This window comes from Pinus tabuliformis, chromosome J (assembly GCF_031772625.1).
Source record: "Pinus tabuliformis cultivar Carrire ecotype Pingquan chromosome J, CPIR1, whole genome shotgun sequence".
NCBI lineage: Eukaryota > Viridiplantae > Streptophyta > Pinopsida > Pinales > Pinaceae > Pinus > Pinus tabuliformis.
Genome location: NC_142295.1, coordinates 1,257,235,867 through 1,257,307,955, shown reverse-complemented (window position 1 = coordinate 1,257,307,955; position 72,089 = coordinate 1,257,235,867). Strand labels below are relative to the sequence as shown.

Below are 72,089 nucleotides of genomic sequence, written 5' to 3'. Positions count from 1 at the left end.
ACATGTTCAACCCATGGCCTTGTTGCACAAGAGTGTACAACCTCTCCACTGGCTCATACATCTCCATGTCATAACAACATCTGCACAACATCCTTTGCTTTGGCACTCCCCATAGAATGTCCATGAATGACACCTCTACACATGCTCTTGCATAATGTCCCTGCATAACTGTCATGCTCCATATTTCCAACCTGATGTCCATGACTCTAGTTGTCCATGATGTCCAACCCATGTAGACTCCATCCCAACATCTGGTCATCTGCATCCAAGTCTGCAATTTGTCATAAAGAAGCCTCCTCCCAAGGCCCCTTGCTAAGGTGGTGCAGCCCCTTCCAATCAAGGTCCCTACACCAACCCATCTCCAAGGTTGTCTATAGAGAAAGGAGGGCCAGGAAGTTTCCTCCCTGACTCTCATCCACCCATGTATCAGATTGATGTTGTGTCCTCAAGTATCTGTGCACAGCCTCAATCTCCTCACATGTACACCCAAGCTCTCCAAGCTTGGCTTTCGTCAACTGAAAGTCATATATGCCCATAGCATACCTGCAAAAATCCACTATACCAGCCGGATCTCTACCTTCATAATCCTCTCCAACCACTGCTTCTGAAGTAGTACTCGGACTCCCTTCTTCCGCAACTCCATTGTGAAGATCATCAGTAGAAGATGTCTCTGTCAAGTGCTTCAAGGTTCATGAGATTGATCTCCCACTTACTTCATTCTTCCTCGCTCTTGCAACGAAGTCAATCAACTTCCCTTCCTTCGTTGTTTGAGTCATACTCCCAAGTCCTCTTTGCTCCACATCCTCATGCTTCACATTCAGATCTTTGGGATACAAAGTCATAGAATTCATCCTCGGTCTATACCCCAAGCAACTCCTTCTATTCATCGAAACCAACATAGTTCTTCCTTCAGCTGTGATCAAGAGAATGTCCCGGTCCACCATTGGTATGGCTTGTGCAAGCCTCATGAAATCTTGCCCCAGCACCATAGAATGATCATCCATGTCCACGATCCTCAAGTCCAACTTTCCAAACCACGATCCCACTCTCACCTGAGTGTTTTCCATCACACCAGTAACAGCTTTCATGGTAGAGTTGACTTCTTTGAAAGCACTCCATTCCCTCTCCATCTTTGCTTTCTTCCCAAAAGAATTTGCTACTTTCTTGCTTAAGAAGCTATGAGTAGCCCTCGTATCCACCAAAGCTGCAAATCTCCTGCCCTTCACGGTCACCTGCACAAAACTCAACTTCAAGGCATCACCTCCTTCTGTCGGCTTTATCTTGTGTCTCACATCAACAACCTTCTTCAAGAATTCGGCCTTAGAAGTGTCAATTGGCTTGTGCTCCAACTTGACATTCCTCCTAAGGTACTTTACTTCCTTGCTTGGCTCTTCTAAACAATTCGATCTTGGTCCAGCTTGTTTTCCATCAAGCTTGTCCTCCATCACATTTTTCTCAAGTGCACCAACCAAGTGTCCATTGACTACGTTCATAGAACTAAGCTTCCGAACATCCGTTACATTGTCTCAGTAGTGAGTTCCCAGCCTGTCAATGTAGTCGAGCTCTTCCTACTCAATTACAACAACCTTCTTACCAAGAAGCTTTTTCTTTATCTCCTCCTCAATTTGCTTGACTTCGGCTTCCACCATGGCACTTTTCTTCCTTAATCAGGCTCTTTCATCCAAGAGCTCTTGAAGACCAAGACCACTTTGTCGGATCTCCTCATCAAGTTCCTTGAGTTCACCATCTATCATACTTCCGCATTGGCTTTTGAGTTTTTCAAGTTCTTTCCTTAGTTTCGAACAACCTTCTCGAATCTTCATGTTCTCAGCATTCATCGAAACCCAGTTAGAACTCCATCGATCCATCTATTCCAACACTTTGTACCGGAAGATTTCACCTGCATTATGGCTAGATTCACCGGTCGTAGATTCATCCACCATCTTTGCCTTTCAGTCTTCTCCAAGTTCCCTGCAAAACATGAACCAGCGCTTGTTCCACTTGAATGTGAAACCAGCATCCTTCACCTGCAAGTATCTGTTTTCACTGTCACCAACTGTCAAGCTTCTTCACCCCTGAATCAGCTTCAATCTTCAACACCAGCACCTGTTCACCAGCACTAGCTCTCACACCAACTGTCATGCCCCCACACCTGCGGTAGTCTTTCAACCACTTATGGCGAGGTGCGGCACCACCAAACACTTTCTTTTCACCAATACTTACGTTCATGGACTACACCTAACCATTTGTCTAATTAGTTTGTTTTTCTCAACCAAGTATTATTATTGTTCCTTTATACTAATGAACGCCCAAACATTCATTATCCATAGCAATTATACAAGAAGAACACAATTGCAAAGTATAAAGGGAGGGGCAACTCCCTGAACAATAACTCTGACCAATTTCAATATATTATACAACTTTACAATATTTACAATTATACTTGGGAAACACCAAGTTTCATACTTAGCCAATTTGACAACCGGCAACACCTTTGTGTAGCCAACAGAGTTCCTTGCCCGAGTTGGGCGGGCACGCCCTCACCCAGACCGCCAACCGCACTTTTCAACCAAACTACTATCCAGAAATCTCTCCGGCACAAACTTCGAAGGCTCATTCCATATGGAAGGGTCCCTTCCGATGGCTCATACGTTGACGAATATTTGGGTGTCTTTGGGTATCAGGTATCCCCCAATTTCACAACTGCTAGCGGCTCTATGTGGGACGAGCAGAGGAGCTACCGGGTGCAGTCGGACACTTCCTTTACCACTGCGCAAAGGTAAGGAAGACGGTCGGTGTCACTTCCGTCTACCCTTCGGTTACGGCCAACTACTGCATCCAACTCCGCCTGGGCTCGTTTCATTTTATCGGGATTGCATATGAGTTCTGCCATCGCCCACTCCATTGTCTTAGCGGTGGTGTCACTTCCAGCCCCAAATATGTCCTGCAACAACCAAATAAGCAACAGAGGAATTGACTTTGGCAGTATTAATGGCTGTAGTAACGTCCAAGTAGTGTTAAAACATGATACCATCTAAACCGACCAGCGATAATAAAAGGAGTTACAATTAAGTAGCCTCTGATATCGATGAGACTGAATTCATCGCTTCTCATGTCCAACAGAACGTCCAACAGATCCTTGGGACCATCATTCTCGTCCATCGTTTTGCCTCTTTTGGCGAGGCGGTCCTCTATGAATTTCTCTAGAATACTCCATACTCTTTCCAAGTAGATTTTCGTGTTGCGTCCAACACCCTGAGGATCCAACACTGAAGAAAGGGGAAATAATATGTCAAATTGGGAGCTGTTGCATTGTCGATCATTTTCGAAATACTTTCTTTGAACTCTCGGAAGGCTGGAGCTCGGGAAGCCAGCGTGTCTTTACCAAACGCCATGTTGCCTAGCAGATTAACGGCAGAGTGGGCCATAGTATCTTCGATATTTATACTTTTCCCTTTTATAACTTCCTGCATAATTTGCTGGATCGTCCGCAACACTTGTTCTCTCCTTAAATGTTGCAGGGTCTCTATCCTCTTGACACTGAATAGCTCCGTATTGGATACTCTTCTGAGCACACGCCAGTGAGATCCACATTGAGCCCAGACTAATGAGGATTTGTCGTGGGAAACATACTTGATTGATTGTATCACAGTTCGGCTTGCAAGGACATCGTCATGGGTCTTGAGAACATCCTTCGCCATTGCAGGAGAGGAGACCACCACTGTAGTTTTCATTCCGAGAGAGACACACATAAGAGGCCCATATCTGGTAGCGAGGTGGAAGAGAGATTCGTTGGGCTTGTTACCCAACTGCAACAGGTTTTCCACAGGAGGCCATCCCGGAGGCCCGGGAGGAAGCCTGCCATAAGTCCTCCTCCTCCACACATCTAACACCAAGAATACAATGGCGGAGGTGATGCCCAGCACAGAATACCATGAAACCCATCCAATATCCATTGAGACCGACTATATGCAGACAAGGTCAATCGGAAACTGTGAAGAGAAAAGAGAGATACCAGTATATGCAAACGAACTCAATCGGTAACCGTGCAGAGAAAAGAGAAATACTAGTCTATATACTTGCGTCTAACAATATATAACACAAGAAGTTACATATATATATATATATAAAAGTGAAAAACGCACAACGCACGTCGTAGATTGGGTTCCCCACACGGGTGGTATATAAACCAGAAAGATACGCGTGGATGGGGTTTACCATCCAGCCCAAGTTGTATGGCTAGAGTAATTCGTACCAATCATATCTTTATTTTATTTATTTATTAATTTAATTTATTTATTTATTTAATTTAAATTAGGTTGATTTCTATTTTATGTCTTTATCATTTTTATATATAAAAGAGAAAAACGCACGTCGTAGATGAGGTTCCCCACACGGGTGGTATATAAACCAGAAAGATACTTGTGGAGGGGGTTTACCATCCAGCCCAGGTTGTATGGCTATAGTAATTCGTACCAATCATATCTATATTTAATTTAAATTAGGTTGAGTTCTATTTTAGGTCTTTGTCATTTTTTATTATCTCTTTAGAGAATATTATTATTAGGATATTGGATAGTTTTTATTTTCTATAAGTGGCTTTCACTCTCAATCTCGGCTTTCACTTTCAATCTCTCATGAAATTTGAACTTCACATAAACTAATTCAAACAAATCATATTCTATCATATTTTTAAAAAAATGAACATGGTTCTTGATGCCAAATAGTAGCATATTCTTCAAACTTTAGTGACAAGGATGCTTGATGCCTTAAGATAGGAGATTTTTTTTTTATATGATAAATGAATAATTAATAAATAACCTATTTAACAACACCATTAGTAGTGATATGTATTGGGACAATTTAATGAATAATTGGTACAATTCTAATAAGTGTAAGTGTAGGGGACATGAGATTAAGGGTTAGAGTGCAGAAAAATCAAAGAAGATGATAAAATTGATTAGCGTTTGAGTTCCCATCTTGAATGAGAAAGTAACCTCTCCCAAAGCTCTTGACATATTCATGTTACTTGCAAAATATTTAATAAAATGCTTTTATACTTCAAGATTGAATTGGCATTAAATTCCTCTCCAAATCAAGTTCATCTAATATCCATGCATTTGCTAGATGATTCTCCTCCAATTAAATATAATTTAATTCCCTTAATTCTTATCTGAAAGGTAGAATCCAAATTCCCCTCCAAATCAAGTTCATCTAATATCCATGCAATTGCTAGATGATTCTCCTCAAGTAATAATAATTTAATACCCTTTAACTCTTATGTGAAAGGTAGAATCCAACCAACTTTGACTAATCCTAATGCCACAAAGCACAAAACCTACTTTATTTTAAAACAAACATCTTCTAGTATGTGGAATCTTGATCACATGATTTGTAGGGAAAATTTTAAACCTCCTTTACCTACATCCATATATGTCGAATCAAGTTATCAAAAAATATTGTCATTTAAAAAATATACAATTTAGATTAGACTTTAGGTATTCTCATGGTTCAATCTCATTCTATTTTAATAAAGTTACATTTGTAGATTATTCATGTACAAAACATATATTCCATGTAGTTTAGATTATTGAAGACCCTCCACATTAGTATCACCTAGGCTTTTAGAATATAATGTTTAATGTAATAATCTTACAAAACCACATCAAGAATAAAAAAACGGGGCGGGGCGGGGCGGGGGGGGGAGGGGGGTCGAATCTCAAAGGGTGTGGATTAATCATTGATATAATCACATTTGTATATTCAACCTTTAATGTTGCAAATAATTTTTTTTCAATGATATTAGTAGAGAGATTCAATTAGTCGTGTGTCATCTATTTAATTTCTCAAAGTTAGAATATGAATAGATATGACTAATGTAACAATATAAGAATAGATTAGATGTTGTAGAATAATCTATGTAATTAAATGGTCTTGGACAACATACCTATCAATGTTGATCCTTGATTTATAAGAAGAGAAAAAAAATTCCAAGCCTATAACTTACAATAGTGAGTCTCAAAACGTTCTTATTTTAGATATATCCTTTAAATAATAATCTTGTGGTTTATAGTGTATGTATGAGATGTTTGATTAATGGTTAAGAATTGAACCTTGATTATGCTTAACACTACATATTACATTAACTTTTTATAATCTCTTAATTTTGAAGTTTTATCCACGCCGCAACAAACCAGTGGACGAAGGAAAGGAAGTATTCACAAGGAGAGGAAGTCTTGAGAAAAGAAAATATGGGTGATTCATCTCCTAAAAGACACATTTGTCATTACTATATCAACACCAAATCCATAAAATGACACTAAAATTTGAAGTATATAGTCCAAAGAGCCATGATCAATGCAAAAATTAAGACCCCTTGAAATAAAAGATTTGGTCCACAATTGATTATTCTAGACTAAAATTATCCATTCATGAACAATATAAATTAAAGCCATAGGCTTACATTAGGGCGTCAATGCATGAAACTTGAGTTCATTCCTGAATTACCATTTCTCTTTAGTGTCATTGTTTTAAATATATATAAATGAGTACAACCCAAACACTTATGGGCTTGGTGACAATGTTTATGTCTGAATTGTGAAAAAAAAATGATATGAGTGATAATGACTAATTCATTAGTTTTGGACAACAAAGACAACCAATTTAGCAATAGATATAGATTAGACTCTGGCTAGATTAGTAGTTATGTGACACAGAAAGGTAGCATTTAATCAACATGTTTGTAGCTCTTATCAAAGTGTGATATCACTTGACCTAATGCAATAAGGCACCACAAATTAATCATTACACATGCCATGGATTGATCTAAAATATGCCAAATGTCATAAGAACTCTATAAATTCCAAGACATTTTATCTATTGAATGCAACACAACATTATAACGTACAATATTTTATGGATCAATTTATAGATTTCAAGCATTAGAAATCTCTCTCTCTCTCTCTCTCTCTCTCTCTCTCTCTCTATGAGAGAGAGAGAGAGAGAGAGAGAGAGAGTCAAAGCTCATAATATGTAGATTGATGCAATAATTTAAGATAAAAATTATCTTAAATTATTACATCAATCTGTGAAGCCCACTTACATAGTCTCAAAATTTTGAATATGTAAAAAATTGATTTGAATGGACTCAATTCTACCATTTTCATATATACAAAATATTCATTTAAATAACACATAACACACGCACATTTATGAATTGATGTAAAATAAACTTAGATAATAACAAGAAGAGTACCTTGGAATTTGTAGAGTCCTAAGTTAGGTTGATGTTGCTTTCCTTGATGTGATCCCAAAAACCTATCCAACTAAATTTTCCACCTAACCAACTAGGAACTACATATTCGATTTCCTAGCCCTAGGGAACCTCCACATGTTGGAAATAATACTGAGAGGGGGGTGAATCGTTATTATCAGATCAATAATTTATTTTTCAAAACTGATTTGTATACGCTACTTCAGCTCAGTGAACTAGCGTGCATACGCGATTGTACTTAATTCAACCAACGTATATGCAGAGATCTTTTGATTTACCCAAATTATCATGTATTGAACTTTAATCAGTATATTAGGAATTCATTAGATAGTGCAGTAAAAACAGATTAAAGAATCACACATAAGCAACACACATGAACACCAAGATATAAGGTGGAAACCCAATGTGGGTGAAAACCACATGTTGTAATCGTCTCTGTCTTCTTTTAATAAGAAAATTCTGTTTACAGTTTTTGTATTGGTGCAGTCTTATACCAGTATGCAGGCTTCTACCTGCAGAAGTCTACAACATTTTCTTGTTCTCCAACTTCTACTGGAAGGGAGCTACAACCCCCTAGCTCTTGTACTAGCTGATGTGTTTACTAGTATGTAGGCACCGACCTACAGAAGGCTACGACCTTCTCCTTTTTTCTCCCAAGGACCACGTTTCATAAATTTTCAGACTAGATCTATGAACAACATCATATCAAATATATATGCATCAATCCATCACCTTTTGAACCTCCACAGCATAAGTCGGGCATGATGGTTCCCCACTATATACTTGTTGAGCATGTTTGTTGTTCAGGTTCGGATTTGGCTGGGCAGGCATTTGGGGTTGCTTTAGTGGATCAGGAGGTAACGGTTGTGGTTGGACAGGTGGTGGAGGCAAAAGAGCGGGAGGAGAGTTGTATTGGGACCTACCCCTGATGAGATGCATTCCACTGAGGCTACAGCGAAGTATAGGATTGAAATGAATGGGTGGCTAGTTGGGCATGATATGGAGATGTGAAGGACCAAGGAGGAGGTGTGGACCAGGAAGGATGAGCAGGGGGCCCCCAAGAAGGTATGGAAGTGACTTGGTTAGGGTTGTAGTATGCCTGAGATGTCCCTTGCATTCCTTGCTGATATGGTCTAGGTCCATGCAGCCTCCTTTGGTTTATGTAATAGAGTTGTTCAGTGACTCCCTCAGCCCCCTGATATACAACTTTAAGTCTGGGTAAGGAAGGACACTTGTCCGTAGAATTATTTTCTTCACAGACTGAACAAACTTCTATAGAGTTCAATGGGCATTCATTCCAAGGATGCCTCCTATTGCATCTAGGGAAAAAAATGGCCAAAGCCCTCTCTGCTTCCCCTTGTTTCCTTTTGATATATAAGGTATCCATTTACATGACAAGAGTCTGCAGCATCTCACTCTTGAAGTCTTCTAGCATGTTTCCAATTTCTCCTTTAATGGATGAGCTAGAGGAAGAGGTACTAGCTATGGGTTGACTCCCCCTACCTTTCTTTCTGGCTGCTCTAGAATGGTTTCTAAAAACAGTCTTTATGTCCTCATAGGATAGCTGGTAGATGTCTTCCCTGGCCAGTAGATGGAGGGTGTCTAAAAGGTTTTCCCAAATTCCCCTGAGCAGGACCAGCTTCAGAGACTCAGGGTCGAGTGTACACCCGGTCCTTTTGTAACTGAGTTGGAACCTCTCTTCATAGTCCTCCAAGGACACATCACTTCCTATGTTCATTCGAAAGATTTCTTCTTTAGTATATTTTGACCTAAAATAGTCTCGATACTTGTTGTTAAAGGCTTGCTGCATCTGAGCCCAAGTTGTGATGCTATTGCTAGGTAATCCCATGAACCAGTGCAAGGCTGCATCCTTGAGAGTAGAAGGGAACAATTTCAACTTTTTCTCATCTTCTGCATAGTCATAGGTTCAAAAAATAACAACAAACTCAAACAAAAAGGTGTCAGGATCTTCTGTAGTCAGACCGTGGAAATGAGGTAGGGCGGAAGGGCTTATATTCTTCATTTTGGTGTCCTCATTGGTCTCCCGAATGGGAAAGGTACCCTCTATTCTTTCTCCATTCCCCCTAGCATTTCTGTGTTCAACCATTGGCTCCAAAGGAATGTCTTTTTCTTCTTCTTCCCCTATAGGTTCTTCAAATATGTCAGGTTGTTCTCCTAAGGGTTCTTCTTGATCACAGCCATCGAAGAAGAGAGAAGGTTGGCTGTGTGAAGTAGTGGGGGTGTTGAGCAAGAATTTTCGTGAATTACCTCTATTCCCATGAGGCATGAAAGGAAATCTTTTTGGTTGGTTATTGTTTTTTCCCCACACTGATAGTACCTGCAAAACTGAAATTGATTGAACAAAACAAGTTGCAACTAACTGAAATGAACTTGCTGAAATGAAATTTGCAAAATTGAAAAGGAAAGCAAGGAAATGCAGAACTTAAAAGGAAAGGAAATGACTATTCTACTCTTGCTGAAATGAAATTTGCAGAACTGAAAAGGAAAGCAAGGAAATGTAGATTGAAGGAAAGGAAAGGACTAAATAAACTATTAGCAGAATGTTGCAAGAAGAAAATAGAAGAAAGCAGTAATCACATAATACTTTGATGCTTCCCCGGCAGCGGCACCAAAAGGAATGGTGAGCACCAGTATTGCAGCAATAATGTTGCAACTCCTGGGCTGCCTTCTTTACTCTTATCAACCCGACAGTTCGTAACAAACTTGGAAGCGACGGTGCTGTATGCACAAGTACTAGTTCTTACTGCAGGTTGTCACTTGGTCTGCCGGCGCAAGATCACTAGGAGCTCAAGCCAACTTCTATGGATTCCAGAAGAAGCTCTAAATGTGATGAAAGGAAAGAAAGATAGATGCTATTCTAATTGCAGAAAGGAGAAAGACTGAAATGTAAAGCAAACCAAGTAAATCCTACTTAACCAACTAATCCTACTTTTGCAAAAAGCACTATGAAAACCATGAAAAGAATGCCATCTATCTATTCAAAGAAGTAAACAACATCTAACTAAGCTATTTCTGGAAGTAAATGAGAAAAAAAACATCTTTTTGGATTTTTATGTATTTTTATGTGAATTTGACATGTATGTGATTTATTGTTTGTGAATGTGGCAGTGAATAGGTGGTGTTGAAAGGCGGTTTTGGGGCTTGAGAGGATGTAGGATGGTGTGGTTGGGTCCTAGGAGGTCTCAGGTGGCCTTCTGGAGGCTTTTCCCACACTCGGCCTTCAAAAGAAAGCCTACAGGAAAATCTACAGGAGGACACAAGAAATCTACAGGAGGAAAAACAACATTCTACAGGAGGCCTACAGGAGGAGGCCGAGAGCAGTTTTGGATGTTTGAGGGTGTGAGAGTGGGTGAAAAAGGTGGATGAAGGTTGGAATGAAGTGTTAGGGCACCTAGGTTCTACCAAGAATCGTTAGGAGAGAGTAAGATGATTGGATTTTCTCAAGGAGAGACGAAGAATTTTATAGAAAATGCAAGAAACTAAGGCAAAATTGAGGGGAGACTTAGGCGACCTGTAGGGCATGGATCAGATGGAGGATGGGATGGCTGATAAGCTGATCTGTTGTGGGAAGATATCTGCTGCATAGACAACTGACAGTCAACCAATGAGATGAAGCAAGCGATGAAATAAGTGCATCTAGAAAAACAGAGTTTTGCATCAAACTAATCTAAACTATGATCTATGAAAGGAAATGTTGATAACTGCTGCAAGAAAGGAAAGCATGGAAGAAGACTATGGTAAATAAAGAAGTGAATATGATGGAGAAGTTCTGAAGCAAAGCAAACTAAACTATTAACCAACTAGAAAGTTGTAAACACTAGAAGTCCTATGAATGAGGAAAATCTGTGTTTTTGGGGCAGCAAGAGGGTCTTTGCCTCAAATCATGGTCCCAAAGGGAGGAAGAGAGGCCAAGGTACTATTGCTAGCCTTTTAAATCTTTTCTCTACCACTACTTAACCTGCTATAGAAAGCACAAATGGAAGCAACCTACTGAATCATCAAAATAAACCTATGCTTAACCATGAAAGAAATACATCTCACAGGAATCTAATCTACAACTGAAATAAAAGATACAAATACAAGTAAACAGGAGCTTGGCTGCTTGGATTGGTCCTTAACCCAAGAGCTTCAGCCCTCTGAGGTAACTCAGTGCTAACTCAAAAAGGATTCCATCTTTATTTCCAAAATAATAACAAGATTACATGAAACTGTCAAAATAATAAGCTCGAAGTTGAGCAGAGTTTACATAAGCAAAAGTACAACAAAACTTCAACAAAAATCCGACCCTAGTGAGGCCCTAGGCCTCTCTACTTATACAAATGAAGCTACCAACAGCTTCCTTAAAATCAGGGAGGCTTGGCTCCCAAAACTCGAGATAGTCATCAGTCATCCTCCACTTGCTCGGCTCCCTGCTAATACATGATTTGGCTGCTTGTGCTCTCCCTCCTATAAGTCCTCTCCTTTGTCCACTTTGAGTTATCGCTGCCGTTTGTCCACTAGATCCTTGATTTTGACCACAAAATTCATCAATAATCTGCATTGAACATATATTAGATCACATGGCATCATAACTAACTCAACTCACTCTATAAGCATAAATATAATTAGAAAATCATACAATAAGCTAAGAGAATGGTTGATTTGACTAGGTTTGGAGGTAAAATGAGCCCATATAATTACCCATTTATGAGGCTCGTCAAGAGAAACTTTAACTCACAAATAAATAAGGAGTTACAGTCCTAACCAGATAGCAAAAACCCTATCATTTCTAAAGGATCTCTCAAGAAATCTTTGCCTTTTTTAAAAACAAACAAAAATAATTTACGAAATTCATAATTGAAGCAGTGTAGAACAGAATGAGCGTTAAACTCTAAGTCATAATAAAGCTCTGTATAGAGCGCTAAAGTAAAGTAAATATTCTGTGTAATATATGAAAGGTAACTTTCAACAAAATGATTTGAAACCTTGCATTTAGAACGAGAAAACCCTCGTCTCCGAAGTAATACCATAAAAGAGTTTCATTCATACAAATTTAATAGTCCAAATACATGTAGAATACTACTAAAGGCGGTTGGCTTGCACAAGTGCCAAAATCCCTCACATTCAGTCGGAGCCGTAAGGTTCATCTAAGCCTTAAACAAAAATTTCGTGCAAACAAAATCTAACCATGGAATTTCGACCCCTGCGTCTTCGAAATTTCCATTTAAATAACTAATACAGTATTGTAAACTTGAGAGCCTCGTCTTAAACAACCCGGACTTATAATAGATCTGAAGTAAGTCAGAATACTCGGAATGGACGCAAACATTGAAGCTGCTAGAAGAATTTTTCGTAGTCCCAAATCAAACTCGTGTCTCGGAAATCTTTGCCTTGCACCATGACAAAGAGATTGTGTTAGAATCCGTGGAGCAATCGAAGCTTGCAAACATGACATTAACTCTGTTAAAACCAAGAGAATTTATGGATAAAACCTTAAATATTTTACTTGTGGAAAGTATGCAAGCATGCCCTGCCTCTGTCGTCTGCGTTCCAGAATGTTGAAGTAGTTTCAGAACCCTCTGCGTATTATCATGATGCCAGAATGAGGAATGAGTAGCTTGGAGAACCTACTCTGCAGGCAGAAGCCAATACCCAAGAGCAGAGCAGAACCATAAACCCTCGAAGTGAAACAACCACCAAATGAAACCACTCTTTCGAGAAAAGAATGTCAGGGAACGTGTGGACCATTCCATCCAGCCAGCCATAGAGAACCGTTGATGGAGGATTCAGATCCCGAGGAGTAACGTTTGGATATGGACAGATGGGAAGCCTTCAGGAAGCTAGCAAGCCCCGGACACCAGAGAGTAAATACGCATGTGCTCCATGCCAGGAATCGAGGCTAAGGCCTGTACCCTTTAGCGCCTGGCCCAGCCACGTACCCAATGCAATTAAACTCTCGGTAAATAAATATTAATGTCCGAGATTCATTATCGTATCCCTAAAATATTCGTGTAATGTATCAAGTACTTAAAGCCCAAATTATTATGTTTCATATGATTACGGTAATTGTTCTTATCTTTGTGCTTACAAATCATATGCAATAGGTTAATAATCGTAATGTCCTTTTTGCCATAACCATGTAATGTTTAGGGTCAATATAATAAATAAATAAATAAATAAATAAACACAGTCATTATCGCTATCTCCTGCGGTTTCCGATCTTCTGCGGCTCCAGATCGCTATCTCCTGCGGCTCCAGTTCGCCTCTTGTGCGATCGCTCCAGATCGCCTCCAAATTCTGTGGCTCCAAATCTGTGGTTAACTAGAGCGTTTGTGCCATTGATTCAGGCTGTCTCAGAGCCCAAATTTCGGCCCCCTTCCTCGGTTTTGCGAAAATAACTGAGTGGTCCAGGGCTCACTCAAAGAGACTTCGAAATTCTCTCTAATCTGCGGATTCTCCACAGTTGAAAAAGAAGTAAAAAGGTTATAATCAGTTGCCATGTGTAGTTAAATTGACTTAAGGGATTTCGAAAGACATTTCGCGGGCAGTGCGAGTTTTCGAACAAATTATTCGAGAAGGGCCAACAGCATCTCCTGTCTCATTGACTCGTCGCCGTTATCAGAGATTGCCCGCATAGAGATCAATATATGCAACAGAGATATCGCGATCCTTGTTCGGCAGAACCCCAGCAATCCTTCCTTGATCGACAGCGACATATTAATGGATGCAACGTGAAGGGATCTAGCGGTTTGAGCTGCGGTTCCTCTTCAGATCTGTAGCGTGGCAGAGCCTTCCTTGCTTTCGATCTGGTGCAGATCTGCGTAAAATATGGCTCCGAGCTTCGCAAAAATAACTGGTGGCTCATCTGCCTCTGAAGGACAATCTCCTGCCCATATCGTGAGTGAAGCCCCAGCTCCGACTATCCAAGTGGTCCAGGACTCACTCGATGAAGCTTTGAAGTTCTCCGAAAGTGCCCTAATTTGCCGGTTCAATGGTTTTTGGCCGCGGCTGATAGCACTCCACAATTGGATCTCGGAGGTATGGAAGCCTATCATTTCTGATGAAATTAATATCTACCCATGTGCTAGAGGTTTCTTTATAGTAGATTTTGAAAATCCTGAAAGCAGACAATGTATTCTAGATTCCGGCCCTTGGTTTTGGGAAAAATCAGGCCTATTCATGAAGCCATGGAACCCATCATTCGATCCCTCTACAGCAGTAATAACCTCAGCACCAGTTTGGGTGAGATTGCCAAGCCTACCCTTGCATCTCTGGAATCTCTCCTCGCTAAAAGCCATCGGAAATGCAATTGGAAAATTTTACTGCAGGTGCCCAGAAACAGAGGAATATGCCAGAACCACCTATGCACGCATCTGTGTGGAAATGGATTTCAGCGTCGGATTCCCAGCTGAAATAAACCTAACAAGTAAAGACTATGTTTGGAACCAGAAGCTTGATTATGAAAGTGTCCTCTTCAGATGTCGATCGTGCTTTGAGACGGGGCATCTAGCCAAAAATTGCCCAAAAGCCTCTGAGAAAAATTTTGCTAGAAAAAACCACCACAAATCTACATGGTGGGAAAGAGCACAAAAAGAACATTACACTGTCATCAAAGAAGAATATTCTAGCGAAAACTCTGAGTCACAAGAAATCAAGGAAGAAGGAAACCACTCTCAAAGCAAGCAAGGAGAAAGCCCGCCCCAACAAATCAACAGTTATGAGGATTTGAATACCGCAGAAAATAAATCTTCATTTAACAGCAAAGCAGATCTCCTAAACCAAACTTCTTCTCAGACTATAGATCACGAAGCTAAGACACCAATGTCCCAAGAACCAGAAGGGATGAAGGAGATGCAAGACAAAGGAAGTTGGAAGACCGTAGAGAAAAGAAAGAAAGCTACAACACCAATCTCGCCAAGAAAGACGAGGAGCCAGACAAGTAAAAATTAAGAAAATTGTAGGTCCGATAGACCAATTTGGTCTCAGTGGACGTTAACCACCATCATCATCATCATCATCATCATATATATATATATATATATATATATATATATATATATATATATATATTTCTATTATAATGTTTATTAGATAGATATGTTACATATGGTATTAGAGTGTTCAGGTTCCAAAACTGAGGCCTATGGAATAAGAAATAACAAAATCAGTGTTGTGCACGTTGGAGATATCAGGCAGGGTGCATGAGGCAAGCTGGAAATCTACCACATGGTTCCATATTGGGGATAGGACCAACATCATTTCAGGAAGGAAATCCTGAGGTTTGGGTGTAGCTGGGCGATGATATGAAAAATCCCAACGGAGACCTTCGAACAATTGTCCAAGAACTGAAAGGTGAGATGGCCTGACTCCGGGCAGACAACGAAAGACTAATGCAGGAACAAGAAAAGATTCTAAAGAGCCTGTCGAATAGACAGAATCACCTTCCACTAGCCCCTAGTCTGGAGCATGGCCACACGATTGGGGAACAAGAATTCCAAATTGAAAATATGGAAATAGAAGGAGGAGAAGAAAACCAGGAGGAAGAATCAGGAAACGTGTCTGATCACAAGACAAAGAAGAAACATAAAATTGAACTCCAAGGAGAGTTTCGTAAAATCAAGCCTCCTCTCTTTGACGGGGAACAAGAAGAGGTTGTGGAAGCATGGTTAATTAATATGAACAAATATTTCTAGCTGTATGAATATGATTACAATTTGAAGGCCTGTCTAGCCATTTTCCAGCTTCAAGGGAAAGCTACATTATGGTGGGAGGAAGTAAAAACAGTCCATGGGGTCAATGAGCAAAATATAACCTAGGATAAATTCCAAAAATTCTTCAAGGAAAAATATTTGACCGAGAGATTTTATGATGAGAAAGCAAAAGAGTTCCATGATCTCTGCTTGGGCCAAATGACCATGGATGAATTTATAACAAAATTTACATCATTATTGTGATATGTTCCTTATATTCGCGAAGAAAAAGCCAAAGTACAGTGGTTTGTCAGCAGTCTTCCGCTATTCATGAAAGAACAGTTGGAGTTTGACAACCCAAAAACCATGGATGAAGTCATTCGGAAAGCACGAATATGTTATCAACAAAATAAACCAAAGGGAGATATGAGTAAAAGGTGGGAAGATAAGAAGGGAAATAAATTCATTTCCAGCCATAAGGGAAATAAGAACAACAGCAACAAGGGATTATATAAAGGTCAAGGTAATCGAAATGTGAATAAGCCCAAATTTAAGGTACCAGGAGAAGCTAGGACCAATGAACAAACTGGCAGAAATGAAGCAGAATTAATTAACAGACCACCTGTACAGTGTTGGGGATGTGGAGGCCCGCATTATGTCAAAAACTGCCCTCAATGCAAGGGAGCAGACCAGATTTCACAAATTCAGGAGGCATCCACTGTGCGAGAAGTGGCTAGGAGCATCCCTAAGATCAACGCAGCTCTTGAAGATCATCAGACAAAGTTTCAGCCAACTATGGTTGAATTTGAAGGTACTATTTTTTACCAGACCTGTTCTATTTTAATAGATCTTGGAGCTACATTAAGTTACGTTAGCCCCAGGGTAGTGGAACGATGTAAATTACAAGTTGTTAAATTTAAAATCCCGTGGCTAGTACAGCTAGCCACAGGAACAAAAAGAAGAGTTTTGTCTAAAGTAAATAATTGCCCCTTGAAATTAAATGGTAAACCTATCATAGCTGATTTAAATGTGTTACCCCTAGGGTCATACAACATTTTGATAGGTATGGACTGGTTAGAAAAGCATTGGTCCTTGGTAAATTATAAGACAAAAGCTATTAGTTACCGAGATGAAGTAGGTGAGAGACAGGAAATTCAAGGTGTTCAGAAACCTTTGCAATTAAGGCCAATAACAACCTCCCAATTAGCCAAATGCATCAGAAAAGGTTGTCAAATATATGTTATACAAGTAGGGTATGCTGACTCTAAAGATAAATCTGCATCACTAGAAGACATACCTATAATACAAAATTTTCCAGATGTATTTCCTGAAGAAATATCGGGCCTACCCCCAAAAAGAGACATAGATTTTACTATTGAGCTGATTCCAGGAGTTGCTCCAATTTCCTGGGCACCTTACCGAATGAGCATACTCGAGCTAACTGAATTGAAAATGCAACTCCAAGAGTTGCTTGATAAGAAGTATATCCGTCCTAGTGTATCTCCTTGGGGAGCTCTGGTATTATTTGTTAAAAAGAAAGACAGAACCTTGCGGATGTGCATGGATTACCATCAGCTGAACAAACTAACCATTAAAAACAAATACCCCCTTCCCTGGATAGATGAGCTCTTTGACCAAGTGAAAGGTGCAACCGTATTTTCAAAGATTGATCTTCGCTCTAGGTATCATCAGATCAGGATTAAGGAGGGAGATATTGCAAAAACTGCTTTCAGGATGCGTTATGGGCATTATGAGTTCGTGGTATTACCATTTGGACTAACTAACACCCCAACAACTTTCATGTGTCTCATGAACAACATATTTCATCAGTTCTTAGATAAATTTGTATTAATCTTTATTGATGACATACTAATCTATTCTCAGAATGTGGAAGAACATAAGGAACATCTCTGTGTGGTTCTGCAAGTCCTACGAGAACACCAACTGTACGCCAAATACAATAAATGTGACTTCTTTAAGGAGAAAATCCAATACTTGGGACATGTCATCACCAAGGACGGAATTGTCGTAGATCTAGAAAAGATAAGGACCATTACAGAATGGCCAATACCAAAGGATGTGGCTGACATAAGATCATTTATGGGCTTAGTAGGTTACTATCGGAGATTTGTGGAGGGTTTCTCCCGCATAGCATATCCTATCACCTCTCTACAAAAGAAAGGCAAGGCTTTCAAATGGACCCTCGACTGTCAAAGGAGCTTTGATCAGCTCAAGCATCTTCTTACCACAACACCTATTCTGAGCATTGCTAATCCCAACAAGGAATATGTGGTGTGTACAGATGCTAGTAAGGAAGGTGTGGGTGGCGTATTAATGCAAGAGGGCCGAGTGGTTGCCTACGAATCTAGGAAGCTTAAAGAATATGAACAAAAGTACTCAGCATATGACTTGGAACTAACTGCAGTCATTCATGCCTTAAAAATGTGGCGGCATTACCTATTAGGTAAGAAATTTTTGTTAATGACTGACCACCACAGTTTGACTAATTACTTCAAACAACCAACTTTAAATGCCAGGCAAGCTCGTTGGGCAGATTTTCTGAGTGAATTCGATTTCAAAATTAAACATTTAAAAGGAAAGGAAAATCGGGTGGCAGATGCTTTAAGCCGGAAGGTAAATTGTTTATATGAAATTTCTTTTAGTGAATCACGAACTACCTTTTTTGAGCAGATTCAAGAATCGGCCATGCAGGATGCAACATATAAACATTTATGGCAGCAAGCAAAAATTCCTAATAGCCATGAACAACAATTGGGATATGAAATAAATGCAGAAAATTTACTGATTTATAGGAAAAGGATATATGTGCCTAACCAACAACATCTTAAAAATCTCATTTTTGATGAATACCATAAGATCCCTTATGCAGGCCATCCCGGGTATCAGAAAATGATTTCTGCCCTATGGAAGGAATTTTTCTGGCCTGGTATGAAGAAGGAAGTGGCAGAATATTTAGCCAAATGCTTGGAATGCCAACAAGTGAAGGCTGAGCACCAACATCCAGCAGGGTTACTTCACCCTCTACCTATCCCAGAATGGAAATGGGAAACAATATCTATTGACTTCATTACCGGGTTGCCTAAATCAAGGAAGCAAAATGACTCCATCATGGTGGTGGTGGACAAATTGAGAAACTCTTCTCATTTCATACATGTTCAATTGCACTTCAGTACAACTTACCATCTGCAAACGAATGGACAGACTGAGAGAGTGAATCAGGTGGTTGAAGACATGTTGCGAACGTATGTAATGCAACAACCCACTAAATGGGAAGATTATTTACACCTGGTGGAGTTTGCATATAACAACGGGTACCATGCATCCCTTCAGATGAGTCCCTTTAAGGTTTTATATGGACGCAAGTGTAGGACACCTTTAAGTTGGAGCAGACCAGAGGATAAGCTGTTACTAGGGCTAGATATGTTGGAAGAGATGGAGGGAATGGTGAAAAAGGTATGGATTAATTTAAAGGGGTCTCAGGACCAGCAGAAGAACTTTGCCCATCGAAAGAGGAGTTTTCAAGAATTCCAAGTAGGATATCATGTCTACATTCGAGTGCAAGCCAAGAAAAGTACCTTACAATGGGCCGGGTGCTAAACTAGCACCCCGATATTGCGGGCCATTTCAAATCCTAGCTCAAATCGGACTGGTGGCTTACCAACTTGCCCTACCCAGTCACATTCATGTACACAATGTATTTCATGTTTCTCTACTTAAGAAATATGTGTATGATGCTAACCACATAATCGAATGGCAGGACATACAGGTAAGTTATACATATAGACATTTTATTACAAATGTGCTAGATAACTAGTTAATAACTTAACACCTCTTGTTGTTATGTTCAAGTCAAACTGGAAGGCGAGTTCTTGGTTGAACCGTTGGTTATACTAGATCGTAGAGAGGTAACGCTACGGAAACGATTTATCACCCAGGTTAAAGTGCAGTGGTAGCACTATGGGCCGAAAGAGGCCACCTGGGAAGATGAACAGGTCATGAGAGAAAACATTCTAGGTCTATTTGAAGCGAAAGAACATCGGGATGATGTTCCATTTTAGGGGGGGGGAGATGTAATATCCCCCATTGATGTAAATATTTATTTATTTTTACTACAACCAAATATACTATTACTATTTTTAAATTATAAACTATTTTTGGAATTTAGTTATGGAAGGATAAATTTTGCAGTTATGAGTAAATATTGTTTTACCAAGTAATTAGTTATGGAGACATTATCTGTTCCAAAACTAAATCTTAGAGTATTTTACTGAAAGGATCAAGAGGATAGGGGTATCTGAGATCAGGAGAAGAAAAGGAGACTGTGCTGAAGGGTCAGACAGTCTGTGAAGGCTATGTCTGGTAAAGACCAGATAGCCAGTAAACATTAAAATCTCTGAGGAGAGAGAGAACTCCTGAAGTCAGGAGTAGCATGGGGGAGATTGACCGAATCAAGTAATCTCACGACAGGGAGGAAATTAAAGTGCAGATCTTGTTTTAGATTTAGTCTTGAACAACGTAAACAGATAAGTAAAGAATTTCTGGTATAAGTTATTCTTCGAATTTTAGCTTGTCTGATAGGCTGTGTTAAGAGATAATATCTGTAAGTAACTGTTGAAAAGATTATAGACAGGGTCTCTTATTTCTTAAAGTATGACGTAATTGTCTTATTATTTTCTTTATTTAGAAATATTTCATTGAAGAGTAAAAGTAGAGCAATGATAGAAAAACTGGAGGAAAACCCTCTCTATAGTTATAGAAAAGAACTATCAAAGGATATCAATAATATTATTACTTGAATGTAGAAGTAAACTGGAAAATGATAAAAATTCCTGTAACATGAAGTAAAACTGGAAAATGATAAAAATTCCTGTAAAATGAAGTAAAACTGGAAAATGACAAAATTCCTGTAACAAGAAGTAAAACTGAGAAATGACAACATTCCTGTAACATAAATTTGGGAAAGACAAGATTTCCATAAACATTGCTAACAGAATATTTGATAGAGTAAAACCTATGTTTGTCCTTTATTTAAATCAACAGAAACAGTTAGATTAGTCACTCAACTGAAGGAATTTCTCTCAGACCAAGAAGAGATCAAATACGCCACAGATTCACATATTTAAATTGGTTCCCAGATATGGTACCAAAAACATTGACATGTATTATAAATCGATGCATAACAAACATGCTATCTACTTAAGAAAAGCCCAACGGCTACAACCAAAAAGAAAAAGAAAACAGAAAAACTTTAACTCACAAATAAATAAGGAGTTACAGTCCTAACCAGATAGAAAAAACCCTAGCATTCTAAAGGATATGTCAAGAAGTCTTTGCATTTTTTTAAAACAAACAGAAATAATTTACGAGATTCATAACTAAACAGTGTAGAATGGAATGAGGATTAAACTGTTAGTCATAATAAAGCTCTGTATAAAGCGCTGAAGTAAAGTAAATATTTTGTGTAATAGAGGAAGGATAACTTTCAACATTCCCAAATCTCATTATTGAAATACATAGAAAGAAACGATTTGAAACCCTACATTTAGAATGAGAAAACCCTCGTCTCTAAAGTAATACCATAAAAGAGTTTCATTCATAGAAATTTAATAGTCCAAATACATGTAGAATACTACTAAAGGTGGCCGGCTTGCACAAGTGCCAAAATCCCTCACATTCGGCTAAAGCCATAAGGTTCATCTAAGCCTTAAACAAAAATTTTGTGCAAACAAAATCTAACCATGGAATTTCGACCCCTGCAGCTTTGAAATTTCCATTTAAATAACTAATACAATCTTGTAAACTTGATAGCCTCATCTTAAACAACCCGGACTTACAATAGATCTGAAGTAAGTCAGAATACCTGGAATGGATATGAACATTGAAGCTGGTTGAAGAATTTTCCGTAGTCCCAAATCAAACTCCTGTCCCGGAAATCTTTGCCTTGCACCATGACAAAGAGATTGTGTTAGAATCTGTGGAGGAATTGAAGCTTGCCAAAATATGACATTAACTTTGTTAAAACCAACCAAAATTATGGATAAAACCTTAAATATTTTTACATTTGGAAAGTATGCAAGCATGCCCTGCCTCTGTCGTCTGCATTCCAGAATGTTGAAGTAGTTTTAGAACCCTCTGCGTATTATCATGATGCCGAAATGAGGAATGAATAGCCCGGAGAACCTGCTCTGTAGGCAAAAGCCAATACCCAAGAGCATAGCAGAGCCATAAACCCTCGAAGTGAAACAATGACCAAATGAAACCACTCTACCGAGAAAAGAATGCCAGACAACTTGTGGACCGTTCGATCCAGCCAACCATAGAGAACCATTGATGGAGGAGCCGGATCCCGAGGAGTAACGTTTGGATATGGACAGATGGGAAGCCTTCAGGCAGCCACCAAGCCCTGGACACCAGAGAGTAAATACGCATGCGCTCCATGGCAGGAATCGAGGCTAAGGCCTGTACCCTTTAGCGCCTGGGCCAACCACGTACCCAATGCAATTAAACTCTCGACAAATAAATATTAATGTCTGAGATTCATTATCGTATCCCTGAAATCTTTGTGTAATGTATCAAGTACTTAAAGCCCAAATTATTATGTTTCATATGATTACGGTAATAGTTCTTGTCTTTGTGCTTACAAATCATATGCAATAGGTTAATAATCGTAATGTTCTTTTTGCCATAACCATGTAATGTTTGGGTCAATATAATAAATAAAAAAATAAAATTATGTTATAATGTTTATTAGATAGATCTGTTACATTTTTTTTTTAATTTAATTTATTTTTCTATTATTTCCATTTTCATGACATATAATTCTCCATATTTTAATAAATTTAATTTTATATATATATATAACACAACATATATAATAAACACATATGTTTAAGTGTATCTATGCTAATAAAAACAATATTAGTTAATCATATTTCTTAATTTTTTATAACATTCAACAATATAATATTTATTAGTTATTTTATTTTTATTTTTATTATTTTTAGTTTAATTAATCTATCTTCAAACTAAGTTGCAAATACTAACTACTATGTAACCTTTGTTTTCAAAACAAAATTATAACATCAATAGACTACTCTAAAATGAAATGAGTTACTTGCAACTTGTTAAATTAACAATATTGCAACGTGTTAAATTAACAGTACCTAATATGGTAAAGCATGGATGCCTTATTGGATTTAATGCACTCCGAGGATATGTGAATTTAAGCAGTTTAATTTGAACATCAAGTTTGTTTAATTTGTAAATTAAATATAATTATGTAATTTGTATGCTTGCTTTTTTTTATCGGAAAGCAATCAAAATCCTAGCAATTTATCAATGTTTATTTATTATTATTTTGAAAAATTAATCATAAATTTATTATTTAAAAGTTTTATATATTTAATATTTTTTATTCATTTGTATAAATAAATAAAATGATTGAAATATTTATTTATTTTTTGTTGAGTATGTTAATATAAATTTATTATTAAAAAATTCTATACCCTTAACATTATTTATTTAAATTTTTCCCTAACCAATAAAATTTCAAATATTAAGTGCATTACATTTATAAATATTTTAATTTCAAAATATTAAGTACATTGTATTTATGTTTATCTTTTCACTTTTATAAAAAATTATCAAATAATAAAAATACATAGGAAAAATGATGTTGATCTAATGTTATAGTTATGCTAATTTCCATTACATATCAAAAATCTTTCACATGGAAAAAATGAACCGCAGACTTAAAATTGACGCAACAACAAACCGGCTGTCATGGAAAAATGAATAGTTTACTGAATGTTGGTTTGAATAAGCTTACAGGTTCCAACTTGCTTTTGATCCAAATAATGAGTGGGAAAGGAATGCTGGAAACGAGAACGTCTTCTGCCCAAAATATTGAATGGTAGAAAGATTTAATGGAAGAAAGTAAAGTGTTTTGCATCATTTTAGTGATGGTAAAATGTTGTGCAGACATTAGTAAATATATGACGATTGATTTCTAACTTTATCTGTTCTGTGGAAGGTACAGCTTTTTATAATTTCGCAGATAGATTATTGTATTTACTGTGTTGAATTTACAAATTTAGAAGCATGAATGCCTTGTGAAATAGAACTTCCATGCTCTGTACCAAATGCCTGGTATAGTATTGGCATTTGTGTTTTGTTTGTAATTCTACGTTAATTTTTGTTTGGAGTAACGATTCATCGTATTCGATATGGTATAAGAAAAACAACAGTGGTTTACAATTGCTTTGGAATTTAATTGTTCACACTTATCAGAAAATATCAATGATGAGGGTTCAAAATTATATTTTTTTAAGCTATATCAGAGTTTGTCCTATTTGTTATTGAGTTGTTCAAAACTATATTTTTAATTCTGTATTTGTTTGGGCTTATGATTCAACTTTTTATTTAGTTGTATTATAAACTTTTTGATTTATTAATATTATAAATATATTTTTAATTTTAAATATTACAATTTTTTTAACTGTTCACATAAATTATTAATAAAACATAAATATATTAAAAAAACATAAAGTTATCATTTCTTTTGTTATGTTGTTTTGGATATAATTAATAGCACATATTTGTATTTGAATGTTTTTATAAAGATAATTAATTATAAATTCAGGTTTAAGTTTAGATTTATGCTGGTGTTTAAATCAATTACACAAAATCATTAAAATAAAATTATAAAGATTCAATTAATACATTTTTCTATATAAATTGAATTAAATGATTTTGTGATCATTTGGGTTAGCTAAAATAATATATTTTTGAGTTACGTGTAAATCAATTACACAAAAATCATTAAGATAAGGTTATAAAAATTCAATTCATGTAACTTCATACATAAATTGAATTAAATATTTTTGTAATCACTTGATTCAGGCTAATAATTAAGTAATATTTTTTTGCAAATTTGTATGGTAGGGACTAACATACCATGCAACACCTCATTATAAAAAGAATTAATATATAAGTTATACATACATACAAATTTTCTTAACAATATTCTTAAGCGTGGAGATTCACCCCCAATTTATCATGGAGATTGTTAACATGTAAATATTCAATACATGGGTTATCAATACCACATGTCCAAAAAAGCATAACTCATTTCATAGGACATATTACTGTTTTTCAATTAATCAATCTAATTGAAAAGAAAAAAATGTGTAACTACTTTGAAGATATAGATAATTAAATACAAATTATAGAAGTTCTATTACAAAATAAACCATATTTATATATTTTGAAAATATTAAAATAAAACTAAACAAGTGTAATATGCAGGGAAGTAACAAAAGTAATTAATGGACTAGATGACCTTGGAGCAAAATAGAGATATGTGCATAGATAATTTTGGACGAAACATTAGCCCCAACATCATCGTTTGGTACAAAAGTTAAGAATTTATTGAAATCTGGTTGTGCACATTTTATTTCATCTTTAACTTATGAGACCAGATAAGGAGGAAAAATTATGATATCTAGTATTTTTATATTAAATAATGTATATATACTATATAAATAAAATAAATAATTTTTTTTAATCTAATTATTGTAACAAACTATTTATTTAACTTTGAATTTAAACTCATCCTAATTCAATGGCAAATAAATGATCTATGGTAGAATTTTTGTTCAAAAAATCAAATTAATATGAAGTATCTCCTATCATCTTAATCCCATGGCAAAAAATCCATATGTAATAAAATATCTAATATAAAAAATTGCAACATCTATTTATTAAAATAAAAAATTTACTGGCACAAAGACTTAGTTTAAGTGTTAGTGCAAAAGATTCCTAATTTTTTTTTAAAGTTATGATTAAAATTGTGAAGACAAAAGAGAAAATCTTATTTTTTGTACTATTGACTTAAATTTTATTTTTTATATTGTATCATAATTTAAAATTAAATTGTGAAAATATATCATATAGGTAAGGTTTATAGAGGAAAATGATTGAACCAAGTCCATTCAATAATAAACATTAGCAAAGGAAAAATATGAAGGAATATCAACTAGGTAAAAAAATAGTGTAATATGTTGCTTTTGCTTTTTAAATGGGCATAATATGCTAATTCTTTTTAAAGAAAATATTAATTATGGGAAAAATCCATAAATTTGGAAAAAAAAGTGGATAATTAATTTATGAAAACAATTAGAAAGCTTTTTTGTTTTTAATTTTTTAAGCAATTTTAATTCTGAAAATTTGATTTTAAACGATATAAAATTACTCACTTGCCAATAAAAAAATAAAAATTCAAATTTAAAATATTCAAAAACTAATTTTCAATTTCTAAAAAACAAATAAATATTTAATTTTATCAAAATTTTAATAAAGATAGGAAATTTACAAATTAATTAAAATTCAAAATATTTTTACTTCAACTAATTACAATATACTCGGGCTTAAGCTGGTATAAAAGAAAAATAAAAAAGAGTGACTCCAGAATTTGTCTGGAGCTATGATTAAAGACATCCATTCTGTATAAATCTAAACCAGGGAATCAATAAGAATCTAAATAGGATATTTAAAAAAAATGGATTACCGTCCACAAAAAAAATGGATATAAATTTGTACATGCATATAATCTGGACACCCATCCTAACTAATTTTCAACGATGGGATCAATATGAATCTGGAAAGGATATTTTAATTAAAAAATGAAGTGGACGGGCACATAATAAACCAAATTTCAACGACGAGATGTGAATCTGAAAGGAATATCTACATTTCCTTCTACCAAATGGACTTAGTAACCTGAAAACCCTATGAAATCAGACTCTAGTTATCACCTGACATAAAGACAGATACCTGTACCAGGACCCCGACAGAACATTCATCACTGCATTAAACAGTACTTGGAAATAAGAAGTTAGTAGACATCCGGTGGCAGGCGTGGCGTAGCAATTGCTTCCAAGGGCACTGCCTTTTGCAGGATCAACCCAAACTTCTCGCTCATGTCCACGTGCTCTGCAGTCATGCCCTTGGGAGGTGCCCAGTCGAATGAATGGAGGAGAGAAGCCAATACCAGATGAATTATCCGACTCGCCAACGGAAGCCCCACGCACATTCTCCTACCTGCTCCGAATGGTAGCAGCTCGAAGTGTTGTCCCTTGAAATCCACACTACTATCCAGAAATCTCTCTGGCACAAACTTCGAAGGCTCATTCCATATGGAAGGGTCCCTTCCGATGGCCCATACGTTCACGAATATTTGGGTGTCTTTGGGTATCAGGTATCCCCCAATTTCACAACTGCTAGCGGCTCTATGTGGGACGAGCAGAGGAGCTACCGGGTGCAGTCGGAACACTTCCTTTACCACTGCGCAAAGGTAAGGAAGACGGTCGGTGTCACTTTCTTCCACCCTTTGGTTACGGCCAACTACCGCATCCAACTCTGCCTGGGCTCGTTTCATTTTATCAGGATTGCATATGAGTTCTGCCATCGCCCACTCCATTGTCTTAGCGGTGGTGTCACTTCCTGCCCCAAATATGTCCTGCAACAACCAAATAAGCAACAGAGGAATTGACTTGGCAGTATTAATGGCTGTAGTAAAGTACAAGTAGTGTTAAAATACGATACCATCTATCACTAAACTGACAAGCGATAATAAAAGGAGTTACAATTAAGTAGCCTCTGATATCGATGAGACTGAATTCATCGCTTCTCATGTCCAACAGAACGTCCAACAGATCCTTGGGACCATCATTCTCATCCATCGTTTTGCCTCTTTTGACCAGGCGGTCCTCTATGAATTTATCTAGAATACTCCGTACTCTTTCCACGTAGATTTTCGTGTTGCGTCCAACACCCTGAGGATCCAACCACTGAAGAAAGGGGAAATAATCCGTCAAATTGGGAGCTGTTGCATTCTCCATCATTTTCGAAATACTTTCTTTGAACTCTCGGAAGGCTGGAGCTTGGGAAGCCAGCATGTCTTTACCAAACGCCATGTTGCCTAGCAGATTAACGGCAGAGTGGGCCATAGTATCTTCGATATTTATACTTTGCCCTTTTATAACTTCCTGCATAATTTGCTGGATCGTCCGCAATACTAGTTCTCTCCTTAAATGTTGCAGGGTCTCTAACCTCTTGACACTGAATAGCTCCGTATTGGATACTCTTCTGAGCATACGCCAGCGAGATCCACATTGACCAAAGACTAATGAGGATTTGTCGTGGGAAACATACTTGATTGATTGTATCACAGGTCGGCCTGCAAGGACATCGTCATGGGTCTTGAGAACTTCCTTCGCCATTGCAGGAGAGGAGACCACCACTGTAGTTTTCATTCCGAGAGAGACACACATAAGAGGCCCATATTTGGGAGCGAGGTGGAAGAGAGATTCGTTGGGATTGTTACCCAACTGCAACAGGTTTCCCACAATCGGCCATCCCGGAGGCCCGGGAGGAAGCCTGCGATAAGTCCTCCTCCTCCACACATCTAACACCAAGAAAACAATGGCGGAGGTGATCCCCAGCGCAGAATACCATGAAACCCATCCAATATCCATGGAGACCGAGTATATGCAAACAAGGTCAATCGGAAACTGGGCAGAGAAAAGAGAGATACCAGTATATGCAAACAAGCTCAATCAGTAACCGTCCAGAGAAAAGAGAAAAACGCACGTCGTAGATTAAGTTCCCCACACGGGTGGTATATAAACCAGAAAGATACGTGTGGATAGGGTTTACCATCCAGCCCAACTTGTATGGCTATAGTTATTCGTACCAATCATATTTTTTATTATTATTTTTTTCTTTTCTTTTCTTTTTTAATTTAAATTAGGTAATTTAAATTATGCTAGAGAATATTATTATTAAGATATTGGACAGTTTTTATCTTCTATGGCGTCCACTCTCAATCCTCATAAGATTTGAACCCCACATAAATTGAGTAAGTCAAACAAGTCATATTCTTAAAAAATTAATGATCACGATATTCTTCAAACTTTAGTGACACGGATGCTTGATGCCTTAAGATAGATAGGAGATGTTTCTTTTATATGATAAATGAATAATTAATAAATAACCTATTTAACAACACCACTTGTAGTGATATGTATTGGGACAATTTAATGAGTAATTGGTACAACTCTAATTAGTGTAGGGGACATGAGATTAATGGTTCGAGTGCACAAAAATCAAAGAAGATGATAAAATAGATTATCATTTGAGTTGCCCGTCTTGAATGAGAAAGTAACCTCTTCTCAAAGCTCTTGACATATTCATGTTACTTGCAAAATATATAATAAAATGTTTTTATATTGAGCTTTTACATGTTCATGTTACTTGCAAAATATTTAATAAAATGTTTTTATATTGAGCTTTGACATATTCATGTTATTTGCAAAATATTTAATAAAATGCTTTTATATTTCAAGATTGAATTGGTATTAAATTTTTCTAGAAATCAAGTTCATCTAATATCCATACAATTGCGAGATGATTCTCCTCTAAGTAAATATAATTTAATACCCTTAACTCTTATGTGAAAGGTAGAATCCAACAAACTTTGACTAATCCTAATGCCACAAAGCACAAAACCTACTCTATTTTAAAACAAGCGTCTTCTAGTATGTGGAATCTTGATCAAATGGGGAAAACTTTAAACTTGCTTTACCTACATCCATATATGTCAAATCAAGTTATAAAAAAATAGTGTCATTTAAAAAATATACAATTTAGATTACGCTTGATGTATTCTCATGGTTCAATCTCATTCTATTTTAATAAACTTGTATTTGTAGATTATTCATGTACCAAACATATATTCCATGTAGTTTAGATTATTGAAGAGCCTCCACACACTTCAAAAGAATTGATTAAAAATCATTCATAAATTTTGGGGATATTTTTAGTATTATCTAGACTTTTAAAATATAATGTTTAATGTAATAATTTTACAAAACCACATCAAGAAAAAAAGAAGAAGGGGAAATCTCAAAGGGTGTGGATTAATCATTGATATAATCACATTTGCATATTCAACCTTTAATGTTGCAAATAATTTTTTTTCAATGATATTATTAGAGAGATTCAATGAGTCGTGTGTCATCTATTTAACTTCTCAAAGTTAGAATATGAATAGATATGACTAATGTAACATATAAGAATAGATTAGATGTTGTGGAATAATCTATTTAATTCAATGGTCTTGGGCAACGTACCTATCAATGTTGATCCTTTATTTATAAGAAGAGAAAAAAAAATTCCAAGCCTATAACTTACAATAGTGAGTCTCAAAACATTCTTATTTTACATATATCCTTTAAATAATAATCTTGTGGTTTATAGTGTATGTATGAGATGTTTGATTAATGGTTAAGAATTGAACTTTGATTATGCTTAACACTACATGTTATATTAACTTTTTATAATCTCTTAATTTTGAAGTTTTATCCACATCGCAACAAACCAGTGGACAAAGGAAAGGAAGTATTCACAAGGAGAGGAAGTCTTAAGCAAAGAAAATATGGGTGATTCATCTCCTAAAAGACACATTTGTCATAACTAATTGGACACCAATTCCATAAAATAACACTAAAATTTGAATTATATAGTCCAAAGAGCCATGATCAATGCAAAAATTAAGACCCATTAAAATAAAAGATTTAGTCCACAATTGATTATTCTAGACTAAAATTCTCCATTTATGAACAATATAAATTAAAGCCATAGGCTTACATTAGGGCATCAATCCATGAAACTTGAGTTCATTCCTAGATTACCATTTCTCTTTAGTGTCATTGTTTTAAATACATATAAATGAGTACAACCCAAACACTTATGGGCTTGGTGACAATGTTTATGTTTGAATTGTGAAACAAAAATGATATGAGCGATAATGACTAATTCATTAGTTTTGGACAACAAAGACAACCAATTTAGCAAGATATAGATTAGACTCTGACTAGATTAGTAGTTATGTGACACAGAAAGGTAGCATTTAATCAAAATGTTTGTAGCTCTTATCAAAGTGTGATATCTCTTGATCTAATGCAATAAGGCACCACAAATTAATCATTACACATGGCATGGATTGATCTAAAATATGCCAAGTGTGATAATCACTCTATACACGCCGAGACATTTTCTCCATTGAATGCAACACAACATTATAACATACAATATTTTATGGATGAATTTGTAGATTTAAAGCATTAGAAATCTCTCTCTCTCTCTCTCTCTCTCTCTCTCTCTCTCTCTATCTATATATATATATATATATATATATATATATATATATATATATATATATATATATATATATATATATATATATCTCTCTCTCTCTAGAGAGAGAGAGAGAGAGAGAGAGCTCATAATATGTAGATTGATGCAATAATTTAAGATACAAATTATTTTAAATTATTACATCAATCTGTGAAGCCCGCTTACATAGTCTCAAAATTTTGAATGTGTAAAAATTTGATTTGAATGGACTCAATTCTACCATTTTCATATATACAACATATTCATTTAAATAACACACACGTGCATTTATGAATTGATGTAAAATAAACTTAGATAATAACAAGAAGAGTACCTTGGAATTGGTAGAGTCCTTAGTTAGGTTGATGTTACTTTCCTTCACGTGATCCCAAAAACCTATCCAACTAAATTTTCCACCCAACCAACTAGGAACTACATATTCGATTTCCTAGCCCTAGGGAACCTCCACAGGTTCCCTAGACTTCTAGGCCCAAGCTAAAAAATGCAACCTATAATGTCTATCTAAACCAACAAATGCCCAACACCTCCCTCAACCTATAAAGGTTGTAACAACTTCTCAGTGCCAAAACTCTTCCTAGTTCCAAAATTTTTACTCCTCTCCCAAACTCTAAAACAAAATCCCAAGATGAAAAAGGGAGCCCCTATCATTCTCTACGCCACTTTATTTATCCCTCACCAATATCCAAAATATCTTCCATGATTAATGGCTTGCCTACCAAGTCATAATGCCTCCCCAACCAAAATATTTATTCGTTTTAAAGCTTTACATACCCCATTAATGTCAGGGTCTTGGATATCCCCCTTTACATGATAAAACAAGACTTTGAGCTAAAAAAATAATTAAATACACAAAAAAATCAAGTAATCTCAATTGTCTAGTCAAAATCAACGAGTCACGTAATTAGAAGTAGTAATGAGCCTACATTGTATACACTAGTGAATGAGCAAGGTCAAATTCTAATTTTTTGTTTACATGTTGATGATATGATCTTCACAGGAAATCCATCAAGGGAAAATTTAAATTACTCATGAAGCGGGAATTTAAAATCACTAATTTAGGTTTGGTGAGACATTTCCTTGGTATTGAGGTTACCCGATCAGATTTAAGTATTTCTTTTGTTTCAAGCAATGTATGCCATGGATGTGTTAAAGAGGTTTAGGAGGATGAACTATAAACCAATAACAACTCCAACTACAACAACAATAAATCTCAACAAAGAGGATTTGTAATCCAACATAGATCCAAGTCTATTCAAGAGATTGGTTGGAAATCTTATGTATCTCACAACCACTAGACCAGACATTATGTATGTTATTAATTTGATTTCTAGGTTTATGTTGTTACAAAATACTCTCATTGGCAAGTTGGAAAAATAATTTTGAGATATCATGCTAGGGTAAGAAGATACGATATATTATAGTCCAACACTAATAATGATTTTTGGTTCGATATACTGATAGTGATTTTGTAGGTTGCATGGATGAGAAGAGCACTTCAAGGTATATTTCCCGTCTTAGTTAAAGTGTGATTTCAAGGGCATCCAAGAAAAAAACCATTGTGATAATCTCATTAGCCGAAGCTAAATAGGTGGCAGTTTTAATAACAACTTGTCAAGTAATTTGGTTATGTAGAGTATTGGGTGACCTTCAATGAGGAAAAGGCCTAATGCCAATTTATTGTGATAATAACTAAGTAATAGCTCTGTCAAAAAGTAAAGCCTTTCATCAAAAAAGCAAGCATCTTGATACCACATATCTTTTCATTAGAAATATTGTAAACATTGGAGAAATTTTCTTGGAACCTTATAAATTAAAAGATCAACTGGTTGACACATTCACAAACCCATTGCCAAGAAATGTCTTTAAGTTACATAAAATAATTTAGGACTTGTAAACCTATCAAATAATTATACTAGAAGATGATCATGTTATGCTTATAAGCCCATAAATGGATTGTTGAATGGTTAGTTTTAGACTATTAGAGTTCATAATTAAGTTGGAGTGTTCGATATTATTACTCTTTCTTTGCATGTATATAGTCTCCCTTTAGTTATTTTTGTAAAAGTCTCAATATGCAAATAAAAATCTCTAGAAGAGCTAATATTATCTTAGTGCCTATTATTAGAAAAATAGCCTCTATAATTGCCTTCTCTAGATCTTTCTTGAAGATCTCACAATAAAAACTTTTGTCAATTTAAAATCACCTTCATAAAACCATTGAATCCTTCAAGTTTGTGAGTCGTAGCTCAATGGGAATTTGTATGAGTTTCTATCTGTGTTTAATCATATATAGCTAACATTGTTTCTCGCCTCTATCCATAACACAAATTTTGAAAAGAATATACAACTCTCATAAATTCTTCCAAGATATATTTATAATGCAATTTGCAGAGAAAATAAGAAGTTGAAATAATAATAAAATGATAAAGTCCAACATAAAGGTTGGAAATGAAGGAATTATAGTGTCTAAGTAGTGTTTCCAATCAATAGATGTTTCCTTGAATTAAAGATGGAAATTTATGCTAAATAATTTTCCAATTTTAATGAATAAATTAGCAAAACCAAAGGATGTGTAAAAAAATTCACAATGAAGTCACCTGTCATCAATAAGCTCGTTGATGTTATCCTTGGATTTTGTAGATATCCTTTGATAGTAAGCATGAAAAAACTCTTAGTTTGTAGGAGATCAAATAGGGGGAAGGACATAACTCATACAAATGGTCCATTAGAATTCAACATCTAAGGAATACCATTTTACATTCAAATACAAGGGCTACTAAGGTCATTTTATGCATTGTGTGCGTATATTTTTTTGGCATCAAAATAAAACGTTCACTTAAGTGTACATGACCGGTTTCTCCAAAAGTTCTTTGCACAAAATTATTGATTTTAAGAAAATCATGATCATTTTGCAGCTCAATTGTTAAATTGTAAACTAGGGCCAAACTTCATGTGGGTCTTCTTGTTCATGGCTGATAATATTTTTATTAGATTCCTCTCGTCGAGAGGTGTAGGATTGATATAAAGATCATCCGATTCCGATAAGTATTCATGGAGATATGAATTTATTTTGATTATGGAATTATTATCAAGCCGACCTACAACTCATGTAGGCTCAGAAGCCCAACAGTCGCATCTATTCAGACACCAACGTTGTGTATAAATATAGGAGGATTTTTCCTCATTTGGACACACTCATCTAATCACATCTCTCTCTCTCTCTCTACTGCGCAGAAAAGAGTATCTTCTCTACTACGCATAAAAGGGTCTCTCCCTCACACATGTGAAGACAGAAGCTGCTGAAACTGAAGTTGCAACTGCAGAAGTAAAGTATGACCTGTGTGTACCAAAATATCTCCTCATCTAAACTGCATTGTAGGTTCATATGAACCTCCTCTCAAAGCCGCAACTTTTGGTGGTGGAATCAAGTCAATCCGACTGACGGTTTGCAAGATATCGACTGCCTTAGTTTGAAGGAAGCTGCTGAAACTAAAGCTGCAACTGTAGAAGTGAAGTTTGACCTGCGTGGACTAGAATATCTCCTCATCTGAACTGCATTGTAGGTTCATCTGAACCTCCTCTGGAAGCCGCAACTTTTGGTGGTGGAATCAAGCCGATCCGACGGTCGGTTTGTGAGATATTGTCTGCCCTAGTTTGATGATGAAGCCGCTAATGCTGATGCTGCTGATGTAGGGTTTGTTACTGCTGATATAAATCCGATTTATTGTACTATTTCTCTCTGCTGAATTATTGAAGATAAAAGAAGATTTAATCAAAGGGTTTCCCCACACATAGTGGGGTTTGTCCCTGGCTAGCCGCCACATCTTGTGTCTCTTGTCTTGGCTTGTTCTCTGTCAATCGTTTAATGTTCTATCTGCACTTTATTTTATGTACATGTGATTGCTAATCTATGGAATATAATAAGAAAAAGAAGTAAACTATTATAAGCATAAAACATACCATAACTTAACATGGTACCAGAGCTGAGGTGAAGACAAAGCCTGAGCAAGAGCAAGAGCAATCACCGAAGAGAAGATTGGCAAGGCTATCCTAAAAGAACTATGGGGTCCTCAACACTCTTACCTGCCGAAGACAAGCTCCATGAGAAAGCTGACTATCACGGATGGAAGATGTCTATCGATCTAACCCTAAAAGATCAAGGAGTGCTGGATCATGTAAGAGGCAATATTGTTGAGCCTCCATCAAATGCATCCGTTGCTGAATGGAAAAAATGGAAAACTAGAGAAGTCAAAAGAGAAGATCATCCAAGACTCTATCGACAAGCACTTGGTGGTCTACATCTCTGACCTGAACACCTCCAAGGAAATCTACGATAGACTAGTGAGTTTATTTAAAGTCAATGATGCAAATCGAGTTTTGTTTCTTAGAAATAAGCTGAGGGAAATCAAGAAGGGTAAAGATGAGAGTATGCAAGCATACTTCTTAAGAATCACCAAGATCAAGAATGATCTCCTATCTATTGGGGAGACTATTACTGATAGGGAAATGGCACTCACAACTCTTGGAGGATTACCATCCGAATGGTACATGTTCAGGACTACTCTTCTGAACAATAATGTAATTCCTGGTTTCGAGAAATTAATGGCTAGATGCATTCAAGAAGAAACAAGGGTAGAAGAGGAAGAAATGCATTTGTCGAAAGGTCCTCCTACAACCTTTTCTTCTCATGCTAAGAAAAGAAATAATTCTGGAACTAAATCAAAAGGAAATTCTAGACCTAAGGGTGGAAGAAAAGGATGATGTTACATCTGCGATAAAGCAGGTCACTATGCAAGGGAGTGCCCTGATAAAAAGGAATCACACAGGGACAATGATCAAAATCCCTCTGATGGCAATCAAAGGAATGACAAATTCAATAGCAAAGGTAAGAGGAGAGCTGGGAATCAAGGAAGAGGACAAGCATTCAAGAAGGCTAGAAATTCCAAGATGTGTTAAATGCACCTGACCTCAAAATGAACCTGGTGTCCATCTCGGCAATGGAAGACAAAGGCTACAAGGTAACCTTCAGCAATGGCAAGGTACGTGTATCGAAAAATAATGTTAAAGATGCCTTTACTCTTGAGTTTCGTGTTGGTTCATTATATCAGGTCGATGGAAGTCCGCTAGGTGTCATGTCTTATGACACATCTCTTTAGTCTAAACTTTGGCATCAAAGGTTTGCCCACCTTCATTATAAAGCTCTACATGGTGTAAGACAAATGGTGACAGGGATGCTCGAATTCCGAGTAGAGAAAGAAGGTCTATGTCCAGGATGTGCCGAAGGAAAGCTAAAAAGGGGACCATTCCCCTCAAGCCTAAGCAAGACCTCTGATATATTATAGTTGGTTCACTCAGGCATACCTGAGGCTAGCATTAAGAGGGAGACTACTACTCCACATAATCCTGAGAAGAATGGTGTGGCAGAAAGGAAGAACCATATGATTGTGGAAGCTGTCTCTATGGGTAAATGATGTATCAATGCCTGATGTAGAAGAACCCATGGATCCGATTGATCCTCCTCCACATGAGCCTTCCTCTTCTAGGAAGAGGCCTTCATGGCTTAGGGGGATACTTGATGATGATAAAGGACATGCTTCGCCCCGAGGAACCTTCCGTAAAAGTAAGAAACCTAACAGGTATCAGGGATACCTGACCATCATGAGCACGATTATAGAAAATGAGCCTTCATCATTCACAGATGACATCAAGAATCAAGTATCGAAGGATGCTATGACCAAAGAATATGAGTCTATTATGAAGAATGATGTCTGGGAAGTAGTTCCCAGACCCCAAGACAAGACAGTTGTCATGTCAAAATGGCTTTACAAGATAAAGCATGCAGCAAATGGAAGTACAAAAAAGTATAACGCTCATTTTGTTGCTCGTGGTTTCTCCTAGAAGGAAGGTATAGACTATGATGTGATATTTGCACCTGTTGCCAGATATACGACCATCCGCTTGATCATAGCCCTTGTGGCTTCACAAGGATGAAACCTACATCAGATGGATGTCAAGACCGCGTTCTTGCATGGTTCGATCAAAGAAGAGGTCTATGTGGAGAAACCCGAAGGATTTGAGATTTATGATTGAAAATCTCATGTATGGAGGTTGAAGAAGGCTCTCTATGGGCTGAAACAAGCACCCCGAGCATGGTATGAGAGGATCGATAGCTACTTGATGAAGCTAGGATTCTCTAGGAGTGAAGCCGATCCTAACCTTTACTTTAAGGTTGAAGATGATAAACCTCTCATACTGGTGTTGTGTGTGGATGACCTCTTTCTAACAGGTGCAGACCCTCTCATTCTGAAATGTAAGAGGGAGTTGGCTTCTGAATTTGAAATGAAGAACCAAGGACTTGAAGTGTGGCAGAAGCCAAGGGAAATTTTCCTATCTCAAGGAAAATATGTAGTGAAGATTCTGAAAAGATTTGATATGGTGGACTGCAAGCCTGTGACTACCTCGAGGATCTTAACTTTCAGAAGTTATATGGTAGTGATGTTGGACCAGATTTGGGAAATGCCTTTGAGTTTCAAAAACTCATTCGCATTGATGTTCTTAGTGAACCTCCATCCGAGCATATGTTTTGCAGTTAGCATTGTGAGCTCATATTTAGTTGAGCCTCACTAAATTGGTGTCAAGAACCTTATGAGATGTCTTCAAGAAACAATCTCTCATGGATTGAGATAAACTGCCGGAAATATGAAACTACATGATTATTTGAATGCTGATTACGCAGGTAGTGTGGAGGATCATTAGAGCACTTTTTAGTGTTGTTTCTATTTGGATCCTGCTTCGATATAATGGATGAGTAGGAAGCAGAAGTCGGTTTCCATAAGCACCGCCGAGACCGGATACATAACTACGAGTATGATCTTGTATGAAGCTGCCTGGTTGGGGAAGCTCTTCAGTAAGTTGTTTGAACACATACCACTGTGATTCTTTGTAACAACCAGAGGTGGGATTCGATTATTGAGGAATCCCGTATTTGTCGATTGCTCTAGCAGATAGACATCATCTAGGATATGGTAAGACGATGAGCAAGGAGGCTCCATCGCATTAAGATGATGTATAGGTCAATACACCTTGTCAAAGCCCCGAGGAAAGATCTAATATGTGATTTTCCCAAACGACTTGAAGTCGTCAAGAAACCCTTGTACAAGGGTCCTGCATGTTGCATACCTTGAGCTCTGGGAGCTCTGAGGGCTTGTGGTTCTTACTGGAGCAACATACGACCAAAGGGTGACTCACCCTCCCCTGGTGGTGCACACTGGAACGAGATGATTCGCTCTCTTGTGGGACAAGATGATTCGCTCTCTTGTGGAACAAGATGATTCGCTCTCCTGTGTAGCAAGATTGATGTGTTCTCCTGTGAGGCCTGGATTGATGTGTTCTCCAGGGCGACTGTAGCAGGATTGATGTGTTCTCCTGTGAGGCCTGGATTGATGTGTTCTCCATGGCAACTGTGGCAAGATTGATGTGTTCTCTTGTGAGGCCTGGATTGATGTGTTCTCCATGGCGATTGTAGCAAGATTGATGTGTTCTCCTGTGAGGCTTGGATTGATGTGTTCTCCATGGCGACTGTAGCAGGATTGATGTGTTCTCTTGTGAGGCCTGGATTGATGTGTTCTCCATGGCGGCCTGGATTGATGTGTTCTCCATGGCGATTGTAGCAGGATTGATGTGTTCTCCTATGAGGACAGGATTGATTAGTTCTCCTGTCGAGGCATCCTACCCATGCAGTCTGGGACTCATGGTAAGTACCTCTCATTTGATCAATGAGTAGGGAAATGAAGTTAGGGACCATAGTAGTACCGATGGACGCATCGTTGTATTTACCACACTCCCTATGCTAGGATGACCTCCATTGATCTGGGATCAATGAAACTGGTCTGGGACCAGTGGTAGGAGTTGTACCTTACTATGACATTGACTTCGAGTCAGTTGAGACTGGTCTGGGACCAATGGTACATATTCTGAGACTGACTTCGTGTCAGTGCAGCACTGGTCTAGGAACAGTGAGAGTGGTACATACTATGACGCTGACTTCGGGTCGATTGAGACTGGTCTGGGACCAGTGGTAGGAGTGGTACTTACTATGAAGCTGACTCCGGGTCGGTTGAGACTGGTTTGGGACCAATGGTACGCACTCTGAGACTGACTTTGAGTCAGTGGAGGATGATACTGGTATGGGACCAGTGGTACACTCTCTGAGACTGCGATATTGGTCTGGGACCAGTGGTAGGAGTGGTACTTACTATGAAGATGACTTCGGGTCGGTTGAGACTGGTTTGGGACCAGTGGTACGCACTCTGAGACTGACTTTGAGTCAGTGGAGGATGATACTGGTCTGGGACCAGTGGAGTTGTACTCACTATGACGCTAACTTCGGGTTGGTTGAGACTGGTCTAGGACTAGTGTTACATACTCTGTGACTGACTTTGAGTCAGTATGATACATCCTCGATCAATTCTTCTTCTTCATAATTTGGACAAAAGCATGGCAGAACAGAACAATGCAAGAGTAGAGCAGAACAGAGCAGAACAATACAGATCAGTACAGGGAAGAACAAGACAAAGCAGAATAGGCAGAATAGAGCAAAGTAGGGCAAGGGTCGGGCTATACAAGGCAGCGCATTTGATGGATGAATAGTAACGACCGATAAACAGATTGCAAATGAAGTTCTCCCTAGTTGAGAGGGAGTGTTAAATTGGAAACTAGGGCCAAACTTCATGTGGGTCATATTATTCATGGCTGGTGATATTTTTATTAGATTCCTCTCGTCAAGAGGTGTAGGATTGATATAAAGATCATCCGATTCCGATAAGTATTCATGGAGATATGAATTTTATTTTGATTATGGAATTATTATCAAGCCGACCTACAACTCATGTAGGCTCAGAAGCCCAACAGTCGCATCTATTTAGACACCAACGTTGTGTATAAATATAGGAGTACTTTTCCTCATTTGGACTCACTCAACTCATCACATCTCTCTCTCTCTACTGCGCAAAAAAGAGTCTCTTCTCTACTGCGTAGAAAAGGGTCTCTCCCTCACACATGTGAAGCCGGAAGCTGTTGAAACTGAAGCTGCAACTGCAGAAGTAAATTCTGACCTGCGTGGACCAAAATATCTCTTCATCTAAACTATGTTGTAGGTTCATATGAACCTCCTCTGAAAGCCGCAACTTTTGGTGGTGGAATCAAGTCAATCCGACGGACGGTTTGCAAGATATCGACTACCCTAGTTTGAAGGAAGCTGCTGACACTGAAGCTGCAACTGCAGAAGTGAAGTTTGACCTATGTGGACTAGAATATCTCTTCATCTAAACTGCACTGTAGGTTCATCTGAACCTCCTCTAGAAGCCGCAACTTTTGGTGGTGGAATCAAGCCGATTCGACGGTCGGTTTGTGAGATATCATCTACCCTAGTTTGATGATGAAGCTGCTAATGTTGATGCTACTGAACTAGGGATCACTACTACTGATATAAATCAGATTTATTGTACTATTTCTCTCTTCTGAATTATTGAAGATAAAAGAAGATTTGATCAAAGGGTTTGTCCCTGGCTAGCCGCCACATCTTGTGTCTCTTGTCTTGGCTTGTTTTCTGTAGATCGTTTAATGTTCTATCTGCACTTTACTTTATGTACATGTGATTGCTAATCTGTGGAATATAATAAGAAAAAGAAGTAAATTGTTACAAGCATAGAACATACCATAACTTAACATCAATTTATCAAATGACAATGACACTTAGATTAAGCAAGAGTCTTCCAATATATCTAGCACCTTGATCGATATCTCAAAGATTTTATCATAGAATGATTACCTTTTTCTTGACTCTTCTTGCTTGAATCTAGAAATTTTGCCATATATCACCCTTGAATATTATTTCTCAATATCGAGTGGGAAGAAAGAAAGTCACTCATTTTTTCCTCTAAAAAAGGCCTACATAAACCATTTAGCATAGATTTCCAAGATTCACAAATTATCTTGAGAACAACCAAATACTCAATCATGAAATCATGGGCATAAACAATAATGACACATAAAACAAATTAATCCAAAATTTTGATGGTGTTGGGTTGCATGGTTTGCATAATCTTGTGAAGAAGTAAATTTATGCATAAGACTTCTGTTGGTATACTACAAACCATCGCCTTTATTATCACAAGCTTACCTATGGATAAAAATATCAATAAGTTCTACCATCAAAAGATATTGGGAAATGTCACAGGCCATTGAAAGACCATATTATGCTCTATATTTTGTCTTTTTGATTAAATGATTCTTTATTTGTTTTTTTATTGAGAAGAGAATCACTCTACAACCTAGTATGGGGGAGATGTTGTAAATTCACGTAATGTTATGTTATGTTGGCTAAAAAATTATAATTAAAATAATAACTATAACTATTAATTAAGAAATTTGAAATTATCGAATTAAGAAGTATAATAATTAAAAATTATAATTTGAAATCTTAAATTTTGGCTCACGCCTCTTCAAGGAATCGCAACCACAAATATTGCATATTAATCTTTCAATTTACTTCACACTTCTCAAGATGAAAAATTTGTAACAAAAATCAACTTTTCTCTTTGTGGACAATCTAGATGAGCTTCCAAGCATCCAATGATATCAAGAAAATTATCAACAACAACGAATTTGTCTTAAGTATATCCTCTATTATTATGTTAAGGTATTTCCTATATGTTTTAAATTTATTTAAATCTACACGTGTGAATGCCAAAATTATCAGAAACCTGCATGTGTAATTTATCAATATATTGCAAGAGAAAATTTTAGAGAATTGAAACTCCTGAGGGTTGAACACTTGTGTGGGTGACTGCTTTCTCTTGCTCTGCAAAACAAATATTGTGAATAACTTTCGGGTTACTCCTCTAAGTTCTCATAAAACTTCCTAGTGCCTTGTTTCATAAAGAAAAGCTACACCTATGAAGAAGAAAATAAATTTAGATGGTGACGTTCTTCCTGAAGAGTATGTTGATGTTTTTGTACAAGAATTTGCATATGATCATATTTGACTCAGGGTTTCGAAGGACAATTCTTAGGTTCTTTACAACTAGATAACATTGGAGACAATTTGGGACACTAAAAATTTCCATTACTCCATACACCAACCAACCCTTCCACATTCACAATGTCATCCCCTAAACCGAGCTTAAAAAACAGATGTGTGAATACATTCTCAAGAGCAAGTGCATAACCTTGACTCTAGGGCTTCAAGTCATTCTTGACTATACTCAAATCTTGAACAAGATAGATATAAAACAATTGTTGAATGAATTGGTTTTGGTTGGAAATCAATATTTGCACTGGTGGGGTCACAAAAATAGAATTTTGGAAATAGAAACATGCCCTTGCTTTTGTTCGAAACTATTTGTCATTGATGCCAACCCAAGAAACAGGCAAAAGAATTCATGATTTCCTCGCTCTTGTTATGGCATATGATCAAAAGTTTGCATGGAAGGCCATCACATGCTAATTTCTCTTGTCATGCCATTTCTAACCTTGGGTGGCACACAACATATCTCCTCACAACTAAAGAGATATGCCTTCTCAAAGATGAAGCATCAAATGTGTGGTCATGGTGCTCAAATCCGATTGATGGCTTGATCCAGAGCTTGGCACTAAATCTAAATGAAGATATATTTTATTGGGTGAAATTAGATATATTTTGTTGGGTCATGGTTGTTACTATTAATTGATGACATCAACCTTTAAAAAAAGGAGGTATTTATCTTTGAAAATAAGTTTAAGAAATGAGTATTAAGGTCGACCTATAGAAAATTGAAATTATTTTTGTTTATGAGTCAAGTGAATTACATTATTAAGGATTGTTTAAGGGAAACTCAGCCCCCCTATAAACCAAACTCCTTTAAGTATAAATAAGGGCCCATGTCCCCTCAAATGTATCATCTCAACCTTATAATCTGTGCTTATACTCTATGAAATTTCTTAATACCAGGGAAATCAAATAGATATAAGGAAGTATGCCAAATTTTCTAAGAGTTTTTTGGATTAAATGATTTATCATTCTTATTGTTACTTGTTCGGTTGAATTTGAGTTTCTAAAGCAAAATACAAGGAAATATGTGGCAAGGTTTCAACCTGTTCGAAGCATAATTTCAACCTTCTCTGGGACACGAGAGGCCTAGTTTCGACCCCCCTAAGTCATGATCAGAGGTGCAATTTCAACCATCTCTAAGGCAGGATAGATCAAATTTATGTGGTATATCTTGGCCCTCCCGAGGCACATTATCCGACATTTATGTGGACTATTTTGATCTATTTGAGGTCCAAATTAGATCTCTTCTAAAACTAAGTTTTAGCATGAATTTAGGGTCTGGTTAGGCCCATGAAGAAGAGTTCGTTTGGCTTGATATAGGGTTTTTTCAAGGACCAATTTTAGGCCTATAAACGTTGCATAAAGGAGGCTAATAAAACTGCAGAAGAAAGGTTGAGTTAGGGCATGTTTGGGAAGAAAAAGGTAGCCACTCAAAGCTGTTGTAAGAGAAGGTTTAAGGCCATAGGTCAGGGGCCTAGTCTAGGTATCTTCTAAAGAAAGAAAAAATGAGTTTCCTTGTGTTGATAAATCTAGGGCATTGAGATTAGGATATATCTCTTCTAATGATAACTACTTGTGAATTATTTTTACTTCTTAGATTAGGATCTTCTTTAACTTATGTAATTATAGTGTTATTCTTCATCAAATAGTTATCAATGCATAAACCATAAAGAGACAAAAGACACACAATGTAGGCTATCAACCAGGTCCAAAACCTCTCCCACTTGAGAGGAAAACCCAAGTGAACTGTTCTTCTTATAGAAACTTCAATTGACAAACATGAAGACCATGACCTAGACCATGAGCCCAAGAACAATGGAAAATACTTCAATCTTTCCTTCCTTCAAGCGGCTGGTTATATGGTTATCTTCCTTCACCTTACTCGCACTTCTTCTTGCTTCAAATTGACCAAAAAATGTGTCTCCAACTAAAGGCCGAGTTGCCTATATATAATAGTTAATGCATCCAAAATAAGCTGACTTGAACAAGTGCCCATGCCAACATGTCTTTCTAGAAACATCTTAAGGACGTTTTCAAGGTGAATTTGTGACAAGGTCTTGGGGGGTTTGTGACACAAATAAATTTCCTTTTGCAATGTATAACATGCCCAAATGGGTCTTCACACTTTTACATTGACTCAATAGACTTTATGACTTGATGAAAAAAACCTAAAGGAGCCATAACTGTAAAAAAAAAAGTCCTTGCTCATGAAACCCATGAGACAAGCATTACAATAATAATTTTATTTTTCTTCTTTACATCAATTACATAAAATTAGAATTACACATGTCATTATGAATACCGAACCGAGTTACACTTTTCAACACTCCCTCTTAACTATGGAGGTAGTCATAATGGTGCCTGGTCATTCTCAATCTGAAGAATTCTAATAAGAAGAGTTGGATTTGTAACCCATCTATTTAGCATCATATCAACCAGCATTGTCACATAGCAAGGCCTTGGCTAACAACTCTATCTCTCCAAAAGATTTGAGCTCAATGCTGGTGACACCAATTTTTCATAGACACACTCATCATTGTCTCTCTCATAACATACCCCACTCGGGTTCTCAGGGTGTGTTCCACCAAGACTATTCTTATCTTGGATTCCTAGTCCATAAAGAATATCGGTCCTCTTCGACTACTCTTATCTTGGACACCCTAACTCATCCTCAAAGAGAATCAGATGTCAGATGTTTACACAATCCTCCATTTTGTCTTCCAAAGTGAATACAATAATGATGTGTCTATCTCTCCCTATTAATTAGGGAGGACATAGCTATTCCAATAAAGGAATGTACTTATTCCTACAGAAGGAAAGTCCCCTCTTGGATTAGGAGTTTTTCTTCCAAGTTTCTACCAAGTAAGAAACTTGTTTCTAGGTTCCCTCCTAATTAGGGACCTATAACAACTCCTCAGGTGGAGATCACGGAACAACCAACTGCTTGAAGAACTCCTCCTCACTATTTCATGAACTTATTTTCTTTATTCAAGAGTCTTCATGTTTTGGAACTTCTTCATAGGTCACAAACCATTCATCACTTTCATCCATGAGTTAGGCATGTCATCATCAAAAAGTCATCCATCAGTCCATATCTCGCCTTCCTTCATGCCATGTTGCCTTCTTTTCATGCCATATTTCCTTAAGAAACTTCCTTCCTACTACATGGTCAACAGTGGTGGAAGGATCCATAGATCTTCCCTTGGCAGCCCTGAATAAGCCCATTTAGATATTTGAACACTTACAATTAAAATCACCTTTGTGATGATCTTCCATCATGACATCTTCTAGTTTGCATCAACATCCTTCATACACATTGACACATCTCCAAAAGATATACATTGTCAAGGGTCTCATTCCTTTTAAGAATGAATTAAAGTCTTCATATCTTTCATGGATATATCCTAGTCAAATCTTCTAGTCCTTGGATGTTGATTGCCTTTTTCCATGGTTTCATATTCCACGATTTCTTCCTTCCTTTCTTCAAACATTTCATTCCCAGGAACTTCCAATAAGAGTTCTTCCAATTATTTCCAACCACCTCATATTACATATGTGGATATATTGTATTGATTTCATCTAGTGAATGTCTGACCCATGCCTTCTTTCTTCCTTTTGAAGGAGGAGATCGTTTCTTTTGATCATGCTCTCAAGATAGATAATTTATCCATGTTACCTACAACATATGACATGCCTCTAAAATATCGAATATAAGCATACATAGCTCATTTTTCTTTATGTCATCCAGAATTCCTTCAACCACTTCCTTCATTGAAAGAAATTCAATCCCTTCATCTGCTTCACCTCTTTTGTCAACATACCATCATCCCATGAATTCCACAAGTTGGAGTTCTTGATGAAACCCTTGCTTCCTTTTGATTGGTGCACCTTCCGACGAAGATTCCAATAGAGGATCTTGAGTATCCTCATCTAGTAGATGTTTCCTTTGGACATATGTATGATGAGCCTTGTACTAGATGACCTTTTCTTTCTTTTGCCTAAGTACCAACTATGTTACTAATGAGGTTTCCAAGAGTTCTATCCTTCCATGGGTGACTTCCATAGACTTCAATTTCAACCATTTTCCATGCTTCCTTATGATGATGTCACGAGATCTTGCTTCAATGCTTTTATGATGCCATGATGCATCCCATCGTTTTTCTTAGCGAATCATGATGGCCATATCTTACAATAGAATAAAGTAAAATAGGAATTCAAAAAGAACTTATGTGAGGAAGACTATCTCAGTCATAGTAGAGAGCTCTTACTTCCTCTTTCTTGGACTTCTTATTTTAAGCTTCCTCCACTTCCTCGATGATATGAGCTTCTTATATTCCTTTTTTGTTATTTTCCTTCTTTATCTTAGGACAACCTCATTTGTAATTCCCATATTCTTGACATCCATAGCATTGAATCTTAGCCATGTCGCTTTTCGTTTTATGAGAACTAGACTTTCCAAATTTTCCCTTTCTTCTTTTCATTGTACCATAAGCTTGATTTTTCTCGACCAATCCTACATCAGATTTCACCTTTAGTCTAGATTCTTCATTCTTGCATAGTGACCATAGATCCTGGAAGGGAGTATCTTATTTCTTCCCATAAATGCTTGAAGTAAAGTTACCCCACTCCTATGGTAGTGCATTTAGTACAACCATAGTCATTTCTATATTAAATATGACTTCTCCCAGATCCTGAAGTTCATCCATGATTTCAGATATCCTCATAGATTATGATACTATTCCATCTTCCCTTGACATATTTATCTTGTAGATTTCTTGCCTTAATGAGATGATTTCTCCAATAGTTATGGAATACAACTCTACCAGTTTGGCATAGATTTCTTTTAAAGTTTCAAGTTTTGATACATATGGAATGAGGGGATCCTTGATGGATTCTATGGGAATACTTTGAGACCTAACTTCCCCTTTCATATACTTTCCAAGTGATTGAGCCTCTTCCTTTGTTGGTTTAGTGATAGATCCTTTGACATGTTCCACAAACTCATTTTCAATGAGATTTAGATATGTCCTTTTCTTTCATGCAAGATAGTTTGAAGCCCCAACCAATTTGTTTCTTTCCTACAAAAATAAATTTTGATAGATTCATATGTGGACATAAATATACTTACTTGATAGGATGCTCCTTTTCCTTGCTACCTCCTTGATGTTGATGATGATAAAGAGAATATAAATCTACTCCTTGATGAAGATATTTTTCTTCAATAATGATCCTTGATCCCACAGAGAGGGAGATCTCTTTGGATCCTTTGATGGTGCACGTGAAGTATTTGTTGATGAAGATCAATGATGACTTCTTGATGATGTCTTCAATGGTAAGTAACTTGATTCAATTAGAGAGATATCACCTTAGAATCTTGATGATAATGTTCTTAGGTGGAGATGATGGGACAACCAACTACTTGAAGAACTCGTCCTCACGATGTCTTGAACTTCTTTTCTTTATTCAAGATTCTTGATGTTTTGGGACTTCTTCATAGGGAATAGACGATCCATCACTTTCATCCATGAGTCATTCATATCATTATTCCTTTCATCAGAAAATGATCCATTAGTTCATATATGGCCTTCCTTCATGAAATATTTTCTTCTTCATGCCATGTTTCCTTAAGGATATTTCATGCTACTACATGGACATCAATGGTGGAAGATGTCCATAACTCTTGCCTTGGAATCTCTGTATAAGGCCATCTAGATATCATTCAAAAATAAGGAATGAAAATTAAAGCAAAATTACCTTTGTGATGGTATTTCATCATGGCATCTTCTAGTTCGCATCAGCATCCTGCATACACATTGACACATATCCAAAAGATATATATTGTCAAGGGTCTCTTTCTTTTTTTCAGACTACATCAAAGTATTCATATCTTTCATGGAGATATACTAGTCAAATCTCTCAATCCTCGGATGTTAATTTACTTTTCCATAGTTGCATATTTCATGATCTCTTCCTTTCTTTCTTCACATATTTCCTTCTAGGAACTTCCAATCATAGTTCCTTCATTTTTTTTCAACCACCTCATATATCATATGAGGACATATTACGTTGATTTCATCTAAACAATGTGTGACCCGTGCCTTTCTGCATCCTTTCAAAGGAGGAGATCATTTCTTTTGATCATGCTCTTGAGATAAATCATTTATCCATGTTACCTACAACCATATAACATCACTCTACAATATCAAATACAAGAATACATACCTATTTTTTCTTTAGATCAACTAGACTTCTCTCAACATCTTCCTTGATTGAAAGAACTTCAATCCCTTGATCTGCTTCACCTATTTTTTCATCATACCATCATCCCATGAATTCCCACAAGTTGGAATTCTTGATGAAACACTTGCTTCCTTTTGATTGGTGAACCTTCCGATGAAGATTCCAATAGAGGATATTGAGTTTCCTCATCCAAAAGATGTTTCCTTTTGACTGGTGTATGATGAGATTTGTACTAGATGAATCTTCTTCTTTTTCCCATAAGTACCACTTATGTTTCTAATGAGGTTACCAAGAGCTATATCCTTCCATGGGTGACTGTGATAGACTTTTATTTCAATTATTTTTCTTTATGATCACAGGCTCTTGATTTTAATTCTTTTATGATGCCATGATGCATCTTATCATTTTCCTTAGTGAATCATGATAGCCATATCTTTACAATAGAAAAATTTTGAAACAAAAACTTGAAAAGAACTAGGTGAGGAAGATTATCTCAATCATAGTAGAGATATCTTGCTTCCTCTTTCTTGGACTTCTTATTTTCATCTTCCTCCACTTCTTCGGTGTTATGAGCTTCTTCTCTTCCTCTTTTGTTATTGTCCTTCTTGAGCTTAGGAGAATCTCTTTTGTAATGCCTATATTCTTTACATCCATAGCATTGAACCTTAGCTAGGTTCTTCTTATTTTTCTAAGGACCAAATTTCCTAGAATTTCCTCTTCTCTTTACCATAGCAGCATATGCTTGATTTTTATCACTTGATCTCGCATCAGTTTTAGCCTTCAACCTAGTTTCCTCAATCTTTCATTGTGACCATAGATCCTGGAATGGAATAGCTTCTTTCTTCCCATAAATACTTGAAGTAAAGTTACCCCACTCCTCTGGTAGTGCATTTAGTACTACAGTGGTCATCTCCTTGTCAGAAATTATTTCACCTAGATCTTGAAGTTAATCCCTTATTTCAGATATCCTCATAAAGTATGAGGTTATTCCTTCTTCTTTTGATATCCTTAGCTTGTAGAGTTCTTTCCTTAGAGAGATAACTTCTCCTGCACTACCTATAGAAAAAAAACTCTACCAATTTGTCACATATTTATTTTGATGTGTCAAGTTTAGATACATATGGAATGAGGGGATCCTTGATGGATTATATGAAAATCCTTTGAGCTCTCACTTCCCCTTTCATAAACTTTGCAAGTGCTTGAGCATATTTGTTTTCTGTTTTGGTGATATATCCTTTGACATGATCCATAACCTCATTTTAAATGGAGATTAAGATTTGTCCTCTTCTTCCATGCAAAATAGCTTGAAGCCCCAACCAATTTGCTAATTTCCTTGCAAAAAGACATTCTGACAAATTCAGACATAAATATACTTACTTGTGAAGTTGCTTCTTCCACTTGTTGCCTCCTTGAATTTTAATGATGATATAGTTAATAGAGAGCTTCTCCTTGATGAAGATAGTTATGTTCAAGAATGATCCTTGACCTACAAAGACGGAGATCACTTTATATCCTTTGATGGTGTTGTCCTTGTTGATGATGATGAATGATGACTTCTTGATAATGTCTTTATGCTTCTTGGATGATCTTCTTCAAGGATGAAATCCTTACTTCAATGAGAGGGAGATTTTTCTTTTGATGATGATGACAACGTCCTTGATCTTTCTTTTCTTGGATGAATAATCTTCAAGTGACTTTGATTTGTAGATCTCTTCAACTTGAGTAGGGCCTTAGATGCCTTTTTATGATGACTTGAGGATCCCAAGACTTTTGTTGGTGTAGACTTCTTCATCGATCTAGGGTTTTGATACTTATTTGTATATCTTGACTCCAAGATGATCTTAGATTTTCTTTGACATCCTTTTCGAGAATTGATCCTTGAGTGTCTCTTAATAAGATGCCCTTCCTTGAATTTTTTTCCTTAGCTCTAATACCATGTTGATAAATCTAAGGCATCAAGATTGGGTGATTTCTCTATAATGATAACTTCTTGTGAATGTTTTTCACTTCTTTATATTAAGATCTTCTCTTTACTTAGACTATTATTGTGTTCTTATTCATAAAACAAATGCCAATGCATAAACAATAAAGAGACAAGAGAAAAAAAATGTAGGCAATCAACCTAGGCCAAAACCTCTCCAACTTAAGATGAAAACCCAAAAGAATTCTTCTTCTTATAGAGACTTCAATTGACGAATACCAAGACCAAGATCCTTGATGTATTTCACCTCTCCAAGACCAAGTCACAAGGTTTCGTTAATGAGTTTCTTCTTCCTTGAGTCAATGATAGTAAAAATCCTTGCTTCTTCCTCCTTCTTGACTATCTGTTAGAATTTCGATCCCTTGGAACATATTTTCAACTTTCGGCCCTAATTCAAAAACCCTAGTTGAGGTATATGAGAGAGAGAAACACCTTGATTGCCTTTGCTCTAGATGGAGACCTTCAATCCTTATATTTTTTTTTAGAATCACTTTGTTTTTCTCCAAAAAATACCCTCTCACTATGACTGTGATATCTCGGTCCTTCCTGCAGTAGAAAACCTTAGATATTCACACATGTGGAGAGTACTAACCCGAAAATAGATTGGAGAAAGCACTTCGGTGATGATCTTCCTTACTTCGCTTGGTGATGAGACACTTACTTGAGATCCTCACACTTTTGTTCTATTATTATTGCTTGACCAAAAATCTTGTCCTCAAATGGAGGCCGAGTTTCCATTTTTATAGCATTTCATTCATCAATATAAGCCGACATGAGAGAGTTCTAGGCTGACATGACATTTTGTGTAGCTTCATTGCTCTATTTAAGGCCGACTTGTTGGAGGTTCTTGAGATTGGTCTTGAAGGGTATTTTGACTCTTTCAATGACTAACATACATATGTAACATGCCCAAGAAGGATATTTCATACATGACATTGACTCAATTGACTTTATGACCAATCTTAAGAGCTCACACTTTATGACCAATCTTAAGAGCTCACAATGGGAGCCTTAACTAAAAATAAAATTCCTTGCTCATGAAACCCATGAGACAAGCATAACAAAAATAATTTTATTTTATTCTTTTCATCAAATACATAAAATCATAACTAGACATGTCATTATGAAGACCGAACCTAGTTACACTTTTCAACATTAAGAAGGAAAACAAAAATAAAAAAAGAGACAAGAAACAAGATAAAATAAAAATCTACAAGAAAAGTATATATTCAAAAGAAGACGATTCTTCATCTGATAAGGAAAGTGAGAAGGACTGTGACTGAGAAAAATTGTTATTCATGGAGATGGAAATTAAAAAGGAAACCCATGAAGATGATGAAGTTGAAGGAGAAGTAGATCTTGAGAGACAACTAGTCAATGCCCTAAAATATTAAAAGTAGAAAGGAATAACACCAAGGAATTGGGAAAGGAGTTAATTGAACTAAAAGAACATTCTAAAACTCTCAATAAAAATTGTAAAGAATCATAGAAGATCATCATCAGTTTGAAGGTCCAATTAGAGGAAGCTAGAATAATTAAAGAAACTCTCAAAAACCAGTTGGAAGAAAATGCTAAAATAAAGGAAAGTTTGGAAGCATAAATAGTCTCACTAAGAAAGGAATCACAAAAGAAAAATGTTCAACAAAATTTTGTAAACAACACTAAAATCTTGGATGAAATTATCAACTATCAAAGGCCATGCGATGACAAATTTGGATTAGGATACAAGCCAACCTATGTTGAGAAGGGATCAAGATCTATGATGACAGGTAAAAAAGTGGAACAAAAGAGTTATGCAGGTATCATCAAGGGTTCTATAAATGAGGAAGGAAATCCCTCAAAATAGAATATTCAAGCAAATCAACAATCAGTAGTGGAGAGGACTTAATATTTCTAGAGAGCTGCACAATTTAGAAGATTTCCCTCATCTAGGTACCCTAGTATATATTCCTTGGCTATATGTACAAATTTTGGGCATAAGGCTAGGGATTATAGAACTTATGACATGAATGATTATCAAGAACAATATAAAAACCCTAGAGGCAATTTTGCAAGAACACAAGATAGATATTCAAATGGCATCATCAACCAAACATATACACCAGTTGCTCCATCATTCAAGTATCATATAGAATGATTCAAATGCCATACCTATGGACATATAACTCATGATTTCAGATGCATGATGAAGTCTTCCATAAGGAAAAACATCAATATCAGGTATAAGAATGCTTGGAAAAGAAAAAAAATGCAAGAAGAATTGGTGAAAGAAGAAATCCCAGAGGTCATTCTCACAAGATTTGTAAAGTTACAAGACCATGATGAATCTACAAGTACAAGAAATGTGGACAAGTTTAGAATGATATGCAGTAGTACAGGTTCATATATCATTATAAAAAATATATCTTGGAGACTTACAATACTATGAATATTGAAGAGTGCGATTCTAAGTAGCATAAATTACAAATTTGAAGATCTATCATTCAAGCAGTTTGATTTGGGAATGAAAATTCACAATGGCTTGATGACAGTGTTGTGAAATGTCTCATGCTAGATACGTTGATTTGTTCAAGTGGAACCAGTTAGGAAATCATGATAGGGAGATAATTTATCAAGGGGATATGGTTGAATGTTGTTGTCATTGATGTCAGAATCAGTCATGAGAACACATCCTCTTTGGAAACAGTGAAGAAAAGAAAGAAATTCTTGACATGAACGCTTTTAATATATGTCAGTGAATTGCATTAATTAGAAGTACCAATGGACAAGAAGCCCTAGGAGAAGAAAGGGGGAGAAATTCATATTGCAAGAAGATAGAGGAATATAATTCGTCAAGGGGAGTTGCCCTTTTCTATTGGTGTCAAAGGGGAAGAGAAATCAAGAGAGAAATATCATAGGCATGGAGGTAGTGGGAGCAGTGATCACGAGGGGAGTGTGAGTGTTTCCATCAATGCCAAAGGTGGATATTGTTGGAAATTGGTTTTAATTGATGTTAACCTAAGCAACAGCAGGAAGAAGCCACACTTTTCCCACTCTTGTTATGGCATATGATCATGAGTTTGCATGTAAGACCATCACAGGTTCATTGTTATCATTGTGCATTTCTAATGGTAAGTAGCAGGCCATGTAACTCCTCACAATTAAGGAGATATGACTTCTCAAAGATGAAGTCTCAAATGTGTGGTCATGGTGCCCAAATATGATTGATGGCTTGGCACAAAAAATTAATGAAAATATATTTTATTAGGTGAAATTTGATGTATTTTGTTGAGTCATGGTTGTTACTTTTCATTGCCAAGTCAACCTTATATCTTTGATAGTAATTTTAAGAAAAGAAGATTAAGGTTGGTGAATAAAAATTTAATTTATTTTTGTTTATAGGTCAAGTTGGCTCCATTATTAAGGTTTGTTGAAATGCAAGTCAACCCCCGTCTAGACCCCCCTCCTTCAATTATAAATAAGGGCCTCAGTTCCCCTCAAATGATATCACTCCAAGCTTATCATTTCTGCTTATTATCTATGAAATTTCTAAGGCCATGGCAGTCACACAAATATGAGGAAATAGGTCGAGATTTCTAAGGGTTTCTAGGCTTAAATGATTTATCCTTCTTATAGTTACTCTTTGGGTTGAATATGAAGTTCTAAGGAAAAATTTAGGGATATTTGTGGCAAGGTTTTGGGTTGTTATGAGTAAAACTTCAATCATATCCTAGGTAGTACAAACCAAGTTCATGAGGCCTAGTTTTGACCCTCCTAAGGCCTAATTAGAGGAAAAAATTTCAACCATCTTTGAGGTAGGATAGACTGAATTTATGTGGTATATATTGTCCCTCTTGAGGCACATTGTTGGCTTGTTGGGGCCTGACCCAGGTTCAGAGTTAATTATCCAAACAAATCCCTACACTGTTGGTCCTTTCGACAATAGCCCGCAGTGCGCAGACTGAAGTCTCACCTGAAGAAGTATGGCGGGATGTTGGAACCAATTTTCTGCACCCTCGAGATGCCTGAGGGGTCAATTTAGTCCAACTGTGAATACCTTCGCACAAGTCACTTCGCGCACTATCCTGACCTGCAATACCTTTGTGATCTGGTATAACCGCCTTCGCGCAGCCCTCACCAAGGGCTGAGGTGCTTTCGCGCTGTTTATGGCAGCAATCTAAGCTATTTCCTGAAGTTACACTGCAGATCTTTCTTATCTTCTTACAATTGTTATTTATATTTGCGTAAACAAATATTTATCTCATATTTACTTAATCAGCACAATCATATAAGTTCGCACACCATATAAAAAGTGAAAATGCAATTCATACCCAATATACTCAAAGCATAAAAACAGGAAATAGATACATAGAATAGATGCAAAACTTCTCTTTATTAATGGTTCAATGATTACAGACTCGACTCACCCTGTGCACTGAGTTGCAGGGGTCCGCGCACTCAGCTGCGAACTAGTAGGCCTCTGCGCACTCAACTGCAGAGCCTTCTCCTACTCTACAACCTAAAGACTCAAATCTACACTTAAGATAAGACTCAATTCTTCATCCTTCATTCTCTCTTTTCTCTCCACTTAGAGCCTCGCTCTATTTATACAATCCCATGGTCCGTAGACCATGGGTAGATCTCTAAAGCTAACATTACATTACAAAATTAAGGGCAGACAACCCTATGACTCATGTACAAACTTCGCGCTCCGCGCCCACAAAATGCAGAGTCTTTACATCGAATTTACATCTTTTGACCAAAATCTAGGCTTTAAGCTCCAAAAAATCCCTTGGGGGATCCTGCACCCAACAGGCCCCCAACACAAACATCGTGACTCGCCCTCGAGTCACTCTATCAATGCAAAGATCTTCGTGCGAAGACCACCCCACTCTACCTGAACCGCTGCAAGGTCAGCAACACACTGAGCAGTTTCCTATTGTACTTCTTGGATATGCTATTCAGAGACTGTTGTAGCTGAACTGCTCCCCTACACCTGTTCTTGTGTTCCCTGCATCTACGCGAGCTTGGCTTCAATCGAGGTTGTAATGATGAATGCCTCATCGATCCATGGTTGTATGCGTGCCTTCAGGACAACTTCCTTATGTTGTGTAGCATCTACCTGCTCCTTGAGCGCTTTTGCCTGCTGTATCCATGCAAGCCTCTATGTAAGGGCCATCATTTGCACAGTCCCTTTTATGTCATCATATTGTTTCTGCAGCTCACGCGCCTCTGTTTCTAGGCACTCTATGTTCAGGTCCTCCTGTAGAGTGGTGAGGACCTCGAACGATTCTTCAAAAAGTTTGGTGCAGTCCTTCACTACACTATTGATCTTCGCTATTCCTGCTGTAATGGCGCTGGCGTGCTGCTCCTTCACCTCTGGCGGAGTTGAAAGCTGCGCCTTCAATTGAAGCTCAACTATCTAAAGGTTCAGCTCCAGCTGAACCTTAGCCATCTCTTCTTCCGCATCACTCACCCCTGCTGCTAATCTCCGGATGTGTGCCTCTGCTGGTACCTCTACTGGGATGGCCAACTCAGGGACCATCTAGCAAGCTTCCTCGACCACCTGCACTAGCTTCCTATTCTGTGTGACAACCTCGTCATGCTGTAGGCTCAGTTGTTCCATATTAATCTATTGCTCGCTCATCACCTGGAGCGTGTGATTCTCCCTGGCCCAAAGTTCTGCAGTCACTCCATCTTGCAGAACATAGAGTGTCTCTCATGGGAGTGCAGCCATGTTTATCCCAACTCCCTTCCGCACACTAACCATAGGCATGTCAGCCTCATTTTCTGTAACCAGTGCCCCTTCTAGCAGCACTATAGTGTTGGTTATGTGGGTGTGCAGCATTTCCTTAGCTATAGCCATGCCTACTGTGAGGCTAGTCGACAGAGTACCAACCTGAGGAGTGCACACCTGTAACTCCTGTATTTGTGCTTAGAGGGTCCCCAACACCATCTGATTTTCCTCCACGAACTACTAAAGGGCCTCCATAGTGACGTTGCACACCATCTCCCCTATATCATCTAGATCCCCCTTAGTGAGGGTGATCAGGTCGAAAGAAGTCTTGGAGGCTTTTGAATTCTTCCATGGTGCCACCTGCTCTCTTGAGCATTGCCACTTCAGCTATGTGGATGCGGTCTATGGGTCTACGCCACCTGCCTCTGTTTTTGTCTTTGGTTTCAGCGAAGGCGACTTTTGGGCCTCGCACTCCTTTTCTGTTGCCTTCTGTTGTTCTGCTACTGCCTTCGCAGCATCCCGTGCCTCTTGTGCCTTGGCCGTTGCTGCTTCGTTCCTTCTTTTCTTTTCCAACTACGCCATCCACAGTTTTGCCTCCTCCTTTTTCCTCTGTACATTGGACTTCTCTGATTCCCCCGCGGAGCTGGCTGGAGCGCACCACTCTAGTGGCCATGACTCAAGCATGGTGAATATGACATCGTTCGTGGCCAAGTAGGGTAGCTCATTCCATTTCTTCACGGGGTCCTTGCGCGCCCGGATATATACGTGATGGAAGTCCGCCTTGAACTCTGCGAAGCTCTATAGACTATTGTAGATAGTGGGCAATAACTGCGGCTTGCAGTTAATCCCCATTTTGATGTTCATCTCCATGAACACCCAGAATATCTTGTTGTCTCTGATTCTCTATGCATCTTTAGTTTCCCACAGCAAAGCGTATTTCGCTGCCTCCAGAAGGTCCTTTGCAATCGTGGGGAACTGGCTATCCTCAAGCAATTCCCAAGCCACCAGCACTATGGATAGCAGAAGCTACGAATAGTGGAAAGTCTTCCCCTGTTCCTGTGCCTCGCGACAATTCTCCAAGAACTCCTTGCACAAGTACTCCGACCAGTTAAACTAGTCCCCCTCTGCACACTGCGCGGCAAGTGCAACCACTGGCTCGGGCACCTCATCTTCGCAGCACTTCCTCATAACCTTTCTAGCCAGTATCTGCATCGCAACTCTGACCACATTATTGTTGATACTGGAGAGCGCATACCTCCTCTTCTTCTTCTCCAGCTTGAATTTTTTTCTTGATGGCCAGATCGTTACTCTTACCCTGCGAAATATCCACTAGGTCCTCCCCCTTGCAAGGGAGTCGAGTAATTCTGTGGATTAGGTGGTCCATGATGGGGATGGTCTCCTCCAGCCACAAACACCCATCATGCACTAGGTAGAGTAGCTACTTGATGAAAAAAATAGTTACTGGGGCACGATGGTAATGCGGCACCCAGAGTAGGTTTAACAACCCTACTTTCTCTACTCCATGCAACCACTTGTGTGGCTCCAACTCTATGACTCTCACCGCTATGTTTTTCTTCGATCGCATTAGCTGCACATTTTCCAATTGTGGGAATTTCTCGTGGTCCGCAAGATCCCAATCTTCAAACTTTAGAACCGGCACTCGTCTTAAGTGCGCTCCTTCAAAAATGATAGCATCGGGTAGCAGCGGAGTCTGCAGAGAGCTCTTGCTCTCATCTAGGTCCTTGGGCGCCCTTGCTTTCCCCTTCTACGAAGGAACATACACGGGCAGCCTGGTTAGAAGGTCTGCACCCTAGGTTTCCTCCTCCATTTCTTCGTCCTCCTGCTCTTCTGCCAGGATTTCCTCAAGGTCTTCCTCCTCCTCATCAGCTTCCAAATTGATCATTTCCACTTTTCTTCCATGGTCAATTTATTTCTCAGCGGGTTTCTAGGGGACATGCGCACCGGTACCATAGGCTACTTGTCTTTCTTGGGCCTCAGCGTGCACAGAAATTTAGGAATTTTTGTAACTATTCCGACGATTTCTGTGGCATCTCCTATCGTCATGGCCTGCGTGCCCTCTTCATGGATCATCTCTCCGATATCCATTGCTTCCTCTGGCGCAGTCATACTGTTGTTCCACAAATCTCTCAACGGTTCAGGTAGGTGCTCAAAGAATGCCTTCGAATTCAAAGGATCGAACAGATCAGGGTTCCTAAATCTTAGGGCGCGCAACAACTCAATTCTCAAATGGCTAAGTGTTGTTTGGTGGGCAGCCCTTTGCAATTTATAACACCTTTTGAATTCGAATTCGACCATTCCCCCCAAATCCAGTCCATTAATGATCCCTTGGTGGTAGATTTTCTCAAATCTAGCCCATAAAGTTTGCCTTAAATACCTGCTACCCGCTCCATTTGGTCTCAAACCAAGCATCACATCATGAATAGTGACTAAAACGGTCACTTTCCAGCCAACCTGCGTAGCAGCGCAGCTACCATTGTGTTGTCGCGGACCCTATGACACCTCACTACTGCGCACAGTCCTGACATCGCGCAGCTCTTGGGCATAGTAGTTTATAGTCCACACCTCCTTTCAACTGCCTGGGGTGGTAAGACTGTTCTTCCCGCAGCTACTCAGGTGGTCGAACCACCTGTATACAGCTTCAACCGACTACCGCTTACTTTTCCTAGAAAGAGTTCGACATTTAACTTCACCAACTGGACCGCGCCACCATCTGTGACTTCCTTAATAACATACGGTCCCATCCAATGCATTTGGAGCTTCCCCGTGAATTTATCAAACTTGTTATCGTATAGAGATACCAAATCATTTACCTTAAAAGTGCACAACTTGATATGTCGATCATGCCAAGCCTTTACGTGTTGCTTTTGTAACTGCTGATGGAATCCAACCAAAAACCATTCTTCTTCAAGCTCCTCCAACTGCGCAAGCCTCTCCTCCAAGGCTCTGCAGTCCATCATACCTATGAGTGCTGCTATGCGCAGGCTAGGCATGATACACTCCATTGGCATTACGGCTTCCACTCCATAAATCAGCCGAAAAGGTGTTTGTCCGAGTACGTCCAGGTTCCAGTCACTTCACTGCGCGTTGCATACTGTGTTCAGCGCGTTGCACTCCTTGTTAATTGCTTCTACGTGGATAACCTTCTGTGCGATTATTCTTCCCACATACTATTTGTCCAATGTTAAGAGCCAAATGCACATCTATCCCCCCAATACACACTTATTGACCATAACTCTTAACGCAGAGTTCATGCGCATCTGCGTAGGTTGTTTTCCATATGCTTGCATTCACCTAGCCAGATGCATGCAACGATCATCCTACCCATTGTATTTTGCTATCAATCGTACTCTAGGCTTCGCAAACCAAGTGTGCATCATCCTTCTACACTCACGAAAGTCGTCAAAGCTCCCCTTGTGTGTACCCCACAACCTCGCAAGCGTAGCGCATAGTACCCAATTCAAGGCCTAGAAACGTTGTTTTTCCGGCATCTCCCTTTCAAACTTATCTATCAAAGTATCTACCTCACTTAACCCATCATAAGTATTCAGATCCTTCACTTCCATCGATACGTAGCACAATGATCTTGTCATCATATTACAGTTTAGTGTGGTTACCTCGTGTAACCGGTTCTGCCATCACTCTATCTTCTCATCAGACTCTGATGTACAGGAGATTTCATGCTCCCATTAGATCAGTCCGTCCACAGTGGGATTTACCCAATCTTGCTCTTGTGCGGTTATTTTTTAGATGTAGTCCAAATCATCGTCACTTTCATAGTCGCGCACTAGCTCTGTATAGTGCAATCCTTCAACGGGGTCCAAGGGTATAACTACTCACAAAGACTCCTTCTCAAAAATCATCTTGCGCTTCTTCATATCAATCACCCTGTTCATGTCAGTGGCCCAATCAATTCCTAAGAGCACGGGGTAGGGATTGTTGTCATCAACAATCTCTATTACTTCAAAGTCCTCTAGCAAGATCGCTCCCTCAATATCCAAGTAATTCCCTGCAATCTCCCCATAGGTATTATCTTCTGCTGGTTCGCCATTCGCAGCTGAATAGGAGACCATTATAGCATAGGTTTCCCCATGCGCTCCCATGTCTGCTTCGACAGAACGTTCACATCTAATCCTAGATCCAGAATTACTTGGTCCATCTCATATTCTCCAATTTGTGCAGTTAACCTCATTTCTCTCGCTGTCCTTGTCTTATGCTTCCCAATATTTTGGACCACACACGGTTCTGCTGGCACGGTCCCAGCACATCTGTTAATGAGTTTTTGCAATCCTTTTACAGCCTTACTGTTGCGCAATAGCTTCATCCATGTTTCCAGGAACGTCGTAAGCATAGATGGGTCCATCTCTGGCTCCGGTCTATCTTTTCCTCCTGAAGTGGAGGCATCAACGAAGCTCTTATTAGCTTCCATAAAGGTTTCTTGAGCGCGTTACAAATCAAACTCCACTTCTTTCGCCGGAGCTCTGCAAACCTAAGCACTATCTTTGGGTTGTTTGCCTTTGTCATCTCCCGTCATAATGCAACTTCGGAGCTCAATGTTGACATTTGGATCTTCCTCGCGTGGCTCAGAACTCATCATATGCAGGTTCTGAGTCGGGGGAGGTGGTAGCACTCCCTTGTCGCCTATCCTAGCTATCAGCGTAAGACAATTTTCCATCTCATGATCAAACAAGGTACAGTACAGACACGGTGGACGCGTTGGGTTCGTACAATCATGGGCATAATGTCCCGACCCTCCGCAATTTTAGCATATCATCTGTCTGCGACCTCTTCTAGGCCCTCCTCCACCTCGACCCCATCTACGCCCCTTAAATCCTGCTTGCACTACTCCTGCGCTCTGGTCTAGGGGCCGCATTTCGGCCTGAACTATGTAGGTGGGGGTTCTATCCATCATCAGCTCATAAATTCTATAAGTGCGCTCACCGTGTCCTACCGACCTACACAAATTATAGAACAATTGTTGCGAGGTCTGTGTGTACTTCTGTAACAAATGGTAGTTGTCTGTAGCATGCTTTCCACCTATTTGAAAAATTGTGCCCCACAAAGTAGGTATTGCACTAGGTCTTGCTTGTGCTTGAGGTCTTAACAGCATCGGTCCTCCTCCCGCGAGGTAATTTGTGAATACCGAGAAGTGGTCCTTATCGTGACCCTGACCCTTGCATTTTACACAGCATACCTCTTTGCGCACTTCTGGTCGAGCTGTCCGGTCCTATTTCAGACTCTGCATCTCAAAGCATAAGTTTTTCAACTGCGCATGGATCTATTGAACTCCCAAGTTAAGATCTCGCATTGGGGTCTCATGAAGCCTCATCGCGATCTCTAGGGCCTCTGCCTGAGTCGTTAACTTCTGCTGCGATAAGGCGCTCCTCAGATGCGGCATTAGCGATGCTACAAAACATTCACGGTGTTGTCCATCCGTCAGATTCATATTAGCTTCGCGAATCGTGCACTTCAGCCTCTGATCCATATCCTAGGGAGTCTCACCTAGTAGCATTGTGATCTCTTTGAATCCAATGACCGACTACGCCTCTGACTTCGGCCTGCTAAATTCCTTATTTAGCGCAATTTGGATATCCGTGATTCCTCCATTCGGATTGTCATTAGAATGCTTAATATACCAGGTCAGCGCACGATCCTGAAAAGCATTGACCAGTGTCACCTTCTTTATATTATCATCTGTAACTCCCTGCGCTTCCCATACGGCTCTTACCACGAACCAAAATCGGTTCAGATTTTCATTTCCCAATCCCTTGAACACAGGCAACTTAATTGTGCTTGCCATATTGAATCACGGCGGTGGCGGAGGTGGTACGGGTGAAGATGGAGGTGAAGCTAGTGAAGCTGGTGGCGGTGTGGGTGGGGGTGGTATGCGTGGAATCCTCTGCCTTATCAAATGGATCGCACTTCATGGAGAGACCTTCGCAAGCTCTTCCTCATCCCCTCACGGAGGTGAAATCAAAGGGCTATTCTCTGGTCCCTTACTTCCTTCGCTTCTATAGGTTTTTCCGCTCCACGTAGCTCCGAACATTAAGGTAATTGGATAACCCTATTTTCACACAATAGCATTTTAATCCAAGTATTCAAAGACTTTATGTACTTACCTCGCGGTCCTTTGAGGAAGCATCGCTCTACCTTACTATAGCTTATTGAAGTGTTTACCAGGAACTCAATAATGAATCGTCTGATCAACCTAGTGATCAACAACGCGCACAATCTTATCCTCTGATGCTTCCAATCTATGCACCAACTCTGGGGTCCACACAATAGGACCGTCGAGTTTCCACCTTCCTTGGCTATCTACTAGCTTCGTGATCCACTCGTACAGCTTAGTAGGGAAATATTCGAAGAAGATTTCGTGGATTTATGTGTATAGGTAGTAGTCTAAACACTCTTTTTTTGTCAGTCACAGATTCTTGTTCTCCTGCACTGCGAACTCGTGAATTCTCCTGTCCAACCAACCTTCAATTTCCTTATTAGTTGGATTCCAATGATACGACATCAGACATCTATATGCAAATTCTGGTCCCACCAATGGAACCATTTGTTGGCTTGTTGGGGCCTAACCCAGGTTTGGAGTTAAATAGCCAAACAAATCCCTACACTACTGGCCCTTTTGGCAACAGCCCATGGTGCGTGAACTGGAGTCTCACCTGAAGCAGTATGGGGGGATGCTGGAACCAAGTTTCCGCACCCTCAAGATGTCTAAGGGGTCGATTTAGTCCAACTGTGAATACCTTCACGCATGTCAGTTCGCGCACTATCTTGACCCGCGATACCTTCACGATCTGGTATAACCGCCTTTGCGCAGCCCTCACCAGGGGCTGAGGTGCTTTCACGCTACTTATGGCAGCAATCTAAGCTATTTCCCCAAGTTACACCACAGATCTTTCTTATCTTCTTTCAATTGTTAGTTATCTTTGCGTAAACAGATACTTATCTCATATTTACTTAATCTACACAATCATGTAAGTTCACGCACCATATAAATAGTGAAAATGCAATTCATACACAATATACTCAAAGCATAAAAATAGGAAATAGATACACAGAATTGATGTGAAAGTTCTCTTTATTAATGGTTCAATGGTTACAGACTCAACTCACCTTGCGCACTCAGCTGCAGGGGTCCGCGCACTCAGTTGCGGACTACTAGGCCTCTATGCACTCAGCTGCAAAGCCTTATCCTACTCTATGACCCAAAGACTCAACTTTACACTTAAGACAAGACTCAATTCTTCATCCTTCATTCTCTCTTTTCTCTCCACTTAGAGCCTCACTCTATTTATACAATCCCATGGTCCGTAGACCATGGGTAGATCTCTAAAGCTGACATTACATTACAAAATTAAGGGTGGACAATCCTATGACTCATGTACAAACTTCGCGCTCCGCGCCCACAAAGTGTGGAGTCTTTACATCGGATTTACATCTTTTTACCAAAATCTAGGATTTAAGCCCCAAAACTTCCCTTGGGGGATCCCACACCCAACACACTTCATAAGGAATTTATGTGGATTATTTTGAGCTATCTAAGGTTCAAATTAGGAGTTTTCTAAAGCTAACCTTTAGAATAAATTTAGGGTATATTTAGGCCCACGAAGAAGAAGTAGTTTGGCCTAATTTAAGGCTATTTCAAGGATTAAGTTAAAGCCTATAAAGTCCACAGAAAGGAGGTTAATCAAAGGCAAAAGAAAGGTAGAGTTAAGGCCTATTTGGGCTGCAGAAGGCAGCTACACCAAGTCATCGTAAGAGAAGGTTTAAGTTTGTAGATCAAGGGCCTAGTCTAGGTCTCTTTTGAGGAAAATAAAGGAGTTTCCTTGGTCTGCAGAGGTGGATAGATTTAGGCCATGATTTTTCAAGCATTGTAAAGGCTATTTAAGGGTTTTTTTAGGCAAAAATTTAGATCTTTTTAGGTAAAGTCAAGGGAAACATTAAATCACAGTTTAAAGAGGCATATTAAGTGCTAATTAGTCCACAGACAAGGTAGAATCAAACATAGTTTGAAAGGCAAATCAAAAGTGTAATATTGGTTTAAATCTTATAAGTTAAGGGCACTTTCTTGGGTAGAAATTTATACAACTCTGAAGCAAAAGTGGTAGCAGAAGGTAAATCAGTGGCAACAAGTTGATCTGTCTCCAAGGTATGATCTCTTACAAAAATTTTGAGACATGAGTTAGATTCTTATGTTTTGAGCTATATACATATATTTTTGTCTATGCAAGTCAATGTATGATCTATAACAACAATTAAAAAGGGATTCCTAAAGTTTGTCTTTTCAAGATCTAACTAGTTTTTTTATTAGATCACCATTGCATATATTTTCTGATTTGAGCACATATAAACAAAAATAACAGTGAAGTCTTATTTGTAATGTAAGTGGGCCGTTGTACCTAGTAAGAGAACCCACAATTATTTTTCTATCTTACAACTTTAGGGTGGTAGGGTGGTGCAAGCCGAAGAGTGGGCCATTGTACCTAGTAAGAGAGCCCAAGAACACTTCAAGGTGGTAGGGTGGTGATAGGGTAGCAAATTGATGCTTGAAGGGTGTTGGGGCATCCTTTCAGGGAGTTGGGGCTTCTTAATAAAATGAGTTGTTTTGTAATTGAGTATTGGATGTTAGAGCCCCCCTTTAGTTGGGGTTGATAAATTATTGTACTCATTTATATTAGAAAACATTCGGTGGTTTTTCTCCTGGAAGGATTTCCACCTAAAAAAATTCTTATGTATTAGCCATGTGATGTGATGTGTTGTTGATTATCTATTCGATTTGTGGTATTGATATTTAATTATCTAAAAGTAATTAAAATTAAGCGAAATATCAATTCACTTTCCTCTCAGTATTTCCAACCGTTTTAATTAAGATATATGAATAAATTTTATAACTTTAATGAGTATTTGTTTGTTGTTTTAGTGTTATTTTTATTTGTTTCACATTTTATTATTATTATTATAACAATATTAATGGAATTTGGTAATTGTTTTGTACTTGTAAGACATGCATTACATTTAATTTTTAAAATGAAATTTTAATTAAAAAAATTATAATCTTAATATAACATATTTTACTAAATAATATATTTTTATGTATTTTACATATTATTTAATATATATTAAAACCATCCTAGATCGATCTTAACTTTGGATCTATCAAGTGTTAAGAGGGAACAAATCTCTCTAGGTGCAAACCTTTTCTCAAAATTTGCACTCAAAAAAGAGGTTTTCACTTCGAGAGATTTGATCCTACTTGGCGCTTGATAGATCCGGAGTTAAGATAAATCAAGTTTGGTTGATAATAAAGTGATGTGTGCGAAAAAAATTTCATTTAGACAAACATTACAAACAAATTCTAATAGTTAAGATTAGTTAGGGTTTTAATAGAACATAAAGAGTCTCTAAAAACATATGACCTATAAGCTATATTGTTGGGAGTAGAGAAAAGGAGGGAGCAGGGAACAAAACACAAATTTTCAAAACATAGATTGATGCATTTATATTAAAAAAAACATGCAAAATATCATATTAATTGCAAAAATTCAAAATATAGGTTTAATTACCATAGTAATGATGATCATTAAAGCATCAACCATTTACTACATGAATGACGTCAATCATATTATAAGTATTATAACTTATAACGTTTCTATCAAATTATCAAGAATAACATAAGCCTCAATCTCAAAATATAACATTTGTCATCAACACATTATAATAGATAATACCAACCACAAAATGAAATAGATAATTATATTCATAACTAAAATATTGTACTATGTAGTCAACAATTCAAATTTCAAACTTAAAATCTTCTATAATGTTAAAAAAATTGGCTATAATAAAGACAAAGAAATTGTTTTAGATGGATCTGATGTTTGGGCACAAACACCTTTTCAGATCTCCATCAGAGCCCCGGTCAGCGCTAGTGATAGGATGGTTTGACATGGGAGTAGACAAATTTCATGAGTTGTCTTGGCATATTGACTATGTGGGGAGTCACGGGGTGATTAGCTTACACTGGGAGGAGTTGGTAGGAGGAGGTGGAATCAGCAGGCCACTAGACAGGGAATTACATGGAGACGGTGCCCTCTCATTGGTATATTGGACACTAGATCTACTGAGGGTAGGCACAACAGTGTCATTCCTGTTGGCATGTGAGGAGTCAGGCCACTCAAGTCTTTAAGGAAAGATAGGGAAATGTAGCCCACATCATGGAGGGATTACTAGAAGGGTGGTGGATACTTTGGCACAGTGTTGCGAACATCACGATTTATCATGATTTTTTTCAAAAAATCACGATATTTTCGCCCAAACGATTTAATCGCTGATGTTTTTTATGATTTTTTTATTTTCAAAAAATCGTGAGTTGATGCGAAAAAATCGTGGGGGTCTGAAACATAGCGTTTTAAAGCGAATTTTGGGTTTTTATTTGCCATTTTTTGTAGACAACGGGCTTGTTTGAGAGATGAGGAGGAGAGTAAGTTTGGACCAAATTTCTTTAGCAAAGCATGGTTTCTAGGTATGGGCACCGAATTTGGCCATATTTTTTGGTTTTTTTTCTTATTTTTGCTTGGGTTTCTATAACCCATTGATTACCAATGATTTTTGAGTGGATTTGATTATGATTTTTTTTTTTTGTTTTTTTCTTATTTTTGCTTGGGTTTCTATAACCCATTGATTATCAATGATTTTTGAGTGAATTTGATTCTTTTTTTTTTCATTTTTGTTGCATAGAGTGGAGAGGGTTCATTTTGGTCAAAAATGCAAAAACTTGATTGTTAGATTTATTAGTTTAATTTATTCTTGTGCTCTATTTTTTTGCATCATTTTTGTGGGTTTGAGTGTGCATTTTGTTCTATTATTGTTGCATTGAGTTGAGGGTTTTTTTTTTTTGGTCAAAAATTCGATGTGTTTTAAGTAAAAAAAAAAATTAACTTGCAATTCTTCTTGTGCTTTAGGTTCAACTTCAAAATTCATCTTACATTAAAACTAAAGTGTTCAACCAAGTTACAAACATGCAAAGGAAATTGGTCCCTCTGTGAGAATTTGGTGAACCTGATGGAGGGTTTGACAGAGCAAACTTGTCTTGCAAGTTGTGTGGGTATCATATGATGGGGGGGTGTTTAGATTGAAGTATCTCCTTGCACAAATCCCTAGACATGAGGTACGGCCTTGCACCAATGCAAATCCGGAAATCATCCGAAGAGCCCTCATATCATTGGAAGAAATAGAGCAAACCAGCAGTCCAAGTTAGATACGAGGAATCAACTAGTAGGGAATAGAGTGTTAGGAGGTGAATATGAGAGGGGCACTAGTTCTACTTCAACATCAATATCAACAACCAACCCTGTAGCTACCTCATCATATTTTATTCCTAAAACAATGGTTAGTTCACAACCATCTATCTCTTCAATGCTTAAATAAAAATGAGAAAGAAGAAGCTGACAAGTTTGTTGGGTAAGTTTCTTCTTTGGAGTGATATTCCTTTTAGCGTTGCAAGGAATAATCCATTTTTCCAGCCCGCTGTTGATTTTATTGCAATTGTTTGCCCATGGTACAAAGTCCCTTCTTATGATGACTCTAGAGGTCGCATGCTTCAAGATGAAAATGTTGACTACACCAAAATATTCAAGTTTAGGGAATCATGGGCACACATAAGATGCACTATGATGTGAGATGGTTGGACCGATCAAAAGGGGAGAAGCCTTATAAACTTCTTGGTTAATTGTCCCAAGGGGACAATTTTTATGAAATCTGTTGATGCATTTGCACATATCAAAAATGCAAAATTATTATGTGATTTGCTGGATGTGTTTATTTTGGAGGTGGGTCCCAAACATGTTGTCCAAGTCATAACGGACAATGCTACAAATTATGTTGTTGTTGGAAATATGCTTATGGAGAGGCATCCTACTTTATTTTGGACACCTTGTGCTGCACATTGCATTGATTTGATGTTGGAGAACATAGGAAAAATTCCTTTTGTCAAAGATATTATTGAATCATCAAAAAGCATTACAAAATTTATATATAATCATGCCTATGTGCTTCATTTGATGAGAAAATTCACCAACAATAAGGAGTTGGTGTGCCCCGCCATTACAGAGTTTTCCACCAGTTTCATATCTCTTCAATCCCTCTTGAATTCTATGTGGGGTGTGAAGAGAATGTTTCTTTTAGATGAGTGGTGTGCTTTGGCATTTAACCACAAACCAGAGGGACAGGCCATATGCAGATTATTTTCATACCAAGAAATCTTCTAGGCAGGAGTGCAGGAGGTATGCAACATTACTGAACCTTTGATAAAGGTTCTTCAATTAGTTGATGGTCACAAGCTTGCAATGGGCTACTTGATTGAGGCCATGGGCAGGACCAAACAATCCATTCAGACCTACTATGATGATAAGGGAGATGACGGGTTTCATAAACAACTCTTCCTATGGGAAGTGATTGATGAACGATGGAACAACACACTCCGTCGCCCCATTCATGCCGTAGGGATCTACCTGAACCCCGCATTTGCTTGCCCCTGTGGGTTCTTATTTGGTGCAGAGGTCATGGATGGATTCTTCACCTGTGTTCAGATGATGGTGCCATCTCTAGCAGAACATGCAGAAATCTCCAAAGAAATGAAGATATATAGGATGGCAAGTGGCACATTTAGCTTTGAAATGGTTGTGGTTGATAGGAAGACTAAAATGCAAGGTATTTTTTTGTTTGTTTCAAATTTCATTGTCTCTTCAAAGTTCATAACTTCATACTTCACTTCAAATTTCAAATTTCATTTTTTTCTTATGTTTATCTTATTTGTAATTTTGTTGTAGATGCATGGTGGAGAAGTTATGGTGCCAGAGTACCCCATCTGCGAAAGCTTTCCATTAGAATCATCAGCCAAACATGTATCTCCTCAGGATGAGAGCACAACTGGAGTGTATTTGAAAAAATACACACCAAGAAGAGCAAACAGTTAAACTTAAAACTTAAAATATTCCAAATTTCCAATTATTTTTTTGAATTCATTAAATAATATTTTTTTATAATTATTATTTTATGACCTTTGTATAGGTTGGAGTTACAATGACTTAATGCCATGGTCTATGTCTACTACAATCTTCGATTATGGGTGAGGTAACTTAAGGTGACAACTGATATGGATGCCATCTCATTGGATGAGATTAACACCATTGCTGCATGGACGGTTGTGGCCAAGAGGCCTCTCATGGAGTCTATCGATGATTAGTCAGAGTAGGAGGTAGTGGAATAGGTAGAGGGGGCAGAGGAGCAGGAGGAGGAGGAGCAACAGGAGGAGAAGGTGACACCACCTACCTAGGCTACCCCTGTCACCAGTAAAGGACGTGGTCTACCTCTTGTAGCTCCTAGTTCTTCAGCTTCTAGAGCACAACAAAGTCCACTGCCAACTCCACCATCATCTACATCTAGAGGGAAAGCTATTGCATTTTCTCGCAAGAGGGGCAGAGGAAATCGATAATATTAGTTATTTGGTTCATTTCATTGTATATGACATTATGACTCATGATATGAGATACATTATTATATCTTTTGTTGATATTTTGAGGCTCAATTGGGACTCAGGAGTCAGGACATGCTTCACTGTTATGTGTGATGCAACACTAGAAATGATATTACGCATCTTATATATTAGTTATTTTATCATATTTATGTGTCAATGTATTTATTTTATGTTGTAGATTATTTAGATATTAAAAAAAAATTAAATAAAATGAATATTTTTGTATTTTCCGATTTTTTCCCAATTTTTACCAATTTTCCCCCCTCGTCGATTTAATCCCGATCGTGATGTTTGCAACATTTCTTTGGCACATGTAGGATACCACTTGTTAAAAGATGTTACTATAGTGAGAAGTGGTACACATGACTGTATAGAGTTATCTCATAGGATCCAGTGTTATGTAGAGGGATGTGGACTTATGCATACAAACCTAATTTCAGGCCATAACATCAAATGGTGTGCAAGGCGATGCAGCAAGGACAAGTGGCCTACAGAGGAGCATGCAGATGCACGGTGGTGTGCCTTAGCATGTCGGTTTACACTGTGGAGTAGGGTGAGTAGCTCGGATAGCATTAAGTACCCGCGGGGAGTGTTAAGTATGGTGACATAGGTAGGATGGTGATACAGGATGGGACTGCAGTAGCAGGGGGTATCCAGCGATGTAAAGTGGCATGTCGAGGAGTATAGGGATGCTCAATGGTATGTAGGGGTGTACGATGCTACGCAACAGAGCCTTGGAGTGTTTCCTTTAGGGAGAATCTTAGACAGAGACATCAGGCATACCTTTGGGTGTAGTTCACCCTAGATCGACAGAGATATAGAGGAGCGATACTTGAGGGTATCAATGGGGACTCACATGCCTGACCCTCTTCTAGATAACTTACGGGAACCACCAATTTGGTTGTTTTCCTTTGACACTCTGGGCATGAACAGTGGGGGACGGGGAGCTCACCCAAGATATTTGGATGACACACAACGCACTAGGGGAGAGACTTCTCAACAGTGGCATTGGGTGGGTGCATGAATTGACAGCCACAGATTGGGGGATGAGGTGATCATTTGCAGGGGTGGTATATCATTCATCACTGAACCTACGCCTAGGGAGTTGGATTCGAGGGAGAAATTTGTCACTCTTTCTACAAGGCACGTCAGGACCATGCATGGGCATAGGATACTGTGCACGACTGAGGCGGTTTTCTAGTATGTGTCTGGGCTCCAGACATTGTATTGGCACATTATCAAGAGGGAAAATGGTAGACATAGTGATGATGATTGGCAGGAGCATGAGGGACTCGCAAACACCGAGTCAATTGTGAGTATCAGATACACATCTATTGGTTGGATTCAGGGGGTAGCTATTTGGCACATGTGGCTTCGAGCGGTCATCGGTAATATATAGTGGTAGACACAGGGCAGTTTAGCATGCATCAGATTAGTTCATGATATATGGAGCCTATATATTGATTGCATGGAGGGACTAGAGATGAGGCACGGATCGATTCCAGCAGTTGTCAGAGCTATGCCACAATAGGTCCGACTATGGGATGCAGAGATTTAGTTGGTTGATAGATCACTATGTCTCTTGATGAGTGGAGTCATGGCAGAGAGTGATCTAGTTCACTCTTGGGTTGCCACATGGGGGTTCATAGAGGCCTTCATCGTATGGCGAGGGAGGCTTTCTATATTGTTGCACAGGTTTGGAGTTAGATTTAGATGGGTAGGACTTGGCATCATGGACATTCTTGGGCAGGTTGTATTTCACCTCTATCAGTATTTCACCATCAGGTTCCAAGGGAGGAGGATACAGTGTAGACGCAATGGGAAGTCTATTAGAGCCAGAGTGACTCAGTGACAATAGGGTGGCACCCTTTTGAGGCTATAATGGGACCTAAGTGATGAGCACTAGTATTGCAGCAAGAATGTTGCAAATCCTTGAGCTACCAGCTTTACTTTATCAACCCGCGGTTCGTACAAACTTGGAGGTGACAGTGGTGTATACACAACTAAAAGTGATGGTTATGCATTTTGTCACTGTTCAAATGGCGAGAGACCACTAGGATTTTCAATCCAGACCTCTATGGATTCAGAAGAATCTTGATTGCTGATGAACGAAAGAGAAATCTACTCTAGGAGAAAGCTCGTCTACTGCAAATAAGGAAAATTACTGAAATCCTATGCTAAAACACACCATTCCCTAACTAACTGCTGAGAAAATATGCTTTACAAGAATTCAAAGATAACATTTATGAAATGCTACTAT

General features: G+C 38.0%; 2 protein-coding genes across 2 annotated transcripts; both read right to left on the bottom strand.

The window, feature by feature from the left end:
• Positions 1-2,049: 2,049 nt before the first annotated feature.
• LOC149231793 (cytochrome P450 76T24-like) lies at positions 2,050-3,956 on the bottom strand. Its single transcript, XM_089381751.1, has 4 exons — positions 3,335-3,956; positions 3,067-3,269; positions 2,742-2,944; positions 2,050-2,152 (listed from the first exon to the last, which is right to left on the bottom strand). The coding sequence occupies exons 1-4, from the start codon at positions 3,954-3,956 to the stop codon at positions 2,050-2,052; spliced, it is 1,131 nt and encodes a 376-aa protein (XP_089237877.1).
• Positions 3,957-26,637: 22,681 nt separating this feature from the next.
• Positions 26,638-28,627, bottom strand: LOC149231792 (cytochrome P450 76T24-like). The gene is made up of 2 exons (XM_089376374.1): positions 27,630-28,627; positions 26,638-27,502 (listed from the first exon to the last, which is right to left on the bottom strand). Exons 1-2 carry the CDS (start codon positions 28,518-28,520, stop codon positions 26,879-26,881), a joined length of 1,515 nt encoding a protein of 504 aa, XP_089232500.1. The 5' UTR covers positions 28,521-28,627; the 3' UTR covers positions 26,638-26,878.
• Positions 28,628-72,089: the final 43,462 nt, after the last annotated feature.

Coding starts and splice junctions, on each gene's coding strand:
- LOC149231792 (XM_089376374.1), bottom strand. CDS start 28,520: ATGGATATTGGATGGGTTTCATGGTATTCTGCGCTGGGGATCACCTCC. Junction 27,503..27,629: donor ATATCAGAGGCTACTTAATT/GTAACTCCTTTT, acceptor TGGTTGTTGCAG/GACATATTTGGGGCAGGAAG.
- LOC149231793 (XM_089381751.1), bottom strand. CDS start 3,956: ATGGATATTGGATGGGTTTCATGGTATTCTGTGCTGGGCATCACCTCC. Junction 3,270..3,334: donor CTTCCGAGAGTTCAAAGAAA/GTATTTCGAAAA, acceptor CCCTTTCTTCAG/TGTTGGATCCTCAGGGTGTT. Junction 2,153..2,741: donor GAAGTGTCCGACTGCACCCG/GTAGCTCCTCTG, acceptor AGACTACCGCAG/GTGTGGGGGCATGACAGTTG.